The sequence below is a fragment of the Castanea sativa genome, chromosome 5, assembly GCF_040712315.1.
Source record: "Castanea sativa cultivar Marrone di Chiusa Pesio chromosome 5, ASM4071231v1".
Lineage (NCBI taxonomy): Eukaryota > Viridiplantae > Streptophyta > Magnoliopsida > Fagales > Fagaceae > Castanea > Castanea sativa.
Genome location: NC_134017.1, coordinates 12,112,576 through 12,184,664, shown reverse-complemented (window position 1 = coordinate 12,184,664; position 72,089 = coordinate 12,112,576). Strand labels below are relative to the sequence as shown.

Here is a 72,089-nt window from a genome sequence, read left to right as displayed (position 1 = left end):
CACGCAATTCCTGCTGCTAACACGTCATTCTATTCTTTGTTTCTTTTCATCATGCTTCTTCATAATCGTTTTCACGCCTATCTTTTTACACAAAAGGATTTGGGCCTTTGTGGGCCAAATAATGTTGACTGGATCAAAAGGGTCTTGTGCCCAATTTATCTTTATCTGCTGAAGTCATTCTGCTAGAGAATTGTATTCTACAGTAAAGTTGTATTCTATTGTAGATTTTTATTCTGCTGCAAATCGCTTTCCCTTGCATTTCTTTCTTTGGACTTCTCTTGATCTTTGGTCTTCTTAATGGGCTTTTAGGCCTTGCTTTTCATTAGGCTTTCCTTCATATGGGCTTTTGCGTCTTGCAACTTATTAGGCTTTCTTCCTCATGGGCCTTTGGGTATAGATTTGCAAAAATGGGCATCAATAATGGGCAACCACCAAAGATCAAACCCACTAAGCACCACCATCAGAGGTGAAGCCCACCAATCACAAATCAAGCACAACCAAAGCCAAACCCACCACCAGCTAAATCCACCTTCAACCACCAAACCCAATCACCAACCAAACCCATAACCCACAAAGCAAAGACCCAAAGATGCAAAAAAATTTCATAACAAACCCACCATCTTAAATCCATAAACCAAACTCAAATCAAACCCCAATTTCTTTCTCAAACTTGAAATCAACAGTGGATAAACCAAGAGTCAACAACAAAGGAGCAAGGCTATGGGTTCGAACTTGGATGACTCATGGTGAGGGGAAAAAAAACGAAAAAGATGAGAAAGAACTATGGACATGACAAAAATATGAATTTTTAGTTTTGGCAAGAAGGTTATGTCACTAGAAGAGACGAGGAGAGAGTTAATGTCAAAATTTTGGGCAGTTTGAGTTAGGGGTGGCAATTTGTGTTCGCGTGTCAGGTTTGTATTATGTCAACTCATGAGTATCTGCCTATATGGGTCAATACACAAAATTTGAGTTTTTGTAGGTCTTTTGCTATATTTTTAGCATGAAACTAGTTTAACTAGTCTAATGGAATTCTCCTATGGCATATGAAACTTTGCATAATAATTAATAATAATGAAAGACAAGGGAGAGTGGGCAAAATGGTTATGAAGTTTTTTTAAGAAACGATATGGCTATGAAGTAAAATGTATAGTTGGACGAAATAGAGTCATCATTAGAAATTAAAGGAAAGGACAGGATTTTTTTTTTTTTTGAGAGATAATTATAACATACTGCTAATTCCACAGTTTTGAGAGATAATTATTTATTTTATGTAATGAAGGATTAAAAGTTTTATTGAGACAAGTAGAACAAAATCGTAGGTTTCAGCTTTTCCTCTTTCCTTCTTTCTTTAGAAGTAGAAATCATTTCATTCTAAGAAAAAAAAAATTAGAAGTCGCTGAGGACTAGAATTGCACTTAGAGAGACCTTCTAAAATACTTGGAAAGTCAACTAATTAATTTTTTTTAAATCCCATCATAATTTAATTATGTTAAATTTAAACATTTTTGTGATCATTTTTTTATAAGGTATATATTTTCCTCTCTTGGTATTATATCCCTTTATGTTTGCAAAATTTCAAAAAAAAATAATAAATCAATAGTTTTGTTATCAATCAAATATTTAAATTTCATATTTTTGTAGTTTTAAATTGCGCATAAAAAAATAAATTTATGGAAAGTAGTACATAAAATTCAATTTGAATGAATTTTGATATTCGTGTTAATAAAAAATCCAATTCAACAATTATATTTTAAAAATATCAAATTAAGTTAATATTTTGGTCTTTTACTTCTAAGAAAAAAAAACGAAGTGGTACTATATAAATAATCAAATAGAGAAAATCAAAATCTAATACCAAAACTCAAATAAGGAATTTAAGATAAAGTGGTACTCCGTAGTTGAGTCTGTCCTAACCCTCTACTTGTACTCGTATCTTTCTCTCGTATCTATTTTTACGACACAGTCTCCTTCAACTTGACACACAGAGAGAAAGATCTTTTGCAACGTTGCCAAAATAGGTATTTATTTGGTTTTTCTTCTTCTTCTTCTTCTTCTTCTTATTTTCTTTTTTTCAGTCAATATTTTTGGTTATTTAATTTACGACATGCATGTTTGTTTCATCATCATCTATCATGATTCATGATAACCCAAAAAATTGTTTTTGTCTCCTTCAAGGGTAAAATATATATATATATATATATTTTTTTTTTTTTTTTTTTTTAATTTATGAACTTTTCATGTTTAAGGCATCAGGTCTTCTTTCATATTATTGTTGTTCCCTTGAAGCTTTACGGAGAAAAAAGATTCGATTTTTGTGAAAGAGTGAACCTTTTGTGGGAAAGGGTATTTGATTAATCAAGTCTGGTTTTGTTTGAGCAGCCAAATTATTTTGACCCATAAAAGTTTAGTTTTTTTTTTTCGATTAATGAAGTTTAGGACCCAACAAAGCCAAAACGATACTCTTTTCTCCAGACATGCAATAAGGCTTTTTTTTTTTTTTTAATTTAATACAATTTTTCAATTTGAATTTATCTATTGTTAGTGAAATTATACAGTAATGAATTTTTAAAAAACTAAAGAGCCATTTTGTAATGTTGTTCTAGTAACGTTGTTTGTATTTTTTTGAAAATATGTGTAGGTGAAAAAGTGTGTGAAAATACGTGTAATATTGTTTAAACATTGAAACTGTTGCTTAAAACATCCTACCAAACAACCCCTAAAATTTAGAATTTGAAATGGATTAAACTACTGGGTTTAGTGTGTGCTACTTTTTAGGAAAAATGTATCAAACATGTCTAAGATATATTTAAATGAGAAATGATATGTCCACAATATTTTCACAACATTAATGAGAAATGATATGTCTACAACATTTTTACAATATTTTTACAACAAATCCTAAGTGGCAGGTTATTACAAGTTGTTATTGTTAGGACAAAAAAGTAATCTTAGTGTTAGATTTAAATTTGAACCAATAACAACTAGCTACCTGTGATTTGTTGTAAAAATGTTGTAGACGTAGTATCTATTTATATAGATAGTGTGCTAAGTTTTAGGAAAAAGTTTCTTTGGTTTTTTATTTTTAATTTTGTTGAATTACAATTTTAACCCCCTTTTTTTTAAGAATAAGAATTATCTAATTAGATTAAGGATATTTTTGACATTTTATGAAGTTATAACTAACTTTCTAAGTCCTCTTAATATATAGAAATAAAAATAAACTCTGAAACTGTTGTTTTAGATAAACTATCAATTTTTATGCCGAAACTTGTACCCTTGTACTTCGTTTTAATTATATTTTCTTTTTGAAAAATCTGATAAATTGACGCAGAATCAAAGGGTTGAAAATTGATGAGCATAGAGAGACACACGATGTATGAAAAAAATGATATAATGGACCGGATATCCGATTTGCCTGAATTTATCTTGCATCACATCTTGTCCTTCCTACCCTGAAAAGAGGCAATTAAGATTTGTCTCTTACCCAAGGAAATGGAATTGTGTATGGTCTTCATTTCCCATTTTGGATTTTGATCAAGACGAATTTGTCAAGTCAGATATGTGTTATCCATATGGACATATAGACTTCATGAAGAGTGTGCATAAAAAGATTTATTGAGCGTGATTTGCAGATGCAGAAATTTAAACTTCACACGACCCTTGTTAACTTCAGGTTGGCTGCATCAATATATATATATATATATATATATATATATATATATATATATATATATATATATATATATATATCAGAAATCTTATGTTAGAGAGTATGAGGTTGTGCCATGTGAAGCATTCCTTGAAGTTCTCTTCATTTAGGGTTCTAAATTAACAAAGTTTGCATTTATATCAAAATATTAGTTCATTAAATTAGCCAATAGAGTAAATGCTTATATTAATTATCTATAGTTGTGCATTAATTATTTATGCCAAATTAATTTATATGATTATTTTCATAAATTCTATCTAAGAGATAATTTTTAGTTGGAATAATAATAATAAATTTAGAATATGACATTCTTACCCATGTTTAGTTGCTTTGACAACAATTGACACAAGAGCCATTAAAAAATTAAATATTTGTGAATTCACTAAAATAAATCTTAGTCCTTTAAATTTCCTAACTCCTTTTAGTCACATGTAATATGTGTGTGAGTGTGTGTGTGTGTGTGTGTGTGTTTTTAATATAATTTTTCTACATTTATATGAGAATAATAATTGAAGGATATATGCATTTTTTTAGTAGGCATGAAACATGATTATCTATATTAACCACTATATCATGCAATTTTCAATTTGTGAACACACACACATATATAGTATGATTTCTATTTTGTCTATAAAATAACTAAAGATTACAAATTTTTACAAAGAAATTTATTCAAAAAAAAATTTTATACATTGATAGTTTGGGGATATGAATCATGAATATTTCTATTGGAAATTGAGGTGCCAACCAATTAACTATAATATTATTGGCAAACTTATTGAAATATTGGAGAAAACTAATAATAAATTTCACTGCACATCGTGCGGGAATTTAGCTAGTTGGTATATAAATGGATAGAGTGGGCCTTTGAACATGATGCCAAAGAGATAAGTCTTCGAGTTCAAACTGTAAATAATTCATTCTATACTCTACCTAGAAAAATATTTGTTGCAAAATCAATCAACTAGTGGTGGTAAGTTAGAGCAACCATTTACTTGTAGTGCTGTGAAATTTTATCCCTATGGCTTGAGCAAATTTGTGTGAACGAAGAGATTATCCAAGAGATCATCAGAACTTGCCCTTTTATTCCTGATTTTGGTATTGTGGGATGTCAGGGATTTAAAACTCTCCACATCTCCAAACTCTCTAAAATAAGTAGGGTTGAGGTGGCTTTTCTTGAGCAAGAAGTTGAGAGTATCAAAGTTGAAGCTACAAATATTCTACATTTCAATTTTATTAAATCACACCAATGTCTACTAGACATCATTGCATGTCAAAATTTGAAAGAAATATACCTAAGAGGTTTGAGCATTACAAACCAGTATCTTAACTTCAATATTTTTTTATTTCCCCACCTTGAAACTTTGCATGTTATTGGCTGCAACAAGTTGAAAAGGGTCAAAATTTCTGCATAGAGACTTAGGATGTTAAAAATCATTGCATGCCAAAAGCTGGAGGAGCTTGAAATTGATAGTCCAAATTTGTCATCATTCGTATTTTGCAGCTTCGAGAATTCAATTCCTATGATTTTTTCAAAGAATGCTCCATGTCCTTTTGAACTCACTTTTATAGTTCTCTTGAATGACACTATTTGGTTCAGTTTTTGGCTCCTTCAGTTGAGTGAACTTCTAGCAATGTCAAATCAAAGAAAAGTTTTGAACCTAACAATCACTATATAGGAGGAGGTATGTCTACTAATGCAAGTTCATCGATTTCAACTAGTTATTTTTTTATTGTCTTTATTTTTTGTAGTTTCTTCTTTTGTTTTTTGAAACCTTTTTACTTTGCTTGTTTAAAAGGATACATTTAATCTTGAAGATCTTGAAGTATTGAGATGAGTTACACTTACACTTCCTCCATTATTTCAACTTGAGGTAATGATGATAGATGTAAGATGCTCGACACTGTTAATGGATTGCAGAAGTCTTGTAGAGGGCTTGCTTTCGAGTTTTCATCCAAAAAAATTGTTATTGCCAAACAGATTGGGATTCCCAGAAGAAATGATTTTTCATCTACTTGATTTTAGAGTGCGTCTAATTAATTAGATTTAAGTGGGTTGTCATCTGATTTTAAATATGGGGGAAATGTGGTGTCTAATTTTAAAATCTTATCTATCCTGCTATCGAACAATTAGGATTCACAAAATCATTTGCATTTCAGTCAAGTAATTAAGTCAAATATGATTTTCTTTTTTAGTAGAAGGCACTAAGTTGTAGACTAGCTAGCAGTGGTTTAGTAGTGCACAAATAGGATGGAAAATGTTTTTTTTTTTTTTTTGGTTAATTCTTTTGTAGTTTGAACCTTTCCTTATTTGCCACAACTTCACAAGGCAAAGCCTGGGGATTTGAGAAAATCTAATTATAAATTAAAATTAAAGTCTAATTTTGTATCATATTTTGAGTTTTTTAATTTTTGTGTCAAGTAAGTTAATTGATTGCAAAAACCAAAAAATCCAAAATTAATAACCTTAAGAAAATCAAATCATCATTCTGATTCATCATTGTATATGTCTATTACCCTTTGCCCCCATAATCTTAGAATACCTCCCAGGCCCTTTCTCTCTCAGCATCTTTTGTGCCAGAAACTCTACCCCGAACATATTAAATTACTAAGAAAAAGTGAAGATAGAATAAAGCAAACAGAAAGAAAACAAGAATTAACAAACAGGTTTTATGCAAGTGTTGATTAACAGTTAAGAGACTGGAAGTTGGAGAACAACTGAGATGAAGAAAGGCTAACCAATAAATAAAGCAGAATCAGAAAAGGCAGAGATTTTTCTTCCTTTTTTACCTTTGATATTCTTTGGTTTTCCCGGTGCAATTTGGGTAGTTTGTCGTTGATTTTCTTTTGATGTTGTCGATATTCTTCTTTCTTCCAATTAATGTTATATAAACCTATAGCCCCATTATTATTTTTAAAAACATAAAAATTATTATTTATTGATTATTCAATTCGTCTATATTTTATGTTTATTTGGAAATTTCTTAGGCTTTTGATCTATGAGAGAGAGAGAGAGAGAGAGAGAGAGAGAGAGAGATGAGAAAATGTTGATGTTTATTGTGTTTGTTGGTGATCAGTAATATCAAGAAAAACATAAGTCCAAGAATAGAGATTCATCCTATTACTACTCATTTGCTTATAGTCAAGAGCCAAATTAGATTGTAAATTGACTCCAATACTATTCATTCCTATTTCTTGTTAAGTGCTCTTTCAATTATACTACAATTTTGTTATAGTTATATTTACACGGAAATTCAATTATCAAAACCTTAAATCTATATAAACGCATAATTCAAGTTTATTAGTATTTTATGTAATACTATAATTTCGTGTACAATCCATTACGTGTACATATAGGATGTGGAATTGTGATTGTTCTTAATTTTTTCCGTGTACAAGCTAGTATTTGATTATGAAAAGCAATAATGTTGATTAAGAAAATTTCAAATTTGTCTTAAAAAAATTATTCTTGCTAGTACTAATTGTTTTGTCTCTAATTTACTTGAACTCTAGGTGCTAGATGAGGAGGTAGACTGCTTTTGTTCTTGTCATCGCAAATGTTGGCGACATCATTTTAAAGGTGCAAAGATCAAGAGTGTTGCTAGAATTGAAGATAGAAGGCATATTGATCACAGAGCGTTGTTATTTTTGTTGCCCACTTTTCCAATAGATGAAAAGATTCAATTCATCTTGGATTGGGAAATTAAATGGAAGGGGTATTAGAATATGAAGTAACATAGTCTGGTGAAATAAATGCTTGTCAAATTTGGATTACCTGTTTTATCAACACTTATAATTATAACATTGTATCATCCTTATTTTTGAAATTTTATATTTTGATTTCCATTTGTTTTAAGGATAAATCTTAGTCTCAGTTTCTTGTTGTTTCTTAGGTTATATACATCCATATTTTTTTGAAATTTTCTATTTTGATTTCCTTTTGTTTTAAGGATAAAGCTTAAGCCTAGTTTCTTCTACATTATTATTTAGGTTCTCTAATAAAATTCAATAATTCTTATATTTTTTTTTATAATTAGATAGAAAATTACAATAGAGGAGGATGGATTTGAACTATGGATATCTTGGAAAGATCAAGATGTGCCAGCCAACTAGGCTAAAGGCTCTCAACAATCATTTGGTTGCATTAGCTAACAAATCACAAAATTTTGATAGATAGAAAGCGGAGGAGGAGGAGGTGTTATTCATATTATATAATTTAATTTAATTTTCCTTACGAGAAGATAATACTTTTGGTGCTAAATTGGTCAATTCTGCCAAAGCAATGCTACAATTGAGTTGACAAGATTTTATTTGTTATTATTTAGGCTTTAGGCCAACCACTGACATAAATTATTGGAAAATGCTAAAGCCATAAACTATTTTATAATTTTTTTTTTTTTTATATGCTGATGGCGTGGCTGGTGATAATTGGTGTTGGGTGTCCAAAGACTGAGGAGGATTGAATGTGAAGTATCATGCATGATCCCACCCGTAAGGGTATATCCGACCCAAGGACTTCATCGACTCGAGAAGGGCTGAGGTAGCCTTTTGTGAAAACCCGATTGGAAGGGATAGAATCTGGGAAAAGGGTCAGAACGGTGGGACGAAGCTTCCTAAAAGGGTATATCTTCCTCCTCTGCATTAAATGCTCTGCAACAACCTTATGAGCTATATTAATGAGGAAATGACTCCTGAACAGTAGTCTCACAGCTTACAACCGCTTCTACCACCTTCAGCAGCACTCTAATGGGACAAGTATCCTGAGGAAAGCCTTAAGGCATACAAGTGGAAGGTTAGGATTGAAGGAAGTGGGGTATATAAGGGGGAGAGAGCCTCCCAGTGAGAGGGGAGGGTTTTGGGGGAAAAAAAAGTGACCAATGTATTACTTGATAGAAACTTGTGTCATTCATATATAAGAACTCCTCCTCGGAGACCAAAAAGAGCTTTATTCTCAATAACTACTGATTTGTTCTTCTTTGTTTGGGCTCCACGATCTTAGTCCTAAACTTAACTTATAACTTCACCAGAATTGTCTTCCCACCCTCTACGTAATAATCTTATATTGTTTGGGCTTGGTTTGAAGTACAAGGCACTACTGCTCTAACTAGGCTTGGGCTATCAAATCCTTAGTTCCTACAATTGGTAAGTAAAAATTCAATGGTTTGCGTAGATGAAAACCAGTAAGAATTTGTCACATCAACAGTGTATAAAAATGTTGTTGTATAGTTTTAATCTGTGTCATTACTCCTACTTTTTTACCAATCATTAATAGTTTACCAACAAGTATCAAATTTTTTTGTGAAATTATTTATACATGGACTTATTCTTTTTCTTTTCTTTTTATATTAAGGATGTCCAGACAGTTTCAAGTATCTAATTATTCACTTAGGCAGTCACAGTCCCCCAGTCTTGCACATACTGGGTAATTATAAGGAAGAATCCCTAAGAAATAGGCCCAAGATACTAGCAAGAGGTTTCAAACCCAAAATCTTATAAATATTATAAGATTTTGGGAATCATTAAGCCAACCTGTTAAGGTTATAGAATTCATTTATTCATTCAACCACTATGGTGCATAGCTGATCTAATTAATATATAATTATATCAGATACTATTTTATATATATTAAAATTTCGACTCCCAGAACTTTGAGATTGCATGCAATCATGACAGACCTTTTGACTGCTACACGTGTCGAAACTTCTATATTCTCATTCTACCACAATAATTGTATGGGTTTTAATGACAAATTAAAGAGGAAAAAAAAAAACACAAATCACACACCCAAAAAAAAAAACCAAAAACCAAAAAAACTCTTCATATGATGAAACGTATTTAAACACACTAGCTGGTGTAGCCGTTTTGATTGTTCTTCTCTCGGTTTACCAAAAAATAATGGGTAAAGTTTCAAATATGATGAGTATTTATTACCAAAAAAAAAAGTAAGATAAGTAATAATTTTATGGGTCATGTTAACGGTTTTTTTAAGGCAATGGTTAACAATCAATTTTAGAAAAGTTTTAACTTTACTTTTATGAGAAATGGAAAAAATATCAAAACATTAATTTCGTTTTTTTTTTTTTCCATAAAAACTTTCTTAAGAAGAATTGTTAATCATTACTCTAAGGGCATTCATTAACATTTTCCTAATTCTATTAGTAACCTTATTATTGATGACTGTGATAATCAAACAAATAAATGATAGAATTACAACCATAAGCAACCAAATAATTCCCTACACTCTGACCAACTATTAAATGTATTTTTTTTAACCACCGCTCCCCTTTGGTGCGGTAGTCACTCTACAAGTATAAATGCGTGTGAGGTGTGGGAGGGGGGTAAGGGTTAGGGTTCAAGTCTCTAGGAGGGAGCTTCACACACATATACACTTAGATTAGGCTAGAGTAGAAATTCTATCTTGTATCAAAAAAATGTATTTTTTTTAAAAACTAGAGTAGCTTTCAATGAGGCCGGACGGCTTGAATTTAAATGCTCTGACTAAAATTATTTACTATTATTGAAAAATTAACTTTCCTTTAAAAAAGAAGAGAAATTTTTTTTTTTTAAAAAAAATAACCTTTAAAAATGATGTTGTAACTAAATAATGTTGCCAAATTTTCTAATTTCACGATAGGATAAAATATATTAGGACCCCCAAAATTTTTATATTGTTACAATAAGATCCTATTATTATTTTTTTTTAACTTTTTTTTAAAAAATAAGTATTCACATTAAAGTAACAAATCACGTAGTCAAAACCAAACCAATTTTACAAGCTCACATTACTACTCAGCATTTAGTACATAAATTTGGATATTGTAAAAATAAACTCTTTATGCCCATTCTCGGTTTAGTTATTACAATAAGATCCTTTTAACATTTTTATTTTTTTTCAACTTAATACATAAACTTTCATACTATAGAAATTGACTCCTTTCGTCCATTTTCGGTCGATTTAAACAATATCTGCTTGCACCAAATTGTTAAAATAAAAAAATATTAAAAAAAAATAAGCCAAAACCCCCTAAGCTTTTATGTTGTTGCAGTAAGAGTTCCTCCTTTTCATTTCTCTTTAATGATTCTGTGAAAATAAAATTGTTAAAATTGATGAAGAATAAACAGAAGGGGTCTATTAGTACCAAAGTTTATGTACTAAATTGACCCCAGAGAAACATGTTAACGACACTTGCTACAATAGCATAAAAGTTCAGCGAGGGTCTTAGTACATTTTACCTTTCATGATATCATAGGAGTTTTAAATTCAATGTTTTATTCTGATATATTTGATAGGATTTGAATCTATGGTGTTCACTTCATAATAATTGTTCATACGTACAGTTAGGTCAAGAAACTAATTAATTTTTTATATAAGCAAAATTCAAACTTAGATCTCTTGTTTGAAAAAACAATTATTATGATTCAAACTATCTAAAACCCATAAATTCGATAGATAGCGAAATATTAATTATTATTTTTTAAGTATGGACACATATTAAATATTAGTTGGTAACCCGTTCAATACACAAGGAAGTTTAACATTAATATGATTTTTTTTTTGTTTAAATATAAAATTTAGTAATTATGAAAACTACTGATAAGACATTTATTGTGATTGTGTTTATATATGAAATTGTATACTATAGTATTATGTATTTATCATTATTTTATTTTAGCATAGGCATTTGTTATGATTATGTTTATATATAGAATTATAAATTTTACTATTTAAAGATATATAATTAAATAAGATTCTAATGGAGAGTTTAAATATAGGATAATATTTTATTTCAACTACTCTTTCAAAAAATATTAACTCAAATAATATATATGTGAGGCTTAAAAAGCTTATGTGGCATAATAGTTTTCGTTTTTATCAATGGCGAATCTAGAAAATTTCTCAAGGGAGCCAAACTATATATATATGTGTGTGTGTGCGCGCGCGCGCGCATAAAATGTGTTTGTAACATGATTTAATAAATGTCATTTTCTTACATTTAATAAAGTATTTACATATTTTTTTTAGATGTAAACATGACCGATGCTAATAGTTCGGTCATCGAAGACACCATTCCATAACCAACATCAGAGGTTTGATAATCGAAGTCGTCGTTCCGTTGGCCGAAGACACCATTCCAACCGCCAATGCTGGTGGTTTGATCATTAGAGATACCACTCCAGCAGTGCTCAAAATTAGTTTGTTGATGCATTAGCTACTTTGGCCTCTATGGTTGAGATACCCGAGGGAGTATGGACACGTCATTTAGAGATTGAACAAAAGCATCAAGAAAACAAAAACTAAGACACGAAGAAAATAGGAGACATGGCTTTGCATGGAATGCAACTACTAATAGTTGGGTTTGTCGTCATTCTGGCTAGGACAAAATCATCATGCTTGAGCTTCATGAACCACTATGGACCCCTACAAATTCCTTATCCGCTTGGAACAAGTGAGGGTTGTTCCTTGATGAAGCATTTTTCCTTGCATGCAATTACACATTTGGGATTCACAAACTATTACTGTGTCATAATGCTATTCTCAGCATTTCCTTGGATGGTGAAATAACCGTCTTGAGTCCTATGAATTGCTACAACCAATCCAATCTTAGTGAGCCACATACCGTCTAAGCTGAAATCTTCCTAGTTTCCTATATCCTTTAAAATGAACAAATTCAGAGCCATAGATTGTGATACCATTTAGTTTTTTAATGGTTCAGTCTTCTCATTGGAAAACATGTATGTCACAAGAACATATCAATCTACATAAGCCTTGAAAATATCCTTAATGGGACTTGTTCTGGGTCAAGTTTTTGCCAGAGTTTGATCCCACCTAGTTTAGGAAATATTGATTTGATTTTTCTTAGCTTTGATAATTACTCCAATATCCTTCAGTTCAACCCCTGTGACGCTACCTTTGTAATAGAAGAAAAATCATTCTATTTTTCAACATTATATCTTCAAAGTTTGTGTAATTCTAAGACTGTTCTATGTGTGTGTGTGTCTATACACACATAAAATATGTTTGTAAGATGATTAACATATGTTATTTTCTTATATTTAATAAAGTATTTACATCAAATGTATATGACATTAATAAAACTTAAAGGACTCTTAACTCCTAACCATGAAATCAACATTTATGCTTTCTTTTTAAAGGAAAAAAAATATTTTACGTATCTCTGATTTTCTAAAAACATTAAAAAATAAAAATAAAAATATTCTTGTTAAAAATATTTATAAACTTTTCTATTTTATACATATTATAGATGTTTATATTGGTGATATAATATTTTCATAAACCCTTTAATAAAAATTAAATAAATAAACACTTGCATAAACATAATTGTTGTGAAATAAAATTGATTCATAATTCAATTAATATTTGACGATTATTATAACTAGGTTTACTGGTTTTTAATCATTATTTGGACTTTGCTCTATCCAATCAACATAAATTGATTTGGTTGATCAATCTTAAATACTTTTAAGTAAAATGTCATTTAGTGTCATTTTTTATGAGATTGGGATAATATTACAAAAATTTAGGATGGACAAAGTCCAATGCAGTTGGGATTCAAAATTTGTAAAAGAATCGAAAAGATAAATGTTCGAGTAAAATAATTTCCAAGTGCACAGAATCGTAACAAGTAGTAAAGTGTTTTTAGAAAACGAATGTCGAACCCACAAGGATTAACTATGTTATTGAATACCGAAAGTCACTAAATTAATTACTATTTGGAAAATCAAAAATAAATGGAACGTTCTACTATCTGAATTAAATTAAACTATTTAATAAAAATAAATCTACGAATAAAAGATTAACAAAATGCAAAAATCTAAAAGTGTAAAAATATGATAAGAATGGATCTAGAGCGGTTGATTTCACCTAACAAATCCCACACAATTTATTCTTCTTAATTATTAAATTCTAATAATCTCCCGTTGATGATTAAAAATTCCTTAAGTATTCAATATCTTCTCTCGAATAATATCAAAAATATCTTCAACTAACAATTTTATATCTCTATGTGAATTTAATTAATTGGAGACTCATTACGTACTTTGAATTTTCGGAAAAATCACACTAATTGCGGTAAAGCATCTCTACTTTCACTCAACTAATGATGTTTAATTCTAGAACTAAAATAACAAATCACCTCTCGGTCTCATTGTAATTCAATTGATCAAACAATAATTCATAAAAATAAAAAAATAGTAAGCATTAAGAATAAGAATTAAACACTCAATCATGGAAATATTAAAAATAAAATAACTCAAAATATAAATTGTGTTCATGACTAGACTACATCAACTCTCTAGAAAATAAATTGAGTTCATAATAAAATTGAAAAGAAAACAAATAAAACTTATGTTTTTCATCTGAATTAGTTGATCAACATGAAACTCTCGCCTTTGTCCTCAGATCCTCATCTTCATAATGACTCCCAAAACAAGTTCTTCTATGTGGCGCCCCCTTTTCCTCTCCGGTTTTTTTTCTTTTTTCCCTAAAGAGCCTTTAAATAGGTCAAGGAATCCTATTCCTGTTTGGAGAAAATCTCAAATTTTTAGACTTCACTTAACCGACGATTTTGGCCCATTTAACGTCAGAATTTGGAATTTTGATAAACTACAAAGTTGTAGTCCTTTAATTTAACTTTCCAATCCAACTAGGATTATCTCGATTGGACATCTGAGTCGAAATTTATGCCAAAAATACTACTAATGTGCAGGCTGGAATCCTAATCCGAATTGGACTTGGATTTGGTGCAAATTTCCTTTGATTCCTTGTTCCACTTGGACTTGAATTTTTATTGGCTTGGTCTTCTCTTGAATTCATGCCTGGCTGGATGAAAGTTGGCTTGATTCAATTGGCTTAGCCCCACTTTGCATGTAAAACTCTTGTTACCTACAGCACAAAGATATTATATAATCAGTAACAAAATAACATAAAAGTGAGGCTAAATATGTAGATATGTGAGTACTTTATTATATATATTCCATGCACATCAATAAATACTTATGCTGAGTTGCGAAAATTGTGCACAATCACCATAAAAGTCAAGATAAACATAAAAATAAGCAATCATCAAGCGGAATAGGGACAAGACTTACGTAACCAAATGGGGTGGCAAACATTCTTTAATAATAATTGAAACATAACTCGATACAGCACCAATAAACTTCACATCAATATATCTATCCTTATAGGGAAAAATGATTGAGTTCCATAACTCCTTACATATTTTGACTCATCATCTTCACAATGACATAAACGAAGTGAATTATTCCTGTAAATGTTTCAATGGTTAGATACAATAGTCCAAAACAAATATTTCATTTAAAACTTTTCCACGTTATGCATGGAAGAAACTTAAATTTTGCCAAGCAATCTCTTTGTGATTCCTACAAAGGGAGACAATGGTGGGAAATGCATAAAAGATATGCATAAAAATATTTATTTATATGTTTATATTGGTGATATAACATTTGCATATATGTAATATGTAATGTATTTTATATTAACCATCCATATAAAGTATAAACATATCATAACACTAACTTATAATCATGTGCATGTGCACGGTACAATTAAGAACAACCATAATTACTAGTAAGTTATGGACTATACACATATATAGTATTATACTAATAACTTGAATTTTTTTATATAAATATTTTCTAGGATTGCGTGATTGTAGATATAATTGATTTAAAAATGAAAGAAATATTTAGAGGACACCTTATAAGAAACTGGAGTGCATTTAATTATCTAAAGTCAATAATTTTTTTTTTTTTTTTTTTTGGAATCCGAAACCAAACTTCATTAATCCTTATAAAGTGCCAAAATACAAAGTTTCAATAGCAGGTGGAGGGGAATCCTCCAACCATACAATCTCATCATCAATATTCCTAGCTAAAGTCAATTAAATTAAATATTCTCTTCGCTTCTACTTGAATATAATACTAGCTTGTAATCAATGCATACACATAGATGTATTGAAAATAAACATATTAGATTTATATTTATGTCCCTGCCTAAGTTTAATCCTGCTAATGATCTATTTTTTTAATTTGAAAAGATATAGTTTGGTAGAGTATGCAAATTATTAATTCTTGATGACTTATAAAAAAAATGTTCATTCTTGATAGTTTTGTTTTAGGAAAAAAAAATTGTTACTACTTAACTTAATTTTGTTATTGTGATGCAATGAATGTATTTCATCTTTACATATTTCAAATAAGATATGAACAACCAATTTTTAAGATCATGATTAAATTTTACATAAAAAAAATTTTGTTTGAACTAGTCATAATTTTTTAAGGATAATGTTTGATTACAAACTAAATTGAGCCTAAGGCTACAACTCTCTTTTAAAAAAAAAAAAAAACTTAATATTACTACATATTTTAGAAAATGTAATCTAATTATGAATTTGTCAAATTTGCATCTAATAAAAAGATATTAAGTGAAGTCGTAGGCTTAGAGACTACAACAAAGTTTGTGGCCAAACTTTGTCATTTTTATAATAGAAATTCTAAATTAGTTTTAAATGAATTGGAAGTGGTTTTAAATGTGATTTTAATAGAATGGATAGAAGTAGTTTTCCATGGACTTAAAGTAATTTAAATATGTTATAAATATGACGATCACTATTACTAAGAATAAAAAAATGTTTTAATGGAATAATTAAACTCATTCATATGTTTGGTTTTAAAATGTTGTAATGGAATGATTAAACTTGTTCATATGAATTAATGAGTGCAAAATACTAAGAATCTAATATTAATGAACTATAAAATAAATAAATAAATAAAATCAATCACAAATACTCAATAAAAATTACTACACAACAAAGATCACAACGCGTTCTATTTTATTGAAAATTTAAAAAAAAAAATGATCATAAGTAGTATTCAATTTAGGTAAGAATTTTAATATATGACTAATTGCGTTTACTTTAAAAAAATTTGACTAATTATTTATATTTTATGATAAAAATTGTGTTTAATTTTAAATGTACCTATACATATGCATGTATTACATGTTTTTTTTTAATAATTTGACTAATTATTTATATTTTTATAATAAAAATTGTGTTTAATTTTAAATGTCTTCATGCGTTTGCATAGGTTATATGCTAGTATATATAAAGTCAAAACTTAAAGAAAATCTAATTACATTTTAAATTAGAGTCTAATTTTGTGTCATGTGTCATATTTTAAGTTTTTTAATATTTGTACCAAGCGAGTTAATTAATTGCAAAATCCAAAGAATCCAAAATTAATAACATTAAGAAAATCAAATCATCATTGTCTATGTCCATTACCCTTTGCCCCCATAATCTTAGAAAACCTCCAAGGTCCTCTCTCTCTCCGCATCTTTTGTGCCTCTAAGAGCCAAAAACTCTACCCCAAACATATTCAATTACTAAGAAAAAGTGAAGATAGAGTAAAGCAAACAGAAAGAAAACGAGAATTAACGAACAAGTTATATCATATATGCAAGTGTTGATTGACAGTTAAGAGACTGGGAAGTTGGAGAACAACTAAGATGGAGAAAGGCAAACAAATAAACAGATATTCTTTGGTTTTCCTGGTACAATTTGGGTAATTTGTCGATGATTTTTTTTTTTTTTTTTTTTTTGATGTCGTTGATATTCTTCTTTCTTCTAATTGATTTTATTTATACCTATAGCCCCATAATTATTTTTAAAAACAAAACAATTAGAATATATTATTTATTTATTATTCAATTCGTCTATATTTTTTGTTTAATTATTTGGAAATTTCTTAGGCTTTTGATCTATGAGAGAGAGAATGTTGATGTTTATTGTGTTTGTTGGTGGTCAGTAATATCAAGAAAAATATGCCTAAGTCTAAGAACAGAGATTCATCATATTACTATTCATTTGCTTATGAGTGAAGAGTCAAATTAGATTCTAAATTGACTCCAACACTACTCATTCCTATTTCTTGTTAAGTGCTCTTTCAATTATAATACAATTTTGTTATAATTATATTTACATGGAAATTCAATTATCTAAACCTTTTATATATATATATATATATATATATATATAAACGTATAATTCAAGTTTATTAGTATTTTATGTAATACTATAATTGCGTACAATCAGTTACTTGTACATATAGAGTATGAAATTGTGATTGTTCTTAATTTTTCCCATGTTCAAGCTAGTATTTGGTATAATTCAAGTTTATTAGTAATTTATGTAATACTATAATTGCGTACAATCAGTTACTTGTACATATAGAGTATGAAATTGTGATTGTTCTTAATTTTTCCCATGTACAAGCTAGTATTTGATTATGAAAAGCAATGATGTTGATTAAGAAAATGTGAAATTTGTCTTAAAAAAACTATTCTTGCTAGTACTAATTATTTTGTCTCTAATTTACTTGAACTTTAGGTGCTAGATGAGGAGGTAGACTGCGCTTGTTCTTGTCATCGCAAATGTTGGTGACATCATTTTAAAGGTGCAAAGATCAAGAACGTTGCTAGGATTGAAGATAAAATGCATATTGATCACAGAGCTTTGTTATTTTTGTTGCCCACTCTTCCAATAGATGAAAAGATTCAATTCATCTTGGATTGGGAAATGGAAGGGAGCATTAGAATATGAAGTTATATAGTCTTGTGAAATAAATGCTTGTCAAATTTGGATTACCTGTTTGATCAACACTTATAGAGGATTCTCTTCTTTGAATTGGACTTTTATATGGTCTAAAATACCCTTAAACCAGGAAAATAAACTTGAGTATAACTCCATAAAAATATATCTTTAACACTACTTAAAATGCCTACAAAATAGGACATTCTCCTACAAATCTATATCTTCAAAACAAACTTATTCAAAAAAAAAAAAAATTTTTAAATGAAAATTTCAATCCATTTTGATATTTCCCTCAAGACCATGTCTCGCCTTTTTTTTTTTTACTTTATCAAGACTCACTTGTTTCTTTTATTAATTTTTTCTTTTTTTTTTTTTTAATTTCTGGCTTCCTTAATTCCTAATCTCATGTACACTAGACCCAAAAAAAAAATTGTGTATATAAATATGAAATTTGATATTATGACGGTTATTACTTATGGGACCAGCTCCCCTCCCATTCAAACTTCTCAAGTTTTCTCTCTTTTCTTATCAAGATGAAGGACACGTGACACTTAAAACATCTAATGGTTACAAACATGCCACATCAAAACATCATTTATTCCCATTTTACCATTCTTTCAACTCTTTCAGCGATCCATGTTGTGAAAATTTTAAAGTACTTGCAAGTACACGAAACCGTACTGAAATATAGTTTAGCAAGAACGAGGTCGAACCCACAGGGACTTGAATGAACGTAGAAAAATTAATCAAATCTTAACTAAATTAATCCTAATCTAGTTTAATAAAAATTGGATGTTTGAAATTAAATAAAGTAAGCAAATAATTAAACTAAGCAAAGGATATAATATAAAGCAGTAAAGAGATTAAACAATCTAGAGAAAGGAATCAAGGTTTTGGAATCCGTCTTATTAATTCATATCAGCATATATTCATTATCATTAATTTTTTCCAACCACTACACGATAATCTAGATTTCAATCTTGCTATCATGGAAAATATTCTCATTAAAACTTATGTTTAAAAATATAAAGCAAACTCTTCTTCGCTTCCTAGATATAAAATCAAATTATCAATTGTATTCATTGACAAACAAATCACAAAAGATATTCAATTTTAAAATCAAGAAATAATAAACCAAGCATTCAATTAATTAAGATAAATCCTAAATCATGAGAAAAACATTGCTGAACTCATATCTAGAATCCTACCTTAATCAATTGACATGAAGCAAGAACAATTTGAATCATTAAAGAACAACTATTATGGGAAAAATCAAATCACATAAATGTTACTGATAATCCTTAACGAGGTTTCATCCTCAACCTTAATATAAATTTAGCTACTCATAGTAATTGAAAGAAAACACTAAAATAAAATACTAAACATTCAATTAGACAAATAAAATAGAGAAAGAAATAGTCACGGTGCTAGAGAAAAGCCATAGAGGAAGCCACAGGCAGCACTACCTCTTGCTCTGATTTTCTGTTTTGCATCCCAGCTCCAACACTAGCCTCCTCCTTCTCAAACTGACCTAGAGGCTTATATATGAAAAATAGCCGCCTTACACACTACACTATAATCCTAATACAGTCAGAATAAGGAATTCAAAAGTCACTCACATGCAAGGGATTCCGTGGCCTTGCTTTACACGCTGACTTCAAGATTTCACAACCAAAATCCGAATGGCCCAAAAGTCTCTCTTCTTCTCTAATTTGTATTTCTGCTAAGCAAGAAGAAAGCCCACTAAAAGATATTCAAGACCTTAAGCCCACACAATAGATGTCTCTGCCAAAGCAAACTTCCTTTCATTTATTTCTTTTCTTCTAGCATAGCTCTACTTCTTTTTTCTTTCTTTGTCTTGCTTTTCTTTTCTTTACTTCATGCCCTCCAGATCCTTCAAGTTGGGTTAGCAATTCACTTAGCCCCATTTTGCATGTAAAACCCTTATCACCTATTAAACAAAGATAATATATAATCAATTGCAAGATAGCATAAAAGTATGGCCAAAAATGCAAATATGAAGTATTTTATTATATATATTTCATGCACATCAACCCACTTTACAAGAAATTATATTATCATCATGATGGACCCCATGTCACTTGTCTACTATTCCACTAAAAGACTCTCATATGTTTAAAATTGCTAAATCAGTAGTTAGTTTCTATTTAAAATTATGACATTGTATCATCCTATTTTTGAAATTTATCTTTTTGAAATTTTATATTTTGATTTCCTTTTGTTTTAAGGATAAAGCTTAGTCTCAGTTTCTTTTTGTTCCTTAGGTTAGAGACATCCTTATTTTTTGAAATTTTCTATTTTGATTTCCTTTTGTTTTAAGAATGAAGCTTAGCCCCAGTTTCTTTTACATTGTTTGTTAGGTTCTCTAATAAAATTCAATAATTTTTTTATTTTTTTGATAATTAGATAGTTACAAATAGAGGAGAATGGATTTAAACTTTGGATGTCATGGAAAGATCAGGATGTGCCAACCAATTGGACTTAAAGCTTTCAACAATTATTTGGTTGCATTAGCTAACAAATCACACAATTTTGATAGATAGATAGTGGAGGAAGAGGAGGAAGTGTTATTCATATTAATTATTTAATTTTCCTTATGAGAAGATAATACTTTTTGGTCAATTTAACCAAAGCAATGCTACAATTGGGTTGACAAGATTTTACTTGTTATCATTTAGGCTTTAGGCCAACCACTGACGTAACTTTTTGAAAAATGCTAAGACCATAAGCTATTTTACAAACTTTTTTTATAAACTGATGACATGATTAGTGATTATTGGTAAGTAAAAATTTAATAATGGACCTAGATGAGAACAAGTAAGAATTTGTTATATTAACATTGTGTAAAAATCTTGTCATATAGTTTGTATCTATAGCATTACTTCTACTTACAGGTGTCAAATTTTTTATGAAATTATTTATACATAGATTTTTTTTTATTATTATTATTATTATTATTATTATTATTATTATTATTAAGGGTGTCGAGACCTCTTCGAATATCTAACCATTCACTTTGATAATTATAGAATTACTCAAGATATTGCAAGAGGTTTTAAACTCAAGATCTCATGAATATCATGAGGCCTTAAGAACCACTAAATCAACTCTTTCAAGTTATAGACTTATTTTATTCAACCAATATGGTGCGTAGCTAATCTAATTAATATATATATATATATATATATATATATATATATATAACCGAAGTCTCTGAAACTCCCACAATTTTTCACGTCAGCACAATATTTAAATAAAATTATTTTTGTTTAGTTCAAACTTAATAAAAAGTGAAACTTTATCTCTCTAACAAGCTCAACTTAAACTCAAATTCATCATTTTTTTAAATAAAATTATTTTTATTTAGTCCAAAGTTAACAAGGAGTGAAACTCAAACGTTGATTTTATAAATTAAAAAAAAAAACTTGAATAAATCCTATATTAAGATTATCCTAAACATGGCTTTATTTGGATAAATATAAAAATCATCAACTATTGATAAAGTTCAACTTCTTTGGATAATAGAACAATTCTACTGCAACTTCTTTAAAAAGTAATTTTTGTACATAAACCACCAAACTTTTTTAGCCGTTTTTTACAAGATAAAAAAACTTGCAGTAATTATTATTCTTTTGAATGTAACCCATCTTAATTTCTTTTATATTTCTCTATTGTTTAGTCATATATATTTTGTTTTGTTTTAATAATTTCTAAATAGTGAATCATCTGATTTTTTAATATTTTTTGGTCTTTTAGAAGTTTTAATATTTGAAATTTTCTAACAAATTTTTTATAGGTTATTGCATGTTTAAGCAATAACTTCTTCGTTAAAGTGTAACACAAATTGAATTCATCCAAGAGCAAATCATGCAATGATATAGTTTCTTAATCAATTTAAAATTTTATAAAATTATTTTAGTCTATCTCACAAATATGTAGATTCTCGTGCATAACAAGAGTTAGCGACTAGTATAATATAATATTATAAATTCGATTCCCAAAACTTGAGATTGCATGCAATGATGACATGCCTTTTGACAATGACACATGTCGAAACTTCTATATTCTAGCTAACAATTACATTAGAACATCTGTTGCTAGCTAACAATTTCACATCAGTTTGTTACAGGCAGTAAAACGTATCAAGTTCACTTGAATCTTATCTTCCCCCCCCCCCCCCCCCACACACACACACTCACACACAAAAAGTTCACATGATTTCTCATCCTATCTGAAGAAAAATAAAAAGTTCACAGGCAGTAAAATTTATCAAGTTAAGAATACCAAAGTTGATTCCACTGAAAGGCACATCCTCTGCCACATTCCCTGCACTGGTTTAAGCCTTATCTATCTCAGCAAGGCGTTTTTGTTTGGCCTCATTCTCAATCTGCCTTTGGTACTCCAAATGCCTTGCAAGCATTCTTCGATGCTCCTCAACCCTACACTCTTCCTCAGCCTTACGTGTAAGTTCCCTTTCCTCTTGCTCTAATTCATCAGTGGTTACAGGACCAACAATCTCAGGATTAAGAGCATGATCTTTGCCATGCGCAGCTGGTACCGAACTGAAGCAGAACACAAGTGAAAAGACATTGAACTTAGTTTAAGCCTAGAGATTGGTATGACATATTGGCACAAATTTATATAATTTACATTCATATTTGCCAACCAAAAGAAAAAAAAGGGTTCCAGGACCAAGTATAATAGTATGAATAAAATAAAGACTGACGTTTGTTCCACATTTCCCTGTTGATCCTCACTACCACCAGTTGCCTGAAATAAGGGAATTGCATATTATTAGGGAATTACTTTGCATTACAGACTCTGTAATTAAGATAACCAAATCACAATAAAAGGAAACAGAACAATAACTAGTGGCAGTAATTAAGACCTTAAATTCTTTAACCTTTCTGTGATCCTCTTTCTTCTTTTTATTCTTTGATTTCCCCTGTCCTTGTCTTGCATCAACACCTTCTCTTCCAGTGTTGTTCTTGGCATTAAGATCAAGCTCTGATAACAACACTTCTATTTCAGCATTAGACTTTTCTGTAGCATATTTGTCAACCATATCTTCTAGTTGTGCCTATAGAGGAGAGGTTTATCCGCAAAACATTAAATCATAAGCCAACAAGAAGGTAACCAAAAACATTCAATAGAACAGTTCAGAGGATCAAACACAAACCCGCATGAATGTCTTTAACAATGGCACCACAATCGATCTATAGTCATAAGAAGTTACCATCTTAAGTTTATTCCATGTCTGCTGCATGGCAGCATTAGTAGCCAGGATTGTAGCATCGGATTTGAAACACTGCAAACATTACACATACAGTATCTCATTAGTTATATATTTCAGAATGAGTCCCTCTTTAGAAGGGACATGGGAGGACAGGTTTAAGAGTAAAAACTATCATTTCACATTTTCATAGTATTTTTCGTCTAAGTTTGGAAACATCTAAAATTTGGTACCATACCTTCCCACCCATCTGATGAATGTGCATCTGGAATAACATTTTTATGTCATTGTCAGCTTGTGCTTTTTTCAAAACACTCTCTATGATATCCAACTCCATGCTACCCATCTCCTCAATACTTTTCTCCTTCTCAATATCTTTTTGCCGCTTTAACAAGAGTGACCTGTAACTCTGTGGATTGCCAGAAATCTCTTTTCTTCTCTTATCTTCTTCCAGACATATTCCCTCCATATCCAGCCATAGCTTCTCGTGTCTCAAATACTTGCATTTCCTCTCACACATATTCTGCAGCCGGTGAAATTCAGACTCAATGATCTTGAAAAGTTCCGTTCCTAGACTTTTGCTAGCTTCTCTATATTTTTCCCATTCCTTCAATTTCTCCCCAATAGGCTCACCACCAGTGAATAACCACTGAACAATATTATCTCTATATTCCTGTCCAACATTCTTGATATCATCAACACTTCTAGAAGCTAGTTCACTAGTTTCATCAAGCAGCGGAATTAGATGAGACAAGGCATCGTCTCTGAAGACGATACTCTCATGAGTAATAGTAAGATCACGTCTAGCTTTGTCCCTATGGAAACTGGTGTAGAGACCTTGTAATCCACAAGAAATCCCGAGTTCTTCTATCAAGAATTCTTGGACACTTTCAAGCTCCGGTTCATCAAGAAACCAAACTGAGACCAGCGTTGTCTTCATCCAACTCTGATTAAGCAGCGTTTCTGGGATTTGGTTCTTCAGCATTTCTAATATCAAGTCCAGCAGCATATAGAAATGACTCGGAGCAAAACACTCAATCTCTATAAACAATTGCAAAAGAATCCAAATGCTCTTGATTAACATGCCGCGGTTGATATCATTGCAATGAGGCAAGTTCTTCAACTTCAAATCTTGTGACTTGCCTTCATCTTGGCCTTTATTTCCAGAGTCATTTCTTGACAAATCTTCAATCAATTTTGCAGCGGCAACCACGTTCACTGGCCTCCAATCACCGATTTCAATTTCCGAAGCAGGTACAATTTTCGGCACAACAGACTGTAACTCCTCTGAAAAAGTCCCTAAATGGGCACTTTTTATATGCTCCAAATTCAATTCTTCATCTGAAAACCTCTGGCCACAACAACAACATGTTGAAAACTTCCAACTCTTCATCTCCTTCGCGTACTCCACAGCCTCTGCCAACACCTCTTTTGCCTTCACCCCCATCGATTTATTCTTATGGAAGAATTTTTCAATCCTGACACTCAGAAAATCCTTCTTTGCCTCCAAGCTCATCCCATTGTTCCAATAATCCCTGGCTCGTGTTATCATGTCGACATTGGACAAGACTTTCTTGAGTTTTCTTGTTGAAGTAGACGGTGATTTCATTTCCATCTTTTCAAAACTCTGCCTCTCCCTATCAAATCTTGTTTGTATCTCTTCCTTTCTATCTTGCAAAGCTTGAAATTCCTTATTTATCTCTGCCAGTGAATGGTCCTCAACGAGCCTCTTGAACTTGTACCTCTTAGCTTTCACTAATAGCTTTCTGAGCTCCGTTCTCACTCTCTCAATTCGCGACTCTTTGCTGGACTCTTGGGGGTCCGAATCATATCCCTCGTTGATGATGCCCAAGTAATCTAGCCAGGGGTCCCGAGGATCCTCAATGGACATAGCAGACTCACATTCTTGGATGGCAGCGTCGTCATGGGCATTGGCTAAGTGGATTTTGGCGTTCAAGAAACCGAAAGCAATGGATTTTGGGGAAAGCGCGAGGGCTGTTTTGCTGAAGTCAAGGGCGGAGGCAATGTATTCGCGTCTTCGGACGACGTTAGAGTCTCTGAGTGAGATTTTCATTAGGGTGAGAGCGGTGAGGGCGTTGGCGAGGGCGGAGTCCGGGTGGCCGGAAACTAGGGACTTGGCGACTTCCAGTGCCATGATGAAGTTATTAGCAGCAAGAAATTCGACAACGCGACCGCTTTCATCATACAGTGAGGAAGAGGAAGAGGAAGAGGAAGAGGCCATTCTTTCTTTCTTCTTGTTCTCTTTGCTTTGGTGGGTTTTGGCGGTAAACGGAAATAGTGAGTGAGATTTATGTTTTAAAGAATGTAATTTCCCAGTAAGAGTGCTTCAATAGGTAAATAGCAAATAAACCAATTGGAAATTATGTGATTTCAATACAGATTAAAAAATGAAACCTGGCAGTTAGAATGTTTGATGCCATTGAAATTTTGGTTTTTACTTTTTACTATCTTGGGCTTGCTCAAAATTATTATGATAATTTTTTCATCATAATTCCGCAGTTAAGTGCGAGGGATTTGAATATGAGGTGCTAGGTTACAACTATTGCATCGTGCAATTAGGCCTTTAATGCAAGAGAGAAAAGTTTTAAAAATTTAAAAAAAAAATGTAAAAAGATAAAAAGTTTTTAAAAAAATGATCCAAAAATATATAATATCTAAAAACTAAAGTATAACATTTATTTTTGTTATGCTCTTATTAAGTTATATCAGTGTAGTATTTCAGTCAATTTCAATCCAATCAATGGACTTTGGTTTATTTTGTCCAAATCTATTAGTACATGAAGTCATTTAAGCTTTTTTTTAATTAATATTAATTAAATAATAAGATCTTTTAAATAATGCATCTTATAAATGTTTTCATTTAAACAAATATCATTTACTAACTAAAATTTTTACAATGTGACATAATTGGTTAGTTTCACATCAACAACATAATAAAAAAAATTCCTAAATATTTTTTAGTGATACTGTAGTTACATATAAATCTTACAAATCTATATAACATATAAAAGTTTAAATATAGCATTTATTGTTCACAGTCTATTTATGAGTCAAATTAACATAACATTTCGGTCTATGATCTACTTCAATCAATTTGGTCCATTTTGTCCACTTTGATCATCAATTTTGTTCCACTTTGGTCCATTCGATACACTTCAATCCATTCAATTTATTTTGGTCCATTCGTTTTATTTTAGTCCATTTTAGTACAAGTCGGTCCATAAGGTCCAGTTTGGTTCACTGTAGTCAATTTGATCTATTTCAATCTGCTTAGGTCCACTTAAGTCCATTAGATCCATTCAATCCACTTTAATCCATTCAGTCCATTCGGTTCTAAATGGTCCAAATCTTTAATTTTAGTCTAAAATATACAAACAAAATAGACATTAAAAATTAGAGATATGTGCCCCCTTAAAAAGCAATTAATATTATAAATATTCAAAAGATTACTTTAAAATTCAAGTTTCAATCATGCAAATTTATAAAGTGATACAAAATATTTGTTTTCATTTATAAATATTGCTAATATCAACAACTTTAGAATATTCTAATAACCATGATTTTTTTTTCTTTTTTAAATAATTTGATTGTTACAACAAGAGGAAGAAGATTTGAATCTGAATATCTCTATTAAAAATATTAAATGTGCTAATCTGTTGAACCCATCAAATTACAAGGTTTTTGACATGAATTTCAAGTGGTTGCTACCTCTAGAAGTTGAGTGGGTTACGCTAAAACTTTACTCTTTAAATCGGATAGAAAAGAGAAAAAATTTGACTTAAGCCCCTTTGTTGGAATGCCCTATATATTAAGGCTGAGTTTGGATAGGGATTATTGCGTCTACATTTCACGTTTCAGCTTCTTCTTTTTTCTACCACGTTTCAGACTGAGGGGACAAATGCTACTGTTCATGAACAGTAGCCGCATATTTTGACTTTTCAGCACATCTGTGGGTCCCGTGTACTATTCATGGGACCCACAAACTTCACTTTTTAGATTTTTTTTATTAAAAATTGGTCTCACGATACTATTCACACATTTAAAAATTATTTTACTACAGTGTTTTCAGTTTTCAATTTTTAAAAATAAATTCTATCCAAACGGACCTAAGACGTTTTTAATTTTTAAAAATAAATTCTATCCAAACGAACCTAAGACGAGTGTTCTCTAGTCTCGCCCATTGGTGTTTTGTCAATCTATCGAACTTGAAAAGTCAAAGAACGCGTAGTTGAGATTTTTTTTTACTCTGTTAGTTTTTGTGGTTCATTACTGTGTGTTGGGATATGTGATCTATATTGGGCTTGAAGTCCAACATGTGTTGTGGTGCCCATCAAACTTAGAGGCCCATTGCCTTGTAATTTCGTCCATTATTACTATTGGGCTTGGACTAAGCAAAGCCCAACAAAGACAATCTAAAGTTATATATATATATATAAACAACCACACTTTATCATCACTAATTTTAGTTGGAATTCTTAAATTATTATGTTAAACTAAAATGTGTCCATATTAGTGCAACGATCACTCTATAAATATAAGTGTTTGAGGAGTGGAGGCTAGGGCGAGGTTCAAGTCTCCAGAACAAAGTTTCACACATATATTCACTTAGATTAGATTAGAGTAGAATTTCTATTTTGTATATAAAAAAATGTGTCCATATGATGCTCTAATTAATTAGAAATTATATATTAATATTAACTTATGGATTTTAATAGCTTATCTGATTTTTTTTTTCAAATAAAAGATTAATGTTTAAATCTAGCTTACATTGGAAAAAAAAATCTAATATTTTTTAGACTTTTAGAATAAAAATAAGAAAAAAATAACATTAAAATAATTTAATATAAATGGTATATATTTTTAATATCTTGTGGATGATATGACATTACATCTTCAAAGTTGGATGTCATGTACTTTCTCTTGTAATTTTTATTTTTGGGGCCTACAACACGAAAAAAAAAATGTTGGATCCGGATTAGGTCTAGCGTCCAGTGATATTGAACCCATTAAAATTGTGACACATGTCTATTTTTGGATACGTGTCATTATCTGACTAGATTCAGTGCATTGAAAGCACTGAACCCAGACCTTCCCAAGAATGTTAAAATTCAAGGTGATAAAGTGGGATTTTTTTATAAAATTTTTATAACATTAATACGAGGTTGACTTTTTGGATAGAAATGTTGACATTTTTGGATTAGGATCCGGGGTAATTTTTGGATTAGGATCCGGTTATTGCACTTTGACTTTGTATCCCTTCCACCTCTCACAAGCCTTTTCACTATTTTTACTTCAATTCTTTTATTTTATTTTATTTACTTTTTTTTATATTATTCAAGAATTGAAATTGAAAGTTGTTGTTGTTGTTTTTTTTTTTTTTTTTTTTTTTAATTTCAATCTCTGCTCTTAATAACTATTGCATTACTTGATCTTAATTTGAAATTATTTTACATGTTGATGTTAATTGGTGGGGAGTCATCGTACATTAATAAATAAGTTTGGAGAGTATATATATATATTAAAGTCAATTCGATATAGGTAAAAATTACATAACGATATGTTTTAAAAAATTGGATCGTTTATAAAACTGAAAAGAGAGTGGTTCTCAGGTCAGTCTATTTAAAATAGATATTAATTCTCACACACTCCTTATCATACATTAGTCGTACACATCACACTTTTTATATTTTAAAAGTGGATGTCAATAAAAAAATGTGAATATCATATGTATGAAATTATGGGTGTAATGTGTACACTTGTACATCAACAAATGTGAAAGAACGAAGCCCACAATTATAATCTCATCAAGGCTCTGGTAGTTTACGTGGTATTATTCATTGCCATAATGTGACTTGGGATCGATAAGTTCACACTAAAGATCTTCTTTTTCATTCAACAAAAAAAAAAAAAAGGGGGTGTAAAAGATCAATTACTCTAATTGGATTGTGATTTCAAGAATTGGGTTGATTAGGTTTGCACTAGGATTTGGGCCTTGTCCCAGACATTGGGAACTTAGATTGGGTAGATTCTTTCGTGCAATAATGAAATGCATTTATGATTAGCCCAATTAGAAGATAAATTAGCCTTTATGTGCACATTTTTTTATTAAATATTTAAACAAATCATTCTTTGTTGTTTAATGGTAAAGTTTCTTATCATTATTCAAAATATCTATAATTAAATCCTGCATATACGGCTACCTATCAGTAAGTAAACCATAAATGCAATAAATTTTTAATAGATAAATTTTAAAAAAATTATGAAGGCAATTTCATTGCTCTCTCTCTCTCTCAAAAAAAAAAAAAAAAAAAAGTTTCTTCAACCTCATTGTCCTGCTAGTTTTATATTTTCTATTTGTTTGGTGTGCATCTAGTGCCTCCCTCTCTTGATGTCCAACTAATTGAATTATGATTTGTGCCAAACCTATAAATTAGAGAAGGTTTTGAGAGCCTATGACAAGTAGTGCTTTTTCTGACCTCCATTTATTGACATTATAGTAAAGTTAGTGCGAGAGTGACTTCACTCTTTACACCATCACCATGAATCCAATAATGTCATATAAATGCGAAAAATCAATTCAAGGCCATGTCACCATGTTGCAATAGTCCAAAAAACTTCAAGGCCATATATAATTAAATCAAAATTAAACAAACCTATTTCAAAATCTTGAAAGTTACAAGATAGAAAAGGAAAAAAAAAATCAATCTACTAAGAAATAATTTAACAATCGAAATCATTTTAGGATTGGTCATAATGTCTATGTAAATGATGGGTATTTGATTTATGACATGTAAAGAATATAACTGAATTTGTCGAAATCCATGATGAGGATTGGCTTGGAAAACTCCAAAGCCTCATAGAAGCCAACTATACTACGTTTATCCAATGACCAATCAAAAAGGTCAAAATCAAGCAAGTGGTCATATTTGTGAGATGTAACTATGCAAGACAAATATGCTAAAACATTACATAGCTTCATCATTTATGTTTTTATCAACAATCCAATGCAACATATACATGTTAGTATTCTAGTTCCCCCTTCTTCCACAACCATCGGATCAAACGACTTCTCAACTTGCACTTCATTACAAAATTAAACCCCAAAAAAAAAAAAAATTAGAGCAAAAAATTTCTAAAAAAGAAAAAAAGAAAATGCAAGAACATTTATGTCATAACGAAAACAAAAATCTTCTTGCATTCTCTTTTATATAAAAGTAACCCATTTGTGTGGTGACTTCTTAACAGCTCAACTACTTTGTAAAAATATTTTTTTTTTTCTCTAACAACAATAATTATCTTATCCATAAGATATGTATGGGCATCATCCATCCTTCCACAAAATCCTAAAAAAACAGCTACTAAAAATTTTCCAATCATTTACCCCACACGCACTTAAAAACTCCCAAATCTCAACAACCAATTAAACCCCAAAGTTCTCACTACTTTTCCTCTGTCCAACACAATAACATTCTGCCATGTCAACGCCAATCACTTTGCCAAGTGACTTTATCATAACCTCCGAACAAAAAAACATTAAAAAAATAAAAAATTACAAGCCCATTATTGAGAGAGAACTAGACAAAGAACGAGGTGGTGGGTGTGTATATGTGTTTTTTGGTTCTCTCCGAAGCCCAAAGAGCGGTTTGCTCAGTCACCCACATTTTAATCTCCCAACTAAAAAAAAAAAAAAAAAAAAACCAATATTATTTATTTATTTATTTTTCATTGTAGAGAGAGAAATAAAAATTTAGAGAGAGAAAAAAGTGGGCCTTTTTATTTTTATATTTTTTTTTTGGTTTTATTAATTTTCTTAATGCTTCAATGGTTGAATTAGAATAGAAAGAAAACCCAAATGATTTTGTGAATTCTTTGTACTTTTTTTTTTTTCATTGATGGGGTTTTGATTGAAGCTATGATCTCTGCGAAACCAAAAGAGCGATCGATCTTCGATGCAGTGATAATAGGATTGGGTTGGATTTGAATTTGATTGGTGACCGTTTGATTTAGTGGGGGAGAGCACAATGAACGGTGGTGATGAGGTCGTCGCAGCTCCGGTGGACCCACCTCAGCCTCTGGAGTGGAAATTCTCTCAGGTTTTTGGAGAACGCACCGCTGGTGAAGAAGTTCAGGAAGGTATATATAAATATATTTATTGTATAATGTTTTCAAATTTTTTTTTTTGGGGTAATGTTATCAATTTGTGGGAATTGTTGCTATTTGTGCCTGTATTTGGATCCAAGTGATATTTTGTGGAAAGTATTGGGATTAGGGTTTGTTTTGGGGGTTTGGATCCATTTTGGATCATGGGTCGTTGAGAATTTGTGATTTTGGGATGTGGATATTGGAGGAAATGTTGTTTTGGGTGTTGGGTTGTGGGGGGGGGTTTTGTGATTTGGTGACAAAATAGTTGGGTTTTGAGTGTTTGTGCATGTGAATTGTGATTGTGATGATTGAGTTTTGCATTGGGTATTTATTGGATTGGGAAAATGGAGTGTGGAAGTGAGCTTGGTTGAGTTAGTTTGTGGGTTTGGTTTTGGTGCATGCACTTGTTGCGGGGTTGGAATTGGTTCCTTTTTAGTTGTAAATGCGTGAATTTGTGTGTTTAATCTGGGATCTTATTGATTATGCTTTTAGTTTTGGAGTTGTGATTTTGGTTTGTTAGTGCATGGATTAAGTTATAATTTTGCTACTTCAATTTAAAGCAGAATTTGGCTGTTCGACAGCAGTTGCTAGCTAGCTGGGACTATCACTTAGTTTTGTAAAATTTATTAGCCAAAGTGATAGTAATGGTGCCTTGAGAATGTTCATGTAAATATAAAATAGTATGTTAAGTACTCTTTTTTTCCAGATTCAGGGTTATGTGCAATGGTGCTCTGCCATTTTCTTATAATTGAGTGCATTTTTTGAAAACCAAACTGCAGAGTCATTGTAAGCCTTGTTATTTGGATCTCAAGTATGATGTGGGATATGGGAGAGGGCAGTTTAAAAGGAGAATGCGAGAGGGTAGGTGAGATAACTAATCTCGTGGTGAAAGAGGTGTCTTGCATTTGGTGATTGAGAAACAAGGATTGTCAAGTCAGTAGGTCTGATGAGGCAATTTCATTGATGTAATGGTGGAGCTCCTATCTTCTTCATTGATGTAATAAATTTAGATCATTTAAAATAGAGAATTGAAGGTCTATAAGAATCCAATAGTTAAATCATTAAACTACACAAAAGTTTTGAACTCTAGCGCATCATTATTGTAAACGAAACAAATACCCGGAAGTATGAGCTTTTGTTTTAGGTTTAGGATGTTTGAAGTAGAGTGGCAAAATTAGCTTTAGACTCCAATTGTTAATTAAATTTCAAACTAAATCGTCGATCCTTTGAGGAAAAAGAGAAGACGTTGGTTGAGTTAAAGCTTTTATGCCATCGTAGTCTTTTGGAGTGGTCTCGTTGTTGGGATTTTACTGATTGTTCTTCTATCTCTGAGTTTTTGTCCTCCCTTAGCTTAGTTTCCTAAATCCCCTCGGTTTATTGTTCTGCTTATTCCTTTTATTTCTTGTTGTTCATCATCATGAACTTCTTGTATGTCTCTTTTTTCTACCATTTATAAAAGCTTTCTGATTACCTATCAAAAAAAAAAAAAAAAAAAAAACCTTGTTGGTTTTCTGGTAATTCATTTGAAATTTATACACGACCTTTTCAGTTTCTATGTAGGAAATTTTTGCTTGTAATGAAGAGATATTGCAATACTAGAAGGGGTGGCAGACTAGCAGTGGCATATCATATTTACCTTTTGTTTTCTTTGCAATTTCTTTTTTTTTTTGATAAGTCAAAATTTTTATTAGAGAAGACTACTTTATGTAAAACAAGCATGAACCAGCCAAATAAATACAAAGAAAACTAAATGCTATGTACAAGAAAGAAGAGAGTCAATAAACAATGGGAGGGAATCACTAGATGTGGGATTCCATGTCCAAGACCAATCAAACAAAGTGCCAACAAATGAGGCAAGGAGTTGATCTCTCGAACTCTCTACATCCCCAAACATACGGATGTTGTGTTCCCTACAAATACACCACATTAAACACAATAATGTCAAGTTGTTTTCTTTGCAATTTCTAGTCTAGGCATTTAAATCTTCAATAGTATGAGTGGGTAGAATGGGATTTCTTAGTTAGTTTGTCTGTTTTTCCCTCTGCAGTTGATATCATTTCAGCAATCGAATTTGACAAAACGGGTGACCATCTTGCTACTGGTGACCGTGGGGGCCGGGTGGTACTCTTTGAGAGGACAGATACGAAAGATGTATGTTCTTTCTGCCCTAACAGGTTTCACTACATGCAATAGTGATATATTACATCGTCATTTCTGGTTTGTTGTTACATTATGTCTTCTTTGTATACTGTAATGTGTAGCATGGTGGCTCTAGAAGGGATTTGGAGAGGTTGGATTATCCAATTAGTAGGCATCCTGAGTTCCGTTATAAAACAGAGTTTCAGAGCCATGAACCTGAGGTGATTTTTTTTTTTTTTTTTTTTCATTTAGTTACTGGTTCATGTCTGCATCATTTCTATGCTGTTGCACATGCTGGGATCTAAATTTTTTATACTAAAAATTGTGCCTGCATTTCTTCATGTCAGTTTGACTATCTCAAGAGCTTGGAAATTGAGGAGAAAATCAACAAAATTAGATGGTGTCAAACAGCCAACGGGGCTTTATTTCTTCTTTCCACAAATGACAAAACAATTAAATTTTGGAAGGTAAGAAAGGAATGTCATCTTATGGCGTTTTTTATTTTTCAAGGTCTCTGTCTTTTAATTTGTTTTGTACAAATTACTGCACTTCAATTGAAGTGAATATAAGTATTTTTCTTTCATTGAAGTGAATTAATGGAGATTGAAGGATTGCCAGCTGGAAGAATTTATAATTTGTTGTTAAAAATTTGTTTGTATTTCTCTGTTGTATTGGTTCCAAATCTTGTGTGCAGAGGATGCAGTATTTGGTATACGTCTGTTATAAGTTTTTTCCACCCCCAAATTTCATATTCTGGCTTTTGCCTTTTCTAGAAATGCATGCATGCAATGAGGTTGCATGTTGGACTTTGTTCAGTAGAAAGAAAAAAAAGAAATGCAAGGTTACATGCATTAATTGCTGTATTAAATGGGCTGTAAAGATTCACTTACTGAAGGTTACAATCTCTTTGGCTGATTGGTTATTTTAGATGGGGCATAGAAATGGTCACTATATGTTGTAATGATATAAGCATGAGTATATACAATCAGCCAAGGAGATCTCAACAAAATGGCATCTCCTTCCTCCATTGGCAAAAGGTGGAGGGCAGAGGTCACTGGATGAATTCTGAGTGTGTGGGTGAGTTGTTTTTTCTGGGAAATAAGAACTATGTATATAAAACAAGGCATACTGTACAAACAATCTTATTGAATTGTGACACTGGTGCATGTAAATGCTTTCTATGAGTTCTTCGCTTCCATGTATATAAATTTTTGGTGTATGGATGTATGATGGTTCAGAAGGTGACAAAACAGATGTAATGGTTTCCATTTTTTATTTATTTTTCTCTTACTTTGATCATTGATGGCTTCATGTGAAAACTGTGGATTTCTTTGCTGTTGCAGGTCCAAGAAAAGAAGATCAAGAAAATATCTGACATGAATTTGGACTCTTCAAAAGCTGTTGGAAATTGCAGTGTTGCTAGTTCGAGTAATTCACTTAGCCCTAGACCTTACCTTGCAAATGGAGGATGCCCAGACAGATCATACAGTTCTCTGAGCAATGAGCTCTCATTCCCACCTGGGGGCATTCCTTCACTACGTTTACCCATGGTAGTTGTACATGATCCAGTATATTGATTTTTTTGGTCTGTATAAATTTTATTGTTTGGTTTTTTATGATGCATACCTTCTTAAAATGGGCATGAATTACTTTATTATGAATTTTATTTGTTTATAAAAATAAATAAAAAATCATCATCAATTGATGCCACTACTCACTAGGTTCTAACTTAAACCAGCTCTGAGCACCAAGAAAGATGAATGAAAGAGCAAGAAAAACCCTAGCTGCAGCAAGGCTTGCCTTGAAGCTTCTCCTTCTTCATTGAGCAATGATTTTGTCTGGGTCTTAGATTTGGGCTTTAGTGTGAACCTTATTTACATGCAAGTGCTTGTCACGTCTACTTGGATATGGGGCTTTTGTATTATGAGTACAGCTCTTTGGATAAAGTTTGGTTTTATTGGTCAAATTTGTATTAATTTGTTTATTTAAATACTTATTTTTAGCCTTTTCTATTTGAATTATCCAAATATATGAGTGTGTGGCCATGTCTATATGTGAATATATTTGCACTGTGGAAAGTGTAAAATATATTTTTCCCATTTTAATTGGATAAAAGGGTTCTTAGAACTGGAGCATAGTCTTAAAGGCTTGTTGTTGCCATGCCTAAATGTGCGCCCATGTCTATCTCTTTTTTTTGGGGGGGAGGGGGGTGGGGAGGGCGTGTTTAGAAAGAGAAAGTTTATCCTCTTATGAGCACTAACACTTAAAGTTATGAAATTTGCAGGTAGCTAGCCATGAAACCAGCCTTGTAGCTAGATGTCGAAGGGTATATGCACATGCTCATGATTATCATATCAATTCCATTTCAAATAACAGGTGCCTCCATTTCTTTTGCTAAACTACTTGTGTTATTAGTTAATTATTTTTTACTTGTAGTATTATTAGTTTATACTAGGGTTCTTAGGACCTTAAGAAGCAATAAGGCATTGTGTCTGACTATCTATGTATCCGTGCTTTACTGATTTCTTATATCTTAAGAATGGAACATCAATTTTTTCGACTTCCATTTTTTTGAAACATCAATAAGATAAGGGTTAAACTTTTAAATGTTTGCCTGAGATATTATTTCAATAAGATCAATGATGAAGGCCTTTAGGTTTAACCCTATGTTTAGATGAGCTTATTTTCATTAGCTTATTATTTTGTATAAAAAAATAAGGTACGTAGAATCGTATGGTTGTGGCTAGAAAAAATGAGGTTTTAAAAGGTTATACATAAGCTGGCAACTGGGATTTTAAGCTAAAACAGACCTGGATCAACTAGTATTGAGTTCCAGCATCCCCCCTCCACACCCACGCCACACAATTGAAAAAGCACATTGAATTTCATATTTTGATTGAAGCATGGATTTTTCATCAAGAACCGTTTGAGGTACTTAGAGGAAACTGCTGCCTTTTGTTTTCCTCTTGCTTCTCACAATTGCTATGGATGGTGAACATATTTGTCACTTCAGCCGCACATGCACATCCTTGATGTTATCTAGTTAATCTTTTTAGAGAAAGGTAAATAGGGGATTAAATGTTGACACTTTTTCCACCTTCTACAATAACCTAGCAATGAAATTTGGTTATCTATATTTAGCATTTTGTTTGATGATATTTATGGATGAGGGATGGATGAGAGATTTTTTTTTTTTGGGGGGGGGGGGGGGTTGTGTGGAAGTAAATAATATATTGGAAACCTTAAAAAGGTCACAACCCTATTACACAAGAAGTATATAAGAAAAACACCTAAAGGAAATCTGACCTCAAAAACTTTAGTGGTAATCAACACCAACGATCAATGTCAACAAATTAGAGAAAGGAAAACAAGAAGTAGTAGCCGTCCAATCATACAAGGACTGTAAAAATCAAAGCTTCAGTTCTGCAATGGGAGACTTAGATCCCTCAAAGTTTCAATCATTTCTCTCCCTCAAAATACTCCACATAATGAACAAAGGAATTGCATATCAAATATTATTACTAAAATGTTTGCCAAAGTTTCCTTGCCAGTATGCCAATAGTTCAGCCCCTATTCTAGGCATAATCCATAAAATTTCAAACAGACAAATCACTGAGAATGCCTCAAAATTTTGAGCCATTGGTGCCACTAAGATTTAGTTGCTAAACTTGTATGACTCTTCTTTATATAAATTTGTTACTATTTGGTCCCTTTATTACTCAAGATTTATTTTGTATCTTGATAGCATTTGTTTGGCTCTGATAGTTGTGCTAGCTGCAGAATCACTGAACGTGTGAGACATCCCGGTCATCGGAATTCACTAATAAATTGCTCACGACTGTTTCATTCTTTTAATCCTGCATGCTCAGAGCCATCTTTAGCTTCCATTTTGATTTCTGCTGAATCCTTTATTTATTTTATATCCACTGAATGACCAATAGCCTTGTAGCTCAATTAACACTTCCTAGCGTTTCCAATGGAGACGTCTAGGGTTCAAATCGCCCCTCTCCCCCCCTCCAATGTAACTATTAAATTATCAAAAACAAAATTTAGCCACTGTATGTCTGGGATTCATGATTCATGTTTTCAGCTTGTTATTGAACTGTAACTTTACATTTTTCTTTACATATCATCTACTTATAAGCATTGAGCTATAACTATCATGCCCACAATTATGGTTTATTGTTCGCCTTTCATCTTTGGAATGGTTTCATGAAGCTTTCAGTGATCATTTTGTTCTCTCACTTCCAGTGATGGTGAAACTTTTATATCTGCGGATGATCTTCGAATAAATCTTTGGAACTTGGAAATTAGCAATCAGAGTTTTAATATTGTGGATGTGAAACCTGCAAACATGGAGGATCTGACTGGTAAGCTTTTTAATTCTACTATCCATGGCTTTATCAAGAATTTTAGTGCTAGTTACATTCTTGAGTTGCAAACTGTTTTAGCAGATCATATAAGCTTTTTCTTCTTTTGGGATGACAATTTTTTATTATCAAATTTATTTAATAAAAAACTACCTCATGCCATGTCTTATATATATATATATATATATATATATATATATATATATATATATATATATATATATATAAACCTGACGTACAAAAGATGTACGCCAGATAGCCTTAGGAATTACATCCAAAGAATTAAAAGCACATGAAAGAGATTCCACCTATATTATAAATATATAAATAAATAAATAAAAAATTTATCTATGAACTCTTCAATGGAACTACAATCACTGAAACCCTAAACAGTCGGCCATTCACATAGTAATATAAGGGAAAAGGTCTTCAGTTGTACTAATAAAGAAAAAAAAGGAAAAAGGTCTTCAGTTGCAAATCTGAAACTTCCACTTCTTTAAAAGTAAGATAATTCTGCTCCCTATATAATACCTGCACCTTACATAAGGGGGACATATATATCACTTCTTTAAAAACAGATATACAGGAAGTATGCTGTAAAAACAAAGAAACACAACTAGGAGAAATAGGAAAAGAAAAGGTGAGAAAGCTAGAAGCCTAGAAATTAAGTAATGTCAATTCATTAAAAACAGGTATACAGCAAGTATGCAGTAAAAACAAAGAATAACAACTAGGAGGAATAGGAAAAGAAAAGGAGAGAAAGCTAGAAGCCTAGAAATTATTGGTGAATAAGAACCCAAAAACTCCATCATAGAATATGCTGAGAAAGTATAGGATTTTGAACCCCATTCATAAAGGGTCTTCAGAAACCAGAACTTAAGATTAGGCAAACTTAACGCTTTTCCCTCATATGTACGCCGATTCTTCTCCTTCCACAAGCACCACATAAGATAAGCAGGAGTGGCAACCCACATTTCTTTGAATCTATGGGAACCCAAGGCTCCTTTCCAAGACTCCAACATAGTCATAACAGAAGTTGGCATGACCCAAGTGATCTCAACTAGGATGAAAGCCTACAGGTCACAAGCAATAGGAAAATGGAGCAGGAGATGACTCACTGATTCACCATCAGATTTGCAGCAGCCCCAGTCTGATATGATAACAACCCTCTTTCGGAGATTATCCGTTGTCCAAATCTGTGCAAGTGTCGCCACCCAAACAAAGAATGCAACTCTTGGCGGGGTTAATGTTTTCCATTTGCATTTCCAAAGAAATTGGATAGGATTTACAGTCCTTACTGAAGCACTCTATTATAAGATTTAACCTGGAATGTGGTCTTAGGTGATGGAAGCCAAACCAATCTATCAGGACCTGTAGGGGTTATCTTCACGGCATACAGATCATCCAAAAAATGGGCCATAGAATCTACTCCCTGTCTGTGCCTCTCCACTCTCGGATGAAGATAGGTTTCCAATGCACCTGGCTGTTGACCCAATCAAAATAGTCTGAAACCAAAGGCTCATTATCTCTAGCAAAGCTGAACTGCTCAGGTATCTATCCTGGATAGTTCCATTCCTATCCCAATGGTACTTCCAAAACAACACTTGGGAACCAGCCCCCACCTCAAAATGAGTGTATGATGGAATTTTTATTTTGATAGGTAATATTACTTCTATTGAAAAAACTGAACATTGTGTTCACGATGGTGAACACTTTGAACAAGAAACAAATACAATAAGTTCAAGAACTAAAGCTAACAGATTGTAAGAATTCAGAAATTGAAATACAATGCACAAAACCCCAAATACAAGCCCATTGAAACTAAGTACCAAAGAGAAGAGATTTTAAGAGGCTTACTCATACAGAACTTTCTGATATTTTTCTACAGGCCTACTCGTACAGCCTTTTACCATCCAAAGTACCAATGACATTGAGTAGAATCAATCACTACTCAATATCACCCACTGAACCCCAAACACACAAAAGACATAGCTGCACAAAGCATAAGCAATTTCACAATGAAGTAACACGTGATCCACCATCTCCCCATCACACCTATACATACAACACTGATCTACTAGTATGATTCCTTTCTTCTTAAGAATATCATTAGTAAAAAATCTTCCTTTAAGCTGCTGTCCACATGAAGAAAGTGTCCCGCGTTGGAGCTTTGACACGTCAAATACCTCTCTGTGGAAAATATATCTCCCTTAGAGCTTGCAAAACAATGTAGTAGTACCAAACATCAAACGCCCCACTTTCTTTTAATGTATGCTTTCTGATGCATGTTCCCACACTAGAATTGATTTCATGATGTGAGCGTCACAGACTTGCATGTGTGGTGCATGCATGTGCCTGTGGCTGGTCAGAAGACTCAATTTGGTCATTTGAAAATGCACCTGGCTTAGTTTGGTTAGTGGCAGAAAAGAGAAGACATTTTGGAATGTCTTTCATTGTATGACATCTCTTGTAATCCTGTGAGTTGTTCATTTTCACTACACTGCCAGTCTGTTTTTTCATAAGTTTGAGCTGTCCTTCGGAATTTTAAAAGCAGAACATGAAAAACTACTAATAGTTTTCACTTTTGATTGTTTTTTTCTCTGATTTAAGTAGTAAGATTTTGTTCTATGATACTCCTTGAATATGTATTCTATTTATTCTTGCAGAGGTGATAACTTCAGCAGAATTCCACCCTAGCCATTGCAATATGTTAGGATATAGCAGCTCCAAAGGTTCAATCCGCCTCATTGATTTGCGGCAATCAGCTTTATGTGATTCTCATGCCAAATTGTAAGTGTTAACTTGTTTTTGCTCTAATTTGGTCATTCTGCAGCTGCCTTAAAAAGGAAATGTGGTCTGATTTGCTTGCAAAATGTTAGACGGGGGGAAAGAGATAGAGAAGCCTATGAACTCTAGCTCAGATGGCATCTCCTCCCCTTGGAAGAGTAAGGTGGAGGGTGAGGTCATGGGTTCAAGATCCACTGATGCGTGTGTAATTATAGATAATAATAAAAAGAAGGATAGAGAAAAAGTACTTCTAGGGCTCAGCATATAGATTAAAAATACTCTAATACCCTTCATGGACTAACCAGTAATGTCCTTTGATACAGGTTTGAGGAACCAGAGCCAGCTGGTACTAGATCATTTTTCACCGAGATAATTGCTTCAATCTCAGATATTAAATTTGGAAAGGATGGAAGATATATACTTAGTCGTGATTACATGACTCTTAAGGTTTGATTTCTGTACTTGCTTGTGATTTTTGTTTTGTGCTTGGTATTGAATTTCATGATCTTATCAAGTTACATGCACAGAAATTGGCTCTTTTTAACCACTCCATGACAAGTTTTATTTGGCTACATTTGATTTATGAAAGAATCATGTATCTGTATATCCATGAAGTGCTGAAAGGGTATGACTGCAATAAATTTGATCTGCAGTATGGAGAAAGCATAAAATTTTGAAGATGACATTTTCCTGTAAATTCTTTCTGAAGAGAACCATTCCAGAAGAGAAACCTGATGCTTTGCATGACATACATATAAATAGGATTCCTTGTTCCATTGAAATGTTAGTCCAAGGATTCTCCACTTTAGTATTAATATAGCAGAAATGAGCAAGATTGTACGTGGAAGGAGTGTATGTAGGAATATGTTGCACTCAGTTAAGAGGGGGGTGGGGGTGGGGGTGGGGGTGGGGTTGTCGAGAGAAAGGGAGAAACATGGGTTGCATTAACCTAACACTATGTTTGGGAGTTTATAAAAGAATAGGATGGAAATATAATTTTATTAGTATACCTAACCTTTTATTTGTCTTTTCTTTAGATATGGTTAAAATTGAATTTTACCTCCTTTTTATTAAAGGAATACGCGTTTCTCTAACTTTTGTAAGGAACTCTTTTGGGGGGGGGGGGGGGGGGGGGGAGAATGGAATGGAATATACTTTCCTATAGCCATTCCATTCTTTTCTCTAGACTCCAAAATAAGAGAATAGATGAAATATCATTTAAGGATCCTCTTCATTCCAATTACCAATTCTCACAAAAATTTAAGCTTCTAGAAAATAGTGAATTTAATCATTTAACCATAATTCTAACAGTCCTCCTCACATGTGAATCTAAACTTCCCCTTCATAAGTTGGGCCTAACATGTGGGATTTTAACATTTTAAATGAGAGGTTGAGTGGAGGCGTCCCAGGATCTTCTGGTTTGATATCATGATAAATGACCAATTCTCCTAAAAGCTTAAGCTAGCAGAAAAAAATGAATTTACTCATTTTACCGTAATTCGAACACTTCCTCTCATGTGTGGGCGGCCATAATATTATCAGAGGGTGGAGGTCATGGTTTCAAAAGGACGACAAAGAGCAACCTGGTTTACTTTCAGTAGGTCCTACTACAATCTTAACATACACACATAAAATAGTATCCAGGTTCTGTAACTCTTCTTTCTGCATCCACTCTGTTCTGTGTGATAATAGGTTCCACCTAAAAGAATAGGGTAAATGAATAGGATAACGTGATTTAACAAAAAAAGGAGATGAAATAGGGCTACCATATTTGATATGTTCAATTTAACAAAAAAGGAGATGAAATAGGTCTACCATATTTGATATGTTCAAAAATATATGTTGATGAATAATTAGGCCAGCCATACTAAATTGTTCAACAACTTAGGTAGTTTAGAAACATGTTCAGAGAGTTCAAGGCAGCAAGAAAAATATATGTTAAGTGCTAGCCCCAACTGCAGACAAAACTGGGGGATAATTTCTCTAAAAAATGATTTCCATGTATGATGGAGACCAAAGGTACACTTTTAAGGAAGAGGACAGGAGGAAGGCCAATAAGAAACTAGATAATTTTTGATAAACACGAAACAAGATAATAATATAACACTGTAGTCAGCAGAAAATTTGTCTCTTTTTAGGCTTCAATGTCATAACAGAAATTTGACCAATTAGATATATGGCGATATCTAGTTTGGGAATGAGGAGACTCGGCTTTGGACGAGGGTGGTAGCTTCAAAGTTTGGAGAAGAGCGGGGGGGGGATGGACTTCTAAGTTGGATAGGGGAGCTCATGGGTGTGGTTTATGGAGAGGCATTCGCATGGGTTGGGAAGATTTTAGAAAAAAATACTCAAGTCTGTTGTTGGAATGGGGAATAGAGTGAGATTTTGGTAGGATGGGCGGTATGGGGATCAACCTTTTCAGCTGGCTTTCCCGAGGCTATATGTTATTGCTACTGACGACAAGGCTAGGGGTGGGGGAGAGAAGAAGTTGGAATGTTCGTTTCAACCGGGACTTTAATGATTGGGAGATGTATGAAGGGGTGAACTTTATTCGTATTTTGGGAGCAATTAATCCCTCCATGGATGTTAGAGATCGGATGAGGTGGAAGTTGAAGCCTAATGGGTATTTTGATATCCGTTCTTTTTATAACAAGTTGCGAGGTACCCACTTTGTTGTCTTTCCTTGGAAAGGTATTTGGAGTGTTAAGGCTCCTTAGCGTGTTTCCTTTTTTGTTTGGTCTGTAGTTTGGAATAAAATCCTCACGGGTGATAACTTGAGATTGAGGAGTTTTGATTTTGTGGATTGGTGTATTATGTATTGTTGGTGTGGGGAGACGGTGGATCACTTACTTCTTCATTGCGAGGTGGCTCATTGGTTGTGGAGTTTTGTTTTTACTTTTAGCATTTCATGGGTCATACCTAGAGCGATTCCAGACTTGCTATTTGGCTGGTGGAGTTGGTTAAGGAAGCATTCATCTAACCTCTGGAATTTAGTCCCATTGTGTTTATTTTGGTGCCTTTGGAAGGAGCGTAATCGGCAAACCTTTGAGGACTTGGATAATTCTGGAGGTTAGATGCTTGCTTCTTTTAGTGGAACTCTCTTCGATTGGTCGAGGGCTTGAGGACTCACGTTTAGTGATTCTCTCCCTTCTTTTCTTAGCCCTCTTCTCTTTTGTAATTAATTTGCTGTTTGGTTTCTTTTAGCTTTTTTGTTCTTTTCTGTATTTCTTGGTGTGCTTTGTGCTTTTTATGCATCGAGTAGCCTTTCTGTATATATATCATTCTTACTTACAAAAAAAAAAAAGAAATGTTAAGACCCATTCACATAGATGTATTCTCAAGGAGAAGTTTTAAATGAGTTCATGAGTAAACCAAGGTAAATGCCTAGCATAGTATAATTCCGTAGATTCAATAACTGATCTTAGTTCATTACTTGTGGCTTCATATCTCAAATTGATTTCTAGGTTTTAACATTGATTTGATAATCAAATCACATTGTCTCCTATTTCGAGGGGTTGCAACTGTCACTGAACCGTAACAAGTTTTGTCATTCTATGGAGAATATTTAAGATGAGTTGATGTTAATGGTTTCAATTTGTAGTGACCATCCTTTACAGCAAGCTCTCTCCCTGGTAATTTTAGTGTTTCGCTGAGATTTAGCCCAATAGCGATTCTTTCCTTTCTGAAAACAGGGAGAAAACATAAAAGTGATGTGGTTGATAAGGGGAGGAACGTAATAATGAGTGATAAAAAAGTATTAATGAGTGATAAAAGTTACTTAGACAGCTATGTCATAGTGTACACGATATATTAGGGTATCAAAGAGAGAGAGAGAGAGAGAGAGAGAGAGAGAGATGACTGAATTTTCTTTATTCCTTCTCATTCTTAGGTTTGTTGTCCCCTATCTCCCTCAAAACAAAAATAAAAAGAGCTCCACTCGGGGATAACTTGTGTCAAGGGTGGTAGTTCTTATCTATACATTCCCCTAAAAAAAATAAAGAAAAAAAAAATATCTTCAATTTATTGGCTTAAGTCATGACTTTCTTTTGGGGTGGTTGGTGTATGAAAAAGGTGACAAGTCCTTATGGGGTCAGCCTGTGGAGATACATTAGAAGTGGCTGGTTGAACTTCTCTAAACTCCTTGTTTATGATGTGGGGGATGGTACTAGAGTGAAATTTTGAAAGCATGTGTGGAGTGGGGATTTTACTCTCCAAGAAGCCTTTCTGGAGCTTTATTGTCTTAGTAGGTCAAAGGATTCCTCGGTGGCTGAAGTTATGGGTTGGTTTGTTGGGAGGTTTCATTGGAACGTGCAATTTCGTCGTCCACCACAAGATTGGGAAGAAGAAGCCTTTGACTGGTTTATGGGGTTGGTCTATTCTTTGACAATGCAGGGGTTTGGCCCAGATAAGGTTTGTTGGAAGCCTATAAGGAATAGAGGTTTTGAGGTTAGAGGTTATTATAGCTCTTTCTACCCTCCTACTCTTGTTTCCTTTCCATGGAGAATGATATGACAATCGAAGGTTCCTCCAAGGGTGGCTTTCTTTTCTTGGTCTGCTTCCTTAGGTAAGATCTTAACAACAGACAACCTTCATAAAAGACGAGTGATAGTGTTTGATTGGTGCTATATGTGTAAGAGGTGTGGAGAGTCGGTGGATCATCTTCTACTTCATTGCTCCATAGCTTGGGAGTTGTGGTCTTTGGTCTTTTGCTTGTTTGGTATTCAATGGGTTATGCCTTATACTGTTCTTGAGTTGTTTGAGGCTTGGCAAGGAAAATTTGTGCGACATCGTCACATTGATGTTTGGAAATTAGTGCCTCATTGCTTGATTTGGTGAATTTGGCGTGAAAGGAATGCTAGAAGTTTTGAGGGTTGTGAACGTTCTTTGCTGGAGATTTAAGTCTTTTTTCTTACACACTCTCTTTGAATGGAGTGTGGTCTTTTTTCATTTTTCTTGTTCTTCCTTTTCTATTTTTCCTAACTGTTGTTCTTTTGTTTTCTGATTTGTGCCCCCATAGTACATCCCCAATGTACTCGGCTTGGCAATCTTTCTATTATTAATAATATTCTTATGTTATATATCAAAAAAAAAAAAAAAAAAGACTTTCTTTTGTTATATACGATAGCAATGACAATTCAAAATTTAAAATAGCTACTTTTGATTGGTATCTACTCATCTGTATTTTGATCTCTGCACCTTTTTTTTTTAATGATATTTTTTGAATGTTGATTTTTGTGACGTTTATGTCCTGTTGCTCTTTTTTCTTTTTTCTTTTTGGTTTCTATTTTATGTTTTGATGAATTATTGCCTTCAATTGAGCTCTAGAATATGATTTTGGCATGAGCTCTAGATCAAATGGAATATCTTTGCTCCTTCCCTTGTAAGAGCATGGTGGAGGGTAAGGTCATGGGTTCTAGACCCAGCAGTTGCTTGTGTACCTTACTGATTTTTTATTTTTATTTTTAAAAACGTTATAATATTTGATGTTTTTGTTTTATGCTTGTATTTCTTCCTGGTCTCTAACTTGAGCCTGCATTAATTGTTTGTATAGTTATGGGACATTAATATGGATTCAGGTCCAGTTTCGACCTTCCAGGTTCATGAATATTTAAGACCAAAGGTGAGGTTCCTACTTTGTCAATGCTTAATCTAAGATTTGTGTTGCTATGTTAGGTCTATGCTGATCACACTATTATTGAATGTATCCAGCTGTGTGATTTATATGAAAATGATTCAATCTTTGATAAATTTGAGTGTTGTTTGAGCGGTGATGGATTACGAGTAGCAACAGGTTCTTACAGGTCTGTGTTTTTATGCACACATCTCTGTTTGTAGTCTCATTATTATTCAGAATCTCTGGAGTGCATCTCATGTTTATGTTGATTTTCCCAGCAATTTATTCCGTGTGTTTGGTTCCTCCCCTGGAAGTACTGAGGCAACAACTTTGGAAGCCAGCAAAAATCCTATGAGGTAATTTTTAGCGGAAAATATTGACAAGCATGGCTTTAGCAATCATTCATGTGTCTAATAATAAAAAATTTGATGTGCCCTTTTAGGCGACAAGTTCAGGCCCCTTCAAGGCCTTCCAGATCCTTGAGCAGTAGTTTAACAAGAGTTGTCAGACGAGGTCATCAATCCTTTGTTTATTTCTCATCCTTCTTGGTTTATGGCTATTTATTTCTGAGCAGTTTTTCCTGTCCTCTTAACATTGAGTTAAATGTTATTTTACTTAAATTTGTCATTTTCCATGATTGGATATCCATTACAGGAGCAGAAAGCCCTGGGGTTGATGCAAATGGAAATTCATTTGATTTTACAACTAAGTTGCTGCACCTAGCATGGCACCCAAGTGAAAAATCAATTGCCTGTGCTGCTGCCAACAGCTTGTACATGTACTATGCATAAAGATGGTCCAAGAAGAAATGTAATTTGCTTGATTAACTGGTTTTTGGTTGCTGTTGGAGTGGCACCTTGCCTTTCCCACGACCCGTCCATTGGAGGCTACATCAAATTCTCACAAATTCAAGTGCCCCGTAAAATCTGTAGCATGTGCTTTAAACATCGAAGTTCAGAAGTGGCTGCCAGAATCCATGAGGAAGCAACCTGATTTTGTTCCCGGGTGGGCAGTGTTTCTTTTTACTTCCTCCTCCCAACCTCCAAAATTTCTTTGTTTTTCTTTTATTACCATCTTTTCTTTTTTTCTTTTTTTCTTTTTTCCGTATCTTCTTCTGAAAGGGAAGATGCAGTTATGTTCTAAATTTGCGTTGGGTTGAAGTCAAGAAAGAAAAATGTGATTGTAGCTCTCCTACAACAAACACTAAAGGATGTTCAATATTTGCCACTAGGTTTAAGATAAAAATGTAGCTTTTACTCAGAAATCTTGCTGGGATGGAGATGTTGAAACTTGCAGTGCGTCAATTTTTTTATTGATTCTTTGTCATGGTTTAAACTTCATTGAGGCTGTTTAAGTCTAGTACTTATTTGTAGCTTTCAAGTTCAGTATCAGTAAAGAAAAAGCAATAATGGTGTTAGATTTTGATACAATTGTATTTTGGAGTCTCTTTTTTTTTCTTTTCTTTTTCTTTTTTTTTCTTTTTTTCAGTTTTTGGTGACAAGGCTGTGAAGTCCAGCTAAAAGTTCCTTATGAAGCTAATTCAATTCTCTGAATCAATGTCCCCCTTCTCCCGGTGGGTGCCCGAAAGGGGAAAAAAAAAAGAATGAAAAATAAATATGAACTTTAAACCAAACTCAAAGGTGGATTAAAACAACTACAAGGGTTAAACTCTTTTGTAGTTGTATTTTGATTAAATAATGTATTATAAACTCGGTTTGAAATTAAAATATTTTTATTTTCATGTGTCTTTTTAATAAGTATTATTGTTTACTAAAAAAAATGTGGATTAAAACAAAAGGGCCAAACTATGATATTATGGTTTCTATGGGATCAAACTCTTTTTTTCTTTTTTTCTTGTGTGTATAATAATCATATTAATCATATATCTAAACTATTTAAAACAAATGAAAAATGTATTTTAAAATTTGGCCTAAATCAATTTATATTGGAGTAAGAAGACCATGTTTGTTTTCTACTAAAAATAAATATTGATTTATAATTTTTACTAAAATATCTTGGATATAAAAGATGTTTAATATATTGAATGGCTAAATCAGATGCTATAATATAAAATAAAGGGGAAATTACAGTAAACTTACTTGTGCTTTGGCCCATGTGCACTTTGCCTACCCGTAGTTTAAAACTTAATACTTTGCCCACCTAAGCTTTATTTTGTTTGCTCCTTGTCAACCACCTCACCCTTAGACGTTAGGAAAACACGTTTTTAATAGAAATCACAACATAAGAATGATCAAAACCACTTTCCCTTAAAGACTTCCTCACGAGCCCTAGAATCACGAAAAATATTTGTATTGAGCTGGGTTTTTTATTTTTCTGCATGTGTTTCATAAAAGTTTCATCATCCTAGGCATTCTGACTTTGGATTGTCTTAAGGCATTTCTGATTCGAAGATACAGCAAAGTAGGTACGCAATTTATGCTTTATTTGGGTTGGGTTGTCACCTTTTGAAAGATTGGTTCGTTGGGCAGAAGTCCATTGATGTGTAGTTTTGATTCACAAGAAATTTAGGTAGAAGTTGATAAGATATGTCTTCTTCAAGTGAAAATTACTTAGGTTCAAGTGGGCATATGTGTCATATGAGACTTGTGTACTAAGAACAAGTCTCACAGTGGATAATTTTGGGAGAAGGTTTCTAAGTTGTAGTTGATATAAGGTAAGTTTAGTTTTTAGTTAATCTAGTTGACTAAATTGAGTTTGAAAAATGATATGTTCAATTAAATTTATGAACAGGTTGGTCCCAAGTACCCTTTCTTTCATTGGATTAATAATCCCACTTATATATGTGGGAATGAAGCTACCCCTTTGGTGCAACAAAAGCTATCTATACTACAAAGTGAGCTGCAACTTGCAAATAAAAGGGAAAGAACAGCTACCCAAACAGCAATAGAAGCTACCCAAAAGGCAGAAATTGCTCAAAAAAGGGCAGCAAAAGCTACTAAAAGGGAAAGGAAGTTTCAAGCTTCCTTTGTTAAAACCAAGGAGATAGCAGTGAGAGCTTTAAATCAAGAGAGAGTCTAGAATTGCACTAATTCTTTCAGGGCTTTTTTTTTTTTTTTTTTGGTTTTTTTTTTTTTGGCTCAAGTGAGAATGTTGGAATGATGAGATTGAGTTTGTCTAGTGGGTTGTAATGTATAAGTAGTTTCTTAATTGACTAATGTTGGTTTGAAGCCACTTTGTTTTGTAATAGCACTATGGTTTAAAGTGAATTGGCAACTTGTGTCTTGTGTTTTGTTGGATGTTATGAATTGTGTTAGATGCTATGTGATGAAGCAAAAAATTGCAGCTCATCAGTATGCACCTCGTCATTGGTGTGGATGGTCGTCAGTGTCTGTTTCAAAGAAACAATGTAAGAGGGCACCTGGGGACCCGAAGGAGCCTTTGATGTTTAAATTAGTTTATCTCGTTCAGAAACAAGATAATGTTAGAGATAGTCTGAGTATAGTGTGTGAGTATATGCGTAGATCTCCTACTTACTTCTTGTTGTTTGCCTTATATAGCCAGTCTGTGAATAAATGCTTGGGGCATTTATTGTGCCAGACGTTGGAGGCTTTGAGTAGCTTGTTGAATGCCATTATATCCTTGTTTAAAGTCTCGTAACAGTTTTACAACAGTTAGCTTAGCTATCTTAGGCTTTCTGATGGAGTTTGTAACGTTCAGACCTTGTTAAGGAAAGGATTTAGGGTTGGATCATTAACGTGTGTAACAGTCATCAGTGTTATTGATGACCTATTTTATTGACGGACTGCAATCTCACAGTCGACCAAATTCACTGAAGATCTGCTGATCAAATTTGGCTCTTCAGTTGCCCCTTTATTCATTAGTCGTTACTTCTTTGAGACAAGTAGAGGAATAACTTTGGCACATTCTGATTGCTTTTGCTCTTCCCGAAATTCCCGTCCTATCACATTAATGGAGACGTGATTTTCCGTCAAGTATCGGCCATGTGTGGATCATGCCTTGGTTGTGTGTGTGAGGGTTTTTATGGGTTTTGAGCTTTTGGAGCCATAATCCAAGTTTTCCTTTTTAGAAAAGAAAACTCTTCATCTTCTTTCTTCCTCTTTCTGCGCCTAATTCCATATTTAAGGTCTGAAGTATCAAAACTCCTTGCTTCTCAAAATCTCTGTAAGATTCTCCCTTCTTTAGAACTCCATTTATGGTTGATTTGTCTTTGGTTTGGTGTGAGTGCCCTTCTATTTCCTTCTTCTTTGCTAGATTAGGAGTTTTTCTTGAGAAGTCTAGTGGAAAACGTCCTCAAGTTGGGTCGTTTCTTCCATGTGATTGTGCTGCCTTTAGGAAAGTACTTCTTGATTTTTACCCTTTGATTCATCATTTTCTTGATTTCTTATCACATAGAGATGGGTGATAGAGAAATTGAGGCTAGGGTTAGTGAATTTGAGTCTAGTTCCTCTTCTAGCAGTTCTGTTTTTGAAATTACTCCGGTGAAGCCATCCTCTTCTTTGAAACCTTCAATTCCTTCTAAACCTCCCAAGTCTTCGACTCCTTCTTTGCGCACTCGCTCTTCTTTGCAGGCTTCTTCATCCTCATCTGTGACTCCATTCCATGCTCTTTCTGAGGAATGCATTTTAGATGGTAAGGATTTGGAATCCATTAGGGGGAGATTCCAAATTGCTAGTGAGGTCGCCTCTAGGTTGCCTCATGCTGGTGAGAAAGCTTGTAGCTTTGCTCACCGGGAGGTGAGCTTTTACGAGGCTGGCTTCTCTTGTGGCTTGAGGTTTCCTATTCACCCTTTCACACACCATCTTCTATTCAATCTTAATATTGCTCCCGGGCAGCTCATTCCCAATACCTGGAGGACCGTCGTCAGTTGTATGGCCATATGGTTCATATTTCATGATGGGGAAATGATCACCCTAAATGATTTTATTATTATATTTTTTTTTTTGGTATAAGTTGAAGCCTTCTACCCACTACATGTACTTTGAACTTTCTCGTTGGGATAGGCAGACCAAGGTAGTCCATGAATTTCCTACTTCTTTTCGTGATTGAAAATCACATTACTTTTTTTTATGTCTAGAGAATTTGAGACCTTGAGCAACGACCTTTGGGGTGAGGTCTTGAGGTTATTGTGAAGATGGGAAATACCCACTCTTGGTGCACTCTTTTTCTCTTCTTGTTTTCTTGTTTTCTTTTCGTTTTGCTCATTTATGATTTTCTAACCTTCTTTCTTATTTGCTTTTCAGTTGTTGAATGACCTGAGTTGGAGGAGCGATACCAAGGACGCATTGAAGCTACTTTGGAGTTTGCTCTTACTCTCTTATTTGAGGATTTTAAGAGTCTTGTAGGTGGTCATCGGTTATACGAGTGTTGTCTCGAACTTGAACCTTCTAAATTGGTGACGGAGAAAATTGCTCTTGAAGAAAGGAGTATGCTTTTTCTCTCTTTTCATTTTTTTCTCTTTTTTTTTTTTGAATGACGAGCAATTTTCCTTACACTGACGATTATGCACTTCTTATGACGAAGAATTCTTTTTATAATGACGAGTGTTTGTCTTTTGTAGAGATGGCGACTAGGCAAAGCAAGGATAAGTACGCTTATTTGAGGAGCATGAAAAATGAACCTCTGTCTTCACTGGTCCCTGATGCCAAGAGGCGTAAATTTGGCGAAGAAAAGTTCGAAGGGCCTGCCCCTTTGGCCTTGTTCTAGGCTCCTATTTCCCCAACCCCTTCTCCAGAGGTGATGGCTGTGCTTCCTTCATCAACCATCACTCCTCCTGTCACTCGTTCCAAAGGGAAGGGCAAGGTCGAGAAGAGTGTTTGGGAGGACCCAGCTATCGCCGTTGGCTGAGCCCATAATGTCATTACTGACGAGGAGTTGTGGGGCCTTTCTGTTGTACCTTTTCACGAGCTTGTCAGTCGTCATATCCACAAGTTGGTGCTGGTATGTTGTTTATTTTTCTTTTCTTTCTTCCTTGGATTTCATTCTGCAGACATATGAGATTTTAGCCATGTCTTTGTCTTCCAGGTCCTTGGTGAATCTCTTCAACTGACGACTAACTACCTGAGTATTGAAGAGAAAATGGTTGTCACTCAATCTAAGGCCAAGTTTGCTGATGCTGAAAGTTCGCGATTGCGGAAGGATTTAGTGGAGGCTACAGACGAGGGTGCTGATGGTCAGACCGTCATTGCTTCTACAGATCTTCCCTCAGAGCAAGCTTAGTTGTTTTTCCATTATTCCAAAGTTAAGAACAATGGGTGCCTCCTGTTTTAAGACTTACTTTGCTTGACAACACTAACTACCCTAAGGCATATTTTGTTTAAAAACAATGGTTACCTCTTTGTTTGAGGCCCTTATATTTCGTGCTTTGTTTGCTATCATGACTTCTGCTCTAAAGCTTGCTATTTGAAACTTGATGTCATTTTCTTAGGAATTTTACAGCTTTTGAGGTTTGTCATGTGATCATTAGAGTTTGTAACAACGTTATGTTGCAAATAGGCTACCAAAGCTTTATAGAGATGACATAAGCTTAATCATCTTTAAACTTGTCAAGTAGAGTTGGGATGACACACATTTAAGCCTTAACCTTTTCAATAAAAGACAGTTCAAGCTTGTTTGTAAATTTTAGCTTACCAATTGAGTTTGAACCACCAATTGTGGTGAAAACATGTTGTTGAAGCTTTGTAAGGACATTACGAGCTGGTTGTGTGAACTTGTGTTTGTCAACGAAGCTTGCAGTTTTGAGATGACATAGACTGGCTACTGAAGATTTGATAGTAGAGTTCGTATCATTGCGTAGGCTTAAATTGGCTACTTGAAGATTTGCTCTTTCATAGTAGGGTTTGGACCTTAGAGTTGTTCTTAGCAGTAGAGTTTGTTTCCGACTTGAGTTGATACTTGTCAATAGTACTCGTTTTGATGTTGATTGACTGCTTGAGCTTATGCTCTTCAGTAGAATCTGTATCGTTGGTCCGATGTAGATTGACTACTTGAGCTTATGCTTATCTGCAGAATCTTTACCGATGACTTGATGTAGATTGACTACCTGAGCTTTATGTTTGTTTGTAGAATCTATGTCGATGATTTGATGTAGATCGACTACCTGAGCTTTATGCTCATTGGTAAAATCTGTATCATGGACTTGCTACTGAAGCTTTGATAGTGGAGTTTTGATTAATCATCCTTGAAGCTCATATTACTTTTGAAAAATCAAGTACTTGAGTAGCTTGGAAGCTCTTCTATTTCGTTCACCTTAATAAGGGGATTGTAAGGGATATAACTTGACTGAAAAAAAATGCTCAAAAGAAATGCTTTAATAAAATTTCTGCTTATTTTATGTTTTGACATCTTTTGCTGGTATTGAACCACTCCTTCTCATACTAAAAAGAAATGCTTAAAAGATATGCTTATAGCCCCTTTAACCCCTCAAGTTGAGCTTTGATGATCTTCAACAAAGTTTGATTTGTGAGTTTTGTCCGGCTGTTTACTTGAGGGTTCCCAGGTGACGAATAATGGCTCTTGATGCCAAAATCTCCGCAGAACTTCCTAACGACCATTATCCGAGACAATCACTCTTGGGATTCCTAACTTGCGAACAATAATCGTCCTTGAGTTGGAAAGGTTTGTAGTCATCTGTATTTCCAAGTGTACTCCTCGCTGGTTTGTGGCATTACGAGATTAGGCCAGCTTAGCTAGTTTTGTCGGCTTTGGAGTTACTTTACCTTGCGATCTGGTCAATCTTGACATCATTAAAGTAGTCAACTAACTATTGATTTAGTCTTGAATACTTTTGCATTCGTTCCTCTTTCGCCTTTTGTACTCATTGGTCATCTGTCCAACGACAAGTTTGGAGTCGGTTCTTAGTTTGAAGTCCTTTGCCCCCAGGGCTTTGGCTATTCTCAAGCTGGTGAGGACAACTTCGTACTCTACTTCATTGTTGTTGACTTGGGATTGTGTTTGCACCCTATGTTTGAGGATGTCCTTCCCCGGTGAGATGACAACTACACTTGCTTCTACCAAGGCCTGTAATGGTCAAGCTATTTGCATATGCTATCCAGTATCCCGTCGTTAGGCCTCGTTTTGGAAGCATGATTTCAACAATGAAGTCTACCAAAGCTCGAGCTTTGATTGTCGTCTTCAGCTTGTGCTAAACGTCAAATTAAGCTCGATTGCCCATCGACCTATGCGCCCTGCTACATCAGGACTGCTCATAGCCTTTTTAACGAGCCGGCTTGTCATTACAATGATGGCATGAGTTTGAAAATGAGGCATCAAGTGCCAATTTCTCCATCTTTGAGTATTTCATCTCAACCCCTTGAAAAGCTTAACCTATGTAGTAGTCCGGCAGCTGGGTCTTGTTCTCTTCACAAATCAAGGCTGAATTAACTGCTGTCTAGGATATAGCCAGGTACGAGAATAGATCTTCTCCTTGCATTGACGGGCTCAGGAGTGGAGGCTTTGTAAAGTACTCCTTGAGGGTTTGGAAGGCTGCTCTGCACTCGTCTGTCCACTAGAAGACCTGCTTAAAGATTTTAAAGAAGGGTAGGTACTTATCTGTAATTTTAGAGACGAAGCTTCACTGGGTTTGCTTCAATCCCTCTTTGAGAGATCATGAAACTGGGGATTTTTCCCGAAGAGACTCCAAATACATATTGGCTAGGTTTAGCTTCATTTGATACCTCGTCAATGTATTGAAGGTCTCTTGGAGGTCGTCAAGATGGGACTTTGCCTCCCTGCTCTTTACGAGCATGTCGTCCACATAGACTTCTATGTTTCTGCCTATTTGTTTGTTGAACATGTGATTTACTAGCCTCTGGCATGTAGCTCTTGTATTCTTCAGATCAAAGGGCATGACTTTGTAACAGTGCAGACATTGGCTGGTTACTAACGGGGTCATCTCTTGGACTTCCTTACTCATGAGTACTTGATTGTAACCTAAAAAGGCATCCATAAATGTCAGTAGTTCATGTCTTGCTGTGAGATTGACAAGCTGATTAATCCTAGGGAGAGGAAAGCCATTCTTGGGACATGCATTGTTTAGGTTTTTGAAATTCATATACATCCTCCATTTTCCATAGGATTTTTTTCTTTTAATCACGATGACGTTTTACAAGCCATTCTAGATAGTAGATGTCTAAGTTTCCTTTAAGAATTTTATGATTCCTTCTTTCAACGGAAATTGGACCAATTCCGCTGGCTTAGATTCTTTGGCGATCGTCTCTGATTCTTCATCTATCATTCAAGGATGATTTTCTTTGGACATCAACATGGTATCATAACATTCTCTGACCAGGGGTTAACCTCCACTTATTTCTCCAATCCCGTTGGGAGTTTGGAATTTCACTTTGAGGCAATGGGTGGAGGTTGCCACTTTTAGACGATTGACAATTAGCCATCCTAGGTCAACATTGTAAATGGGAGGATAGTAGATCATCAAGAGATCTACTTGCTTTATTACTTGCGTGGGATAACTGCCCGCCATGATGGATAAGGGGATGACGCCCTTTAGGCAGACTCGAGATCCAAACGGCTGGAGTCATTTCTGATCCAGCTTCATTCATTCTATGCTCTACAGTTGGGAATAGAGTCTCCATTAGAGGTATAAGGCCCTGAGTATTACAAGCAAGTAAGCAAGTTCAGAATTACAAGTAAGTAAGCAATATAATCAATATGAAAATCACAAGTAAAAATTATGAGCAATATGAGAATACCTTCTGCTTATCACTAATGAATACCAGATTCCGTTGCTCTAGCCTACCAATGTCATCTACAAACTGCTCCAAGAACTAGATCCAACTGTCCTTGTTCTCTTGCTCAATCACAGCCATTGCCACTGGGAATATAATGTCATTTCCATCCTTGGCAGTGGTAGACAGTAACTGCCCATCAAACCTACCCTTCAAATGATATCCATCCAACCCAACAAATGGTCTACAACCACCTATAAATCCTTGTTTTTGAGCATTGTACCTAATGTACATCCTTTTGAACCTAGGTTGTGCATTCTCAACTTCCATCTCTGTTTGCAATATTACCTTACTTCCTACATTTGTCTTTCTTATCATTTCTGCATAATCTCTAAGTAGGATATACTACTGCTCTTCATTCCTAGTGATCAAACCCCTAGCTACCTTTCTTGATCTATACACTTGACTAAGACTTAAATCAACTAAAATCTGCTGCATGACATGATGTTGGACACTTGAGACTTCCCAATTATGATTTCTACTAAAATCTTCCAAGTACCTATTTGCCACATATGCTTATATAACTTGACTATTTTGAAATATTAGGGGGTAGGTACACTCAGGATTAAGTGTCTTGATTTGAAATGTGCACTCTTCAGTAATCATAAAAGCATAACACCTCCATCCAAACTTATTCTTACAATGTATCGAAATTTTCTTGCAATGTCATCCTCTAGAGTTGGTTCAGCCCACTCCTCATCTACATCTATATATAGAGGTGGAACAGTGTTTGGCTGAGGTGTATCAGTGTTTGTAGGAGGTGTATTAGTGTTTGGCTGAGGTGTATTAGTGGTCGGTTGAGGTGGATCATTGTTAGGCTCAAGTGGAATAGTGTTAGGCTCTGGTGGAACATTGTGAGGTGGAGAAACCACACCAGACACATAAAGAATAAACACTTGTATGTTTCTGTTTTGCTTTTGGGAGGCAATACACACAAGGGGTAGGGACCACATGTTTCTGTTTTACTAATAAGCACATGCAAACACTAAAATTAAAACCCAACCGATTCGTAGGGTCCACAATGAGGCACAATGACCATGACAGACAAAATGCCCATAAACATCAACAAATTATATCCACAGGTGGTCACATTTTTCATAAACATCAACAAATTCATGTAACATTCTCAATAATGATGAGCTTCAATAGATAGTTACATGTAACATTGACTGATTTCTCAAAAAATTATAAAACCCAAGCAAACCCAAAGAAAAATAGTTCGAAAACCCAAACAATGACTGATTCATTACCTAAATTTGGGTCCCTCGAACAACTCGTTGCTCGTCTCGGTTTATTCTTGCAGCATGATTTGTATATCAAAGGCAGATGAGGATTTTTTGTGATTCTAGGGCTCATGAGGGAAGTTTTTAAGGGAAACTAGTTTTGATCCTTCTTATGTTGTGATTTCTATTAAAAACGTGTTTTTCTAACATCTGAGGGTGAGGTGAGTAATGGGGAGCAAACGAAGTGAAGCTCGGGTGGGCAAAATGTTAAGTTTTAAACCATGAACAAACAAAGTGCAAATGGGCCAAAGCACAGGTGGGTTTACTGTAATTTCCCCTAAAATAAAAGTTGAGTACAAGAATTTGTGGATGTATTAAGTGGCCAACTTCTTTACTTTACAAATGGTTGCACTTGTATTCTTCTGGCACCGTGTTAACTTTTACATAATTTCTCCATATTTTGGAATGATTTCAAATTAAATTATAAATTATAAAATGTTTGAATCAAAATCATGAAGCTATTAAAATTGGTTTAATTCATGCCTTCAATGATTCATTATTAATATAAAAAAAATTCACATAACTTATAACTAAACTAAACACAAATAATCATTTAAAATAAAATTATAAGACCTCTAGTATACTATATGAGGGTTATAAAATTAATAATAAATCATGTCTCTATTGTTCCTAGCACATTTATAAACAGAAGCTCATGTGCAAATCATATCATATACCATACAATAAAAATTATTTCCTATACATTATGTTTGGTCACATGAATGCCCTCTCATTTTCATTTTTCAATTTTTTATTTTACTTCTCATGTCATGTGATATACTATAATTACATTGAAATAATTGGTATAATTTTTCTAAGTAAATTCCTATAGCTAAAATTTCAATAACTTTAGAAAACACAACTTCAATTGAAATTATATTAACAAGAGTTTCTAGAATTTTTATTGTTATTTTCTTTAATAATCTATCATAATTGTCTATTTTAATAATAGAAGTTAGATCTTACAAGTTGAACTTACATTATGTAGCTCAATGTAAATATTATTAATTATGCGACATAATTTCGTCATGTGACCCGTTATAGGTAAATTAAAATTACTAATGCAGTTAACAATAAGGAAGACTCCATTATCATAATTAAATTTTTTTAAAGATTACTCTGGTTAAAACTAAATCCAAATTATTATTATTATTATTATCTATCTATCTATCTATCTATCTATCTATCTATCTATCTATATATATATATATAACTGAAGCCTCTAAAACTCCCACAATTTTCCACGTCACCATTATTTTCATTTTCTTTTTATTTTAGATTTTATATCTTATATACTTATTATTTAAATAACAAAAATAATTCATATTAAAACGGTGAAACCTCCGGCGCTATTTTATAACCCTAAACTCAAAACCCTGAAGGGAGCCATTGTCTTTGCTCTGAAGATTGACACCAATGTGACTGAGGTTGAAGGAGATTTTGCAGTTGTTATCAATTTCCTTAACACTGAAGGTTGCTGCCTTGCAGGTTGTGTTCATGTGATTAAAGACTCTCAGGTAGAAGTAAATTAAAGATATTAATTTTATCTCTTTTTCCAGTGTCAGATGCAATGGTATTAATCCTGAGGACATGTCTCTTTTTGTAATCTGTGAGAAAGTTTTGATTCAATAATATCGCAGTCTTGATTTGTAGAAAAAAAAAAAAAAAAAACTCAAAACCCAAAATACCCACACGTATAAATCTTTGGTTTTCAATGCGTGATTTTCTCAACTCTAGTCTCTATCTCAACGACCAAGAAACCCTGACTGGCCATAGCTTCCACCATTGCCGACCTTTGCTTTCCAATGTAGTGATTTTGGTAGTGTTCTTTGAGGTAAGCTTTCTTTTTCTCTTTATTTTTTTTGAGGGCTCATCCTTATGAAGAGCATTGATAGTGCAAGGGTTATAAAGGTATTATAAGAAAGAATTAATATATGAAGAACTATTATTATTATATTTTTTGGATATTGTTGGAAGTTTTTCAAATCTTAATTTATGAAGTGTGAGTAATATCTGAAGCATAAGTTCAGCCATTGTTCTCCCACCAAAAAAAAAAAAAAAAAAATCAGCAATTGTGCAAGTTAACTCTAATTGTTATCTATATAAAAGTATATTCTTTATCTCAAGAAATAAAGCAACCTACTAAACAAAAAATTTTGGTCTGCTCTTACATATCTCATAATTTATTTAGTTAGTTTGTAGCATTTACATTATAGAATAATAACTACTACTTATGTGTGTTGCTCATACAAAATAATCTATGCTTTTGATAGTTTTGTGTTGAAGTTGGAAAAGCTGGTGTGTATTAGTTCCCATTTTATGAAGTGGTGGACCTAGATTTGGTTTGTTATCCATTTATGTTTTTGATAATATTTGATTGATGAAAATTGTGGTTATTTAATTTTTCTATATTGTTGTTTTAGCTCTTACCAAATTATCAAATAGTCATTATACAATTGTAGGATAACTTATGTCTCTTAAATTTATGATTTGATTCCCTACAATATTTTTTTGGTTAATTGATATTGGTCTTACTTTACAAGAATCTAAAAATCTTGATACTAGGATTTGTGGTAAGTTCAACTTTGAGTGGAAGTTCAGTGTAATATATATATATATATATATATATATATATATATATATATATATATATATATATATATATTCTTGCATGATCACTTTCTTGCAGTTATTGTTGTGTGCTTATATTGCATCTTTTGATATGAAATTGTTGTTTATTTTTGTGTGCCACTTTCTATTTTGGTGAGTCTCTTACATATTTTCAAAAGAATGAATGCATCATTGAAGTAAATATTATGCTCTTCCAAGCACATAAATTCCTTTATAAAAATGTTGTCCTTAGTGTAGTCATCATAATCTCTCTCTAAATGTAATTCTTATATAATTATATTTGATGATCAAAGTGTATTCTCAACTGGTATTGTGAGGTGAAGTTTGTATTTTTTTTTTTATAAACTTTTATATATAAATTGAATTACTTATTATCATTCATTTTTAAGTCACTATCTCTTCAAGCAAAAAATATATTTTTTTATTAAATTATACCATGCATCGCACGGGTTAGTATTATTTATTTATATATATAAACCGAAGCCTTTGACTTTTGGTTGACCTCACCATGATTTTTCCGCATCAACATTTTTTATTTATATTTTTTAATTGATTGAATTCTTTTGATTTTATAGTACCAAATTGCAGAAAATTTGAGGGAAGGGAGAGTCCTAACATGAGTGTCTCTCTCTCTTTTTTCCTTAATCCTAAAGTCTTTTTTTTTTACTTGAGTCTTTTTTTCTTTTTTTTTTTGAAACCTAAAGTGAGTCCTTTTTAAAAAAAAAAAAAAAAAAAAAATTCTAATGTGAGGTCTAATTAAAAAATAATAATAATTTTTTAATCCTAATTCTAACGTAAGTCTCATAAAAAGTCAAAAACTTCATTTTTATATTATATATAGATAACAATAATGATGTGGCAAGCTTTAAGAATATGAAAATGCAATTTGTAGATATACTATTAAGATAACATATATTAGATTGGTAATAGATATTAGATTTAATTGCAGTTGAGTATTATGTGAAGTCATCACTATAGAATAGCCCATATTGTGATGTATTATGTGGAACCAATGATATGAAAGAAAATTTTTTTTTCTAAACCATTATATTGAACAAAAAATTACTTATTTTCATTCATTTTCAAGATATGTTTTTTTAAAGTCAAGTCATAGAACTTTAAGCAAAATAAATACTTTTAATTTTTATTTAACTATCCCATACATCGCACGGGTTAGCGACTAGTTATTATTATTATTATTATTATTATTATTATTATTATTATTATTATTATTATAGTGTGACCCAAAAACTCAACTCTAGCTATGGCGTTAATTGAGCAAGAATCAGATCGCAATTAATTTGTGTTATGGGCTAATATTAATCCACAATGGGAGATTTGAACGAGAAAAAGAAACAACTACATCCCAATAATATAGAACTGAATTTCATTATTTTATATCTTGGATTGTGTTACAAGAGTTTTTCTCAAGAACAAAGATACTTTATTCTTGTAGAAAATCTGTATCTTTCTCACATGTATTCTGTGTCTCTTTTCTTTGCCCTTATTTTTCCTTATATTTGCTCTATCTCTTTCATCTGTGTGTTTTGTCCTTATCTGGCTAGATAACTTCCTGTCCTATTGGGCTTTTCTTTCCTCACTTTTTCATCATGAAATGAGACTTTTGGGGTTTTTTTTTATTGTTCAAGCTTGTCATTCTACATTACATGCGGTGGTGCTAAGCAGGTGACCCTCATTAATGTGGAGGTTATTGTAGAATCATCAGGAAGCTTCAGAAAATTTTCTCAGATGAACTCATGTGTTCTAGAATTCTTCCTCGGGAGCTCGGCGGATATTTAACTTCTGCCAATTCTATATGGATCTTTTTCTCAGATGGGATTCTTGGATTAAATGATCCTTGGAATTGAGATGACGAACCACTTGATTCGTGATCTGAGATTGGTTCTTTCTGGGGAGACCCATATTTAGAGTGGACTCGTTGATATTGGGCTTATGTTTGCCCATGGCCTGATATTATTTGGGCCCTATAAAACCATACTCCTATATATATATAGAAGTTTCATACTCCATAAAAATATATTATAATTTTTTTTTTTGTTTTAGTAAAAATTTAATCTTATAAGTTTTACCTTTTTCCACACAATTTGAAGCTAAAAATTTGTTTTATTATTCAATGAAATATATCAATGAAATATCTTTTTTTAAATTACAATAAAATTTTGTAAATTTTTTAAAATATATTGAATGACATAAATTACACTAAAATTTCATTATTAGAAAAGAAAAAAAGTGTATAGGTGTAGCAATATGCAGTTTTAGCCCAATAAGAATTCAGTCTCGAATTAACGAGCGTTCACATGTTTTGTACTAAGAATCAATGGGTAGGTACGTTACTTCTTAAACCTTTGAATTTGGGTACGTTTTAATTAAATCTTAAACTTTCAAAATGTTTCATCTGGTTAAATTAAGCACATATTTTATATGAAATCTCTATCACATGTTTTTTGTGAACACCGTTAAACATCACATGACTAACTAATTTAAATAAAATTTATTTCAAAATTTGAGATTATATAAGGTTTAACAATAATTGAAACATTTTCATAAACAACAATAACTGAAACATTTTTATAAACCTCAAATTTAAATAAAACATTTTGAAAATTTAAGATTTAAATGAAGCATGTTTAAAATTCTAAAAAAAAAAAAAAAAAATACACGTAATAAATCTAATCCTGTCTAAAAAATAGAAAAGGAAAAAGAAAATAGGAATCTAGAAATTTTTGTATAGGTGGGCCATACATTCAGTTGAAATTTCTGGGATTCAATCTCTATCTACACTAAAAACCGATTAGTATCTTAATTTAATGATAAATAACACAATCATCAAAAGTAGACGCCATAGATTAAAACTCTCTCTCTCTCTCTCTCACAAAAATGGATGCCATAGTATTTAACATGCACATGCATCTCACATGACATGCATTCTCACATGCACACACATGCTCACATGTCTATGCATACTCACATATACAAGCATCCCCATGGGTTTCCTTGAAAGCCAAATGCTAAACATTTCAAATGATAGAAATTAGGATTAAACCAAAACAAGGTATAATTGGGCATTGTGGGATGTCTAACACATTCTCAACACATAATAAAACTTTTTGGTTTGAGACATTTGCCTTAACCTTTAGCTTTGAAACCCCTTGTAGCGTTTGGTATGAGGTAATATTTTAGGATTCCCAGGAATGTTTAAAGGTTCCTATATTTGGTTGCAAATCATACTAGGGAATTAGATGCTAGGGGAATCTGGATTCCTCCCTTAAACGCCTCTCAGTAAGAATGTGGATTCCCTATAAAACAGGTGGGAATCCAGATTCTTAAGCTTAAAGGAAATTGTATTTTTTATAAATAGACAATTTTAAGCAATGAAGATAAAATATAAAACAAATTATCAATATCTTTTCCTTTATCTTTATATTTTCTCGCCAAAATAATATAAACAGGATAGACAACTATGTTAATATATTCTTTAACAAAATTTTATTTAAGTTTCATGTGCGGAAAAAAAAAAAGTTGTCAGGTTGTTTTGTTATGAATTAAACTTTTTTAAAAATTATTATTAAGAATAAAAGCATTTAAGAATTCAAATAGTTATTTTTGTATTGTACTTGTCATTTTAAAATGTTAGACTATAATTTTAATGAATTTGTCATAATTAATAGTTTATATTTGGTTTTTCATTATTTATTTAGATGAAGATTTTTTTAAAGGACTTGGTAGTTCGCATTCAAATCTAAGGATAGAATGAGAAAAATAAATAATTCATTTAAGATTTCTGGAAATAAACCAAACATTATCATTTTACATTCTCAATGAAACTAAACATAAGAATAGCTATATTCCTAAGAATCTGGATGCCAGGAGTAAATAGGCATAAAATGGATTAGACATATATAGGTGAATAGTTACACCTAAAAAACTCAATGGTTGGTAGCTTCTCTACTAAAAATATAAAGACAATAGATAGGGTTGTCACCCTAGGGTAGGATATAATCACACACTTGGTTCACACATGGCCAAGAAACTCCTCAAACGTAGGAGATCATTTAGATGCATTTGGGCAATTTTTCCGGGTTCAGCAGTTAGTTGTCAACCTCTCCTTCTCTTTCTCAAATATAAAATCTTGTTAGTTAGGGGAAGAGAAAGTTATGTAGCTAATCTAGATCTAGCCTTTTTGGTATCAGCTGCTGTTTCGATTGGCTTTGGTTATAAGAGGAGTCTCATTTGTAACGTAGCGAGCTTTTTGCTCCTATTTTATAGATTTATTCATTTCTTTCTTTTGAAAATATATTCTCTCTAAAACAAAATCTCCCTCCCAAAGTTGAACTTTGACTCTCTCTCTCTCTCTCTCTCTCTCACTCTCTCACACACACACACACACACACACACACACACACACACGTACACAAAAATAAAAGTTGAGTTCTCTCTCTCTCCTTCAAATATAAGTATCTTAAAAACTCTCTTTCTCAAAGCTTCAGGCTCTTCCTCCGATAATAATAATAAAAACTACAAACTCTCATAGTTGGTGTGATCAAATGGCTGCCCTTATACCAAGACATACAGCTTCAAAGCTAGCCTTGATCTCATCCCAAAGGTCCACCTTGCTCCACACAACCCCTTCATCACTCATGTCCTCCTCCCCCTTGCCTGCGACTCAAAATGGCCCGCGAACTACCCTTCCATCCAGATCCCCTACTGCAGGCTTGAGCAAGACGGGAGAGTACTTAATATTAAAGGTGGATGCTCTCGCGAACTGGGCCCAATCAGCGTCCATATGGCCCGTGACTTTAGGGCTGGCCTGCTGCGCTGTTGAGATGATGCACGCCAGCGCCCCCAGGTATGATCTGGACCGCATGGGCACCTTCTTCAGGCCCTCCCCACGACAGTCCGATTTGATGATTGTGGCTGGCACTCTTACCAATAAGATGGCTCCTGTACTTCGGAAGTAAGTTTTGATGATATTGATTATTTTGTTATCAGCTCTTTTTTTTTTTTTTTTTTTTTTTTTTTTTTTTTTTTTTTAATTGTATATGTTTTATCCTTCAATTTAAAAAATTGATTTTTTTTTTGGTTTTTTAAATTTTAAATATTTTAGAAGAATTTAAAATTTTTAAATATGATTGTCCAATGTTTAATATTTTAATACAATGTAGTGTAAAATATGTAAGATAATGTGATGTGTTTTGAAAAGTAAGTAATATAAAAAAAGTAGGTTCTTATACTAATATAAATAACAATTTTCACACAAGTTAATGCAAATGCACTTAATTGCCAAAACTACTGCCAAGTAGGGGTGACAAAATTCAACACGATCTGCGAACACGACATAGCACGACACAAAGTTAACAGGTTATGCTTTGAGGATTAATGGGTTTGTATCATATTTATGTTGTCATGATTGACTCGTTTAATCAATGTGTTGGGTTTGTATCAAACTTATGGAATTTGTTTGACTCGTTTAACTAAAGATCATTTTACCAATATAGCATTCAAAACCCCAGATGTATAAACTTATTTTCTTTACTAGTTGCATTTTTCCAAGCCACATGACCACCTATTACTCTCAAACCTCAATCCCACCATATTTTCTTAGTCACTGTCACACATCTGTCATTGCGGTGCCAATCTGATATTGCTCTCATCCTTCATTTCTCTCTATCACTTGAAATTCATGTTGTCATCATCCTTTACTTGTACCTTTATCTTTTTTATCTATTTTCCTGAAATTGATTGTTGGGATCTAAAATTAGCTGTTGTGGTTTATTTTGCTTGAAATATTGTGATTGATTATTTGTGATATTTAGATATGTTTTACTTTTGAATGTTTACTTGTGATGCAGTTACTCTGTTAATTTTGAGTTTTATATTAAAAAATATTTTTTTTCATAATTCAAATCAATTGAAATAGTACTAAAATTTGTATTTTTTTTCTTTTAAAAAAACTAATAAATTGGTCAACACGATTAACTCATATAATAACGTGTTAAGGTTGATAAATCTTAATCTATTTAATAAATATGTCGGGCATAAAGTCGAATACTCATAAGTTGACATAACATAAACCCGACATACGAACACAAATTGCCACTCCTATCGCTAAGAGGATTTGGATATGATGCTACCTAGAAATTACCACTAGTTAAAATGGTTTTTTTTTAATCTTTTTTTTTTTTTGTAAAACCTTTTTATTACCTTTTTAAGTTTTTACCATCTCAACTTTTAAATCTCACAATAAGTGGTAATTGCATACTGTAATAGTCATAGTTATTGAACTAGATCTAAATCATACCAATGAATCACAATCGAAACAATTTAACTTTTGATCATTCTTTGAGAGGTGCTACGTCCACAACATTTTTACAACATTTTCACAACAAATCATAGGTGGTTAGTTATTATTGGTTTAAATTTGAACTTAACACTAAGATTACTTTTTTGCCCTAACAATAACAACCAGTAACAACCTGCCACTTAAGATTTGTTGTAAAAATGTTGTAAAAATGTTGTGGACATATCATTTCTCTTCTTTTTATATTAGGTCACATAAACTTTGAAGGCCTCACAATTTTACACATTATTATTATTATTATCATTATTATTATTATTAACTCTTCATTAAAATCTTTTCATATAATTTTTCTTAAATTTTCTTTAAATGATAGAATGGATAGTTACATTGACAAACATAATAATAGTAAATATTAATTATTAATTATTAAATTTCCTAGAAAAAAAATAAGAAAGAGAGAGAGAGTTAAAATTTTTCATGTATTGCATGAGTTCTTGACTAATTGTTAATATTCATCAATATTTTGGAAGAAATATCTAAACAAAAATAAACCTGTAAATCTTTTGTAATCAATTGTAGTTGGCATCATGTAATGAGTGATTTATATGAGTTCAATGTCGAAATTTTTGAAAGCCCTTTGATTTCTTTATTTTCTTATGAACTCAAATTATGTAAGTGAAGATTATATATGACTTTTTTATTTATGAAAAAAAGGTGAGAGAGGACTAGCCGTGACTACCCTGTCCAATTATGGTCATAATAATATTACTTCCCATCGAGAAATTAATGACTGAATGGTCATGTGAGTTGAGCCATAATCCAAAACTTAACCAAACCTAGAATATCCGGCTCAAAGAATTTCAAAGAGTTTAGGTCAATTTTTAACTCCCTCGAAAAATTGGAGAAATTGGAAGGAATAGAGTATATGTTTTAAATTAATTTTTACTTACGTCCCGTGATTCTATTTTTCTTTTCTTAAATGTCTATACCCTCACTTTAATTAAAGAAATGAAATGTTATAAAAGGATTTCTTTGAATTCTCCCTAAAAAAAAAAAAAAAAACTCCGAAATTTACTTACTATTCCACTAATTCTCTTTTAAACATCTAAATACGAGAGAGATCAATATTTAATTCCTTTCCTTTCTATTCTATCCAGTTCATTCTTTTCCTTTTCTTTACAAACTCCAAAACATAGTGTAAGTCGCACCAATATGAAACCTTTGTTCATGAAGGTTTAGATTCAAAAGCCACCATTGAGGCATGGCTCCAGATGATAGATGTAATTGTGTTTCATTTTGTTTGAGAAATTGTATTGGTCTTTTGTCCAAAGGTCATTACCAAATGTTGTTTCATTCAGTGGCGGCTCCAAGAATTTTGTTTAGGGGGTCATTAAGAAACTTAAATTAAAAACTTTTAATAAAAAGAGTATTTAAATATATCGAATTATCGACAAAATAATAATAATAATAATAATAATAATAATACATGAAGTTTTACAATTTCTTTTTACAAGTTTTCAAATGTTGAATTGTTACATAATAGTTCATTATGAGTATCTATTGCCAATGCGGGTAGTTATGAGCCTATGACCATTTTATTTTGTTAAGCTTGCCTAACATTTTTTTCTTTATGCAGTTGTTATTATCTATTTTCTTTGTTTTTATAAAAACATTTTAAATTAAATGAATAATCTCAATTCTCAACTCATTAGCTCTGTATTAATTATTGATGCACACGACCACACTTATTCATATTACATAAAATTATACACTAAGTGTCTACTTAACTAATCAAATGCTTAAATAATCACTAACTTTACAATTTTTTTTCTTGAATTTTACTAACTTTATAAAAAAAGTTATTATAATATGATAACAATATACAAACATGTAAAATAACCCTCTCTATTTACTAATTATTAAATTATATAGAGTTATATCATATATATACTATACACATAACCATCCACATACATCATAATTCACACAAACAACATTATAATAAAAAGTAATGCACATAATCAATATTAGACACACTCACACACATATAATATAAATTTATAATAAAGAGTGACACTACAATTCACAAAGACTTACTCTTTTTAGAGTCTGAAATACTCAAAATAAAAAACTTGTGCTTAGTGCCCAAGATGTTACCGTTTTTCTTTTTTGTGTGGAGATTATACATGCACCCAATACTTTTGATTCTATGAACTCACCTTCCATTTAAGCGTGTCTACTTCTATTGCTAACTTCAGGGTTTCTTTTTTTTTTTTTTTGTATTTTTTAATCAACCATTTTCCAATTTCAAGCCAAAATAATTGATATCCACCAGTATGCCTGGTGGTATTTTATGCAGTATGCTATTTGGCTTGTTTTGATTAAGAGAGAGGTTTGTATTGATTTATTTATAGGCACGACAAATAATGACCATACCAACCAATATAGTACAATATCGAAAACTTTGATCTCTGTTACAAGGACTCACATATATAAACCAAAACTCATTGACCAACCCAATACATCTTCATTACAAATGGCACTAACCCCCAAGCTCCAACCCCAACAATGGTGTTCTTTAGTCTAGTTCTAATGTATCCACCATAATATCAATCATTGCTTTCTGTACGATGAAAACTGCACTTTGCCATCTGGTATTAATATAATTTGATTGGATTTTGAAACTTTATATTGCATTAAATTTTTAAGGTAATTTTTTGTAGGGTCTATGATCAAATGCCAGATCCACGTTATGTCATCTCTATGGGAAGCTGTGCAAATGGGGGTGGCTATTACCACTACTCATACGCTATTGTTCGAGGCTGTGACAGGATTGTCCCGGTTGACTTTTATATTCCTGGGTGTCCTCCAACAGCTGAGGCCCTAGTCTATACAATACTCCAATTGAAGAAGAAGATAAACAGGAAGAGAGATTTTCTTTACTGGTGGACTAAGTGATTAATCAAACATTTACTGGTGGACTAAGTTGTGTTTCTCATGGAGTTTTTTCTCTGTAGCATGTTATGAAATAATAAACACCAATAAAAGATTTGGTTGGTTTGCCAATTGGCAAGTGGCACCTCGGTTCCCTTGTAGCCTCTTATACCAACAATTATCAAAGAAAAAAAAAGATGTGGATTATTTTTATAGTCTACAAGTATGGGAGAATGAAAATTTTGTAATCATAACCTTCTTAATAAATTTCATGTATATGTTTTTGTGCATTTAAACGTGATAAAACTAATTTTGTCTTAAAAAAAGAAAAAGAAAAAAAAAAGCTTGAAAATGATTATGTCCCAGGATCGTTACCATTACAGTTAGTTTAAAGAAAGAAACTTGAAAAGAATAATCCAATCACCATGCGTTTTTGTTTTTAAATTTTAATTTTTTATTATATTAAACTAGTCACAAACCTATGCATCACACGGGAATAAATAAATAATTTATAATTGTGGTATAATGTATAATTTGTTAAAGATAATTTGTTTTCTCCAAAAATTAAAAATTTTCTAAAATTAATTTTCATCTTTCAGTCTCTACAAATATATCATTATATTATTTTTAGTGTATTGTTTGATTGATATAATTCATTTATAAGCTGGTCTATATTCTTTGAAATTATGTTATAGTATGCTATATTTTTCCAGTTTTTTCTCTAATAAGCTTTTTAAGTTTCGAATAAATTATTCAAATTTCTCATTCTCTTAAAGGAGATTATCATGATAATCAAAACTCATAACAAAATTACTTTTTAAAATTACTTAAATAATTGATAGACACATTCAAATGCATAACCAATATTGTGTTTTAATATAAATTCAAATTCTCACTTCCAAAATAAATAAGTATTAACTCAAACAAAAATCAAACCAAAGTTATAAGAGTGAGAGAGACTACTTGTGTTGGGGAACTCAAAAATACAACACCAAAATGTATTAATCCAAAATAAAGTTATAAAAAAACACAATGATTCATCAACCTAAAATGAAGTTGCAAGAAATAATGAAAATATGAGAGAGAGAGATCAAGAGAGAGAATAGTCATTTTTTCAAGAAAAAATATAAGATGTTAGGTTCTAAAAGTTTAGAATAATTGGCAAAACATGAGCACAAACTTGTCTAGGTATAGATCTTAGAGTCTATAAAGTTTATTAGACAATGCTCAAGGTGTTACAAGTCAGAACACAAGAACATACAAGCTGCAGAAAGAAGAATTCGAATTTAGTGGAATCTAACTGATCGAAAATCGAAAGCATGAAATTTCTATAGAATTCTATTTTAGCCCAAACCTTGTTAAAACGTTTTGGGTTTCAAGTGAAACACTTCTAGCATATAAAGGAAAACCCTAACTGCGTTTTAAGAGCTCTTAGAGAGAAAACAATGCATCTTGTGCTTTTAATTGTAGATCTAGGGTTTTGTACCCAAAACTCTCTCAAATCTTCTACCGGCAATATTCTTTGAAGAAACTCAAGATCCGGTGTTGTAGAAGTTGCTGCTACAAAGATCAACAAGTGAAAGTGATCTGAAACCTTTGAGTGGAATCTCAAAGTCACAAGTAAGGAGGCTTGTGTTGCTGTAAATTCAAGAAGAGAAGGAGTCCGTAGATTCGGAGCTTGCACATAGTCGTGTCAGTAAGTTACTATTGGAGGTAGCAATCGATTTAGGGTTAAATATGATTGTAAAAACTTTAATTCTCTTATAGTGGATTTGGTTTACCTTAAAGATAGTTAGGTCAAATCCTCTCTAGGTTTTTACCTTGAAACGGTTCGTTTCATTGGTTTTCTTAGGTCATCATATCGTATGTTATATACTTTTTCGCATCTTTGCATGATATTATTTATTTGTGTTTAACTTAGATCTGAATAATTAATCTAAGTAATCACTTGGTTAATATATTAAATTAAACAATCTAGTTTAAGGGTCTAAACGAACAAACATAAGAGTTGATAACAAATTTAAAGAAAATTAAATGAGAAGAAAAAGAGTTAAAAGATATAGTAAAAAACACCAAATTATCATAGTCATGCTATGTAATAGGATAAAATTATATTCATATATACTATATTTATAGTGCAATAGGATAATATCTATGAAATCAAATAAAAGAAAAAAGATAACAATTTAAAAACATAAAATTAAATCACATCAACCCAAAGTAAAGTTCTAAAGAACACAAAAGTTTATAATTAATCTAAAATAGAGATGCAGGATATAAAAATCCACCAAAAATTGAAAAAAAAATTGAGAGAGTGAGAGAGATGTAACCTTTTTGAGTTAGAATTAGGAAATTTATGCATGGGATGTGAGAGAGTTGCAAATTTATAGTAAAATAATGAGAATAAGAAAAGACAAAAATAAGGAAAAAAGGACAGAGGAATAATGATATTAAAGCAGCAAATAGTGAGGAGATGAAAAGGTAAAAGGGAGGAAAAATGTTAGTAAGAGTGTAAGAATAATTTAGGA

At 32.5% G+C, this 72,089-nt stretch overlaps 3 protein-coding genes across 4 annotated transcripts; 2 read left to right on the top strand and 1 right to left on the bottom strand.

The window, feature by feature from the left end:
* Positions 1–22,702: 22,702 nt before the first annotated feature.
* On the bottom strand, positions 22,703–25,754 carry LOC142634730 (uncharacterized). The gene is made up of 5 exons (XM_075809000.1): positions 23,838–25,754; positions 23,546–23,674; positions 23,255–23,446; positions 23,093–23,136; positions 22,703–22,928 (listed from the first exon to the last, which is right to left on the bottom strand). Exons 1-5 carry the CDS (start codon positions 25,752–25,754, stop codon positions 22,703–22,705), a joined length of 2,508 nt encoding a protein of 835 aa, XP_075665115.1.
* Positions 25,755–31,180: 5,426 nt separating this feature from the next.
* LOC142636309 (serine/threonine protein phosphatase 2A 55 kDa regulatory subunit B beta isoform-like) lies at positions 31,181–48,012 on the top strand. 2 transcript variants are annotated; one of them, XM_075810487.1, is made up of 14 exons: positions 31,181–31,753; positions 33,810–33,913; positions 34,024–34,122; positions 34,249–34,368; positions 35,245–35,454; positions 36,186–36,277; positions 38,153–38,271; positions 40,938–41,061; positions 41,382–41,505; positions 46,610–46,678; positions 46,768–46,859; positions 46,951–47,028; positions 47,115–47,185; positions 47,327–48,012. In XM_075810487.1, the coding sequence occupies exons 1-14, from the start codon at positions 31,642–31,644 to the stop codon at positions 47,461–47,463; spliced, it is 1,551 nt and encodes a 516-aa protein (XP_075666602.1). In that variant the 5' UTR covers positions 31,181–31,641; the 3' UTR covers positions 47,464–48,012. The 2 variants fall into 2 exon arrangements, with proteins under 2 accessions (XP_075666602.1, XP_075666603.1); XM_075810488.1 differs by having other exon boundaries at positions 31,320–31,753; positions 35,245–35,451.
* A 16,861-nt stretch (positions 48,013–64,873) lies between these two features.
* On the top strand, positions 64,874–69,623 carry LOC142633319 (uncharacterized). Its single transcript, XM_075807530.1, has 2 exons — positions 64,874–65,283; positions 69,351–69,623. The coding sequence occupies exons 1-2, from the start codon at positions 64,874–64,876 to the stop codon at positions 69,583–69,585; spliced, it is 645 nt and encodes a 214-aa protein (XP_075663645.1). The 3' UTR covers positions 69,586–69,623.
* Positions 69,624–72,089: the final 2,466 nt, after the last annotated feature.

Bases quoted from the DNA above. Each gene is read 5' to 3' on its own strand.
- LOC142633319 (XM_075807530.1), top strand. From the start codon at position 64,874: ATGGCTGCCCTTATACCAAGACATACAGCTTCAAAGCTAGCCTTGATC. The intron at 65,284-69,350 runs GTAAGTTTTGAT...AATTTTTTGTAG, and splicing joins ATGGCTCCTGTACTTCGGAA to GGTCTATGATCAAATGCCAG.
- LOC142636309 (XM_075810487.1), top strand. From the start codon at position 31,642: ATGAACGGTGGTGATGAGGTCGTCGCAGCTCCGGTGGACCCACCTCAG. The intron at 41,062-41,381 runs GTAAGTGTTAAC...CCTTTGATACAG, and splicing joins TGTGATTCTCATGCCAAATT to GTTTGAGGAACCAGAGCCAG. The intron at 46,860-46,950 runs GTCTGTGTTTTT...TGATTTTCCCAG, and splicing joins GTAGCAACAGGTTCTTACAG to CAATTTATTCCGTGTGTTTG.
- LOC142634730 (XM_075809000.1), bottom strand. From the start codon at position 25,754: ATGGCACTGGAAGTCGCCAAGTCCCTAGTTTCCGGCCACCCGGACTCC. The intron at 23,137-23,254 runs GTCTTAATTACT...CCCTTATTTCAG, and splicing joins GAAAGGTTAAAGAATTTAAG to GCAACTGGTGGTAGTGAGGA. The intron at 22,929-23,092 runs GTCAGTCTTTAT...GTTCTGCTTCAG, and splicing joins CAGGGAAATGTGGAACAAAC to TTCGGTACCAGCTGCGCATG.